Here is a 66,533-nt window from a genome sequence, read left to right as displayed (position 1 = left end):
TTTATGTTATTCTTGCCTTACAGTCAATTTCAGCTCATTTAAATACAATATATTACAGACATCTTTAGTTGTGAATTTCAAATAAATAACTTAAAAGGAAGAAAGAAAGAAGAATAGATTGAAACATCGAAACAGTTAATTACCATTGTGAAACATTTCTTTTCGAAAAGAAACTTGATATCATCTTTTAGACATTTAACATGTGAGAAAATCATGTGAGTATTTTTAAATTGTTTTCACCAAAAAATTATAATTCGATTTTGAAGAGGCTAATAAAATGTGTCAAATACACTGTTGTTATAAGTAACAAACAGCACAAGCTCGTTTATGCAGACTAACTGGGACCAAGGGCCATACGAAGAAACGAAAATCCGGAAATCCGAGTAACATGAGTAATAAGCAAAACACATTCGAAAATAATCAGACTTATCTTTTATTGCAGCAAAAAACAATGACTTTTAACAAAATTACATAAGATAGATTTTCGCAAACACCTTATCATTAAAAGTTCCGCTGCAGTGGTGTCAGACTGATGCTGCAAGTATGCCATGTTGTTTCGCCAGACTATTAATCTGTATTTAGTGTACGATCTATGCTGGAGTTGTACATATAAATCAAAATTTAAAACGAATATTTGGCGTATATATTGTTTCGTTCTTACAATCAAAATTGAAAAATATTATTCAAGAGAATAAAACTTTTTAACTCTAGAAATTTGATCTGGATAAACGGGTTCCGGATAAACGAGGTCTCAATGTTTTTGAGTTTATTTTTCCGTTTTACACTTTTTTGTTTTTGCATACGTTTCGATACAAAACTGAAGTGGAAATGCGTCTTAAACACAGGAAAGCATGTAATTAAGAATTTTGTTTATAAAATAAATCCTTTCTGTATGTAGATTTTAGACTTACTTTGTAAAAGTTAGTTAACAATAATTAGAACCTCTTCAAGTGAATCTTGCATTAAGCTAAAGTGATGATTATTTTGATCTTTGCAAAAAAAGTTTTCATTGGAAAGCATTTTATTATTTTTGTTCGATGAATATTGCTTATTGAACTCAATTAAATAATGTCACAAATGCTTAAAAAAATTAAGTAACATTATGTTGAAGCTAAAATTCATAACGAACAACAAAGTGACGAATCATTGAAGTCTCTAATGTTGTAATTCAAATCCCCACAAAGGCGTAGTGTGACTCTGATAAGTTGAGTAATAACCTTAAAATTTATTTATTTAAATTTACTTATTAATTTTTTTTGGGGGGGGGGAGGTAATTAGGAAGGGTATTTGGGCCGAGACTTGAGTTGGGTTACTTTCGTACTGGTTTTGTTGAAGTATTCCATCTCAAATTCACGCCGATAACAAATCCCTATTCATTAAACTCCTCAAAATGAAGTAAACATTGTCAAGGTCATGGCTCAAATTATCAGAACCACACAGTGGCGTAGCCAGGGGATATAGAAGAGTCATAACCCTTCCTCCCTATGAAGCAAAAAAGAATGTGTGTATGATCACACATGCGTGCAAGGGTCTAAAATTGCGCTTTCCGGCACTTAATTTCGAAATATTTCATGTACCCCCCCCTCTCCCCTATGAAAAATTTCTCTTTGTGCCACTGGAACCACACTACAATAAAAACACCCTGTGAGCTATGAGTTTATACATTGATTATCCTGTTACTCAAACCAAACGCTTTTAAAGCATTCCTTTTCTCCCATCGATTCAAAAACATTTTCAAAAAAGCTCCATTTATCCGTCATGCTGATGAACACTGTTAAAACTACAGGTTGCATTCGGCACCTTTCAGGGGTGAAACGCTTGTTCACCAGCGGCACCCAATACGGAGCCGAAATTTCACCTCTAACTAGGGTGAAAAACAGGCACCTTTCAAAAAGTAGGCAGCCGGGGTGAAAAGAATGAACCTTCGGAGAGAGAAATGGCACCCCTTACTGTAGATCCTCCCCCCCTCCCCCGTATTGTGTGCGTTTTTGAATACAGTTGTGTATTTTTCTTTTTTTAATAGTTTTGTTTTGATTCATGATAGTCTACGTTTTGCACACTTTTCACATTGCATGAATTCAGTACTGGAAATGATTAAAACTTGTAATTACAGCATTTGACCATACTTCAGAGTTTTCAACATAGTTAAGAAGTGCTCATTGCTTTAATTCATCTGATCGTTCTCTACATCAGTGTTTCTCAACCTCTTTTGACCCACGGGTCGGTAAAAACAAATGGAAAACATTGCGGACCTGTGAAATTTTTATCATTTTCTTAAAAATAAATAAAATAAATAATAATAATTATAATAACTCTCGGGGCGGTAAAAAACTTGTAAAAAAATTCTGCGTACTGATGAGTTTTTTTTTTGTTTTTGTTTTACAAAGTAATATTAAAATGAATAAAACAATAAATATCTACAGACTTTATTTGGTATCAAAGAGTTGTCACAAATATATTTAAAGTTAAAGACGAGTAATTATTTGAATAATCATAGTTAAGTTAATGATCATTTGTGAGAAATAACCGCACCGAAAGTAAAGTGTAGATGTACTTATGAATTATTTACATGAACAGCCAAAAATATTCTGGAATATTCAAGTTACGATAAAACAAAATCGTTTCTCAAACGTTCAACATTTCAATCAAAATAACAATAAAATAAAATGCGCATAAAATTTTTCGACAGTTAAAAATTTAAAGAAACTCCTAACACTATCGAATAACCGCTAACAGGAAATGATTCAAACACTTGAACGAAAAAGCAAAAGAAAAAGATAGACGGAGAGAGATTTCTTTTTTATTTTTTACGTTCGTTACACGAAGCACAAGAATCATTTTTATTTAGGTTCTCACTTGTTGGTTATTGAAAATATCATTGCGGTTACTATTTCGGTGATTAAATGTTGCTTATCGAGTACTCAAGAAAATAATGATAGATACATTTAGTAGCGTTTTGTGTGAATGATGGAATTTTCACGATAGTAACGGTAACCTGAAAATAAACAACTAACGGTACTACGGTATCGTAACGGACTAACGCTAACTGAAAAGCATTAAACGTATTTTTAACTATGTTTGAAAGCCCTAAAAGCTACAAAGTGATCAAAAGCTGTACTTACTTGTTATTTTAAAGAATTATCCTACAAAAGTTGAGATTTAATCCAATAGTGTACTTCATTCAATGTGAAAGACGTAGAAGCCACGCGTAGTGCAACCTATCATTCGTCCGCCATATTGAAGTGGTTGAATGGTGAATGTATGTCGGAAGCGCATGCGCCAGCAAGTCATTTAGCGATTGCTTGCTGTTTTGGCACCCCTGTCTACGATTGTCTGCTACTTTCGCACCTCTGCTTTACTTCCTGGCCAGTATGGCACCCTTGGTCACCATGCTTTCACCTTAGGGGGAATATATTCACCCGTCTGGAACCTCTGGTTATAACAGTGAAGAGATAGTTTACATAATGGAGGACAATACAGAAGAAAAACATTCCAGTATGAGACATTAAATGTAGCAGAAGAAAATCTTTTTGCTTAACAAATATATATGGACGGAAAAAAGGACGTTTTAAAAATGCTACATTTTACGAATATCTGTAACATAATAATGCGTTCAATCATTTTGTGGGCTCTACATTTTTTATCCCAGTGTAATAAATTAATCTAGACTGTGCTCAATTTTCGTTTTTGCTAAAAATATTAAGTAAAAATTTAAACCTCATACAAGATAAATAAAAGAATTTCCCTGCTAAAATGTATTGATTGAGTTAAAATTTTCAACAACAACATTTCAAATTTTAAAATATTCTACTTTAAAATTATTGAATGCGGCAAGAAAAATGACGAACTCCGACGGCTTTACAAAATACATTTAAATCAGGCAGGCAGTTCTGAAAAGTATAAAACGACCATCACAATTTTTTTTTTTATTTTTATTTTTTATTTTTTTTACGACCAGGGAATAGTTTTTTGGAATCCCTATAAAATGCAGACTTTATTTTAATGTGTAAATAGCCAGAAATCTGCCGATTATGAAAAAATTCACATAGAATTGAAAAGACGTGTGGGAACTAAGCTTCAGTGAACTTCCGAGTAAATTCAGTTCTGGCTACAATAAATGGTTGTATTATCTATTTCAAAAAGATTATACAAGAAAAAAATTTCTCCTTTCGTTTAAAATTCAGCACAAAATTGATCACTTTCAGAACATCCGCAAAATACTTACTTTGAGCTGGACACAGTTTCAAAAGCGTCGAAGCAAAAAATTAATTTCTTCCTTTTTGAGGTTGCGTAAGAGGCCTTTCGCCTTTTGCAGATCTAAGTGCGATCCTCTCATATGGCATCCAGTCTTTCATGTGCCACCATTAAAATGCAGATGTCAATAGCACTCATAATTTAGACGTTCAGTTTCGTACCAGGATAGTGGCCAACTCGGTTCTCACGATCCAGGAATAATTAAGAAAATAAAAACAAGTGAAGAAATTGGAATTTTTAGATTTTATCATTTTTTTGACTCTCACTTTAATTTTAAAATTAACACAGTTTACAATATTTCTCGCTTTTATGAATTTTCTGACTACATCTGATTGTAAGCCGAAAATGCATGAAAAAAATATTGCAGTGTTTTGAACCAGGATTGAGTACGGAGTTGGAAAGCGATAATTTGTTTTAATTAATGTGCCCATAGGCTAAACATCAAGATAAGCAATCTCCACTCACAACATGGCTACTAAGAAGAGATAAAAAAAAGGCAACTAAAATATTAGTTTCATTCGCCACCCGGTCGCCACCCTCAATAATCCCATCTCTGTAACCATTAGTCCCTTCTATCTCCAGAAATGTCGGTCCAAAAACATATCGCACCCCGGCAAGGAAATGGATACAACTCAAAATTTTGGAATACATACTAATACATGCAACAATACCGACAGTCCGGTTAACACATCCAAAGACTACAATTTCGTCCTTTTTATGAATTCATCGGTCTGGAATAGTGAATAACCGAACTGGAGACAGCTGTCATCTCATTGAAGCTGAGAAAGCCAGCAAGCAGATTCATAAATTTAATAATATTATTCCATCAGCGAGAGTCCGTAGCATAGTACTTTTGAACTCTGAAATTAAATTAAATTTCATATTGATGAGTCCATAACAAGGAGGAAACTGCAGTCTTTGAATGTGATAGCTGGGCTGACGTATATTGCATGTAGTTATGCCTAAGCTCTGGCCTTAAGGGTGGTAACTTACTGCTTAGTACTGACTATTGATTTAAAATCTGAATTTAATGCTTTTTCCTACCACAAAACTAGCTTACATAACTGGTGAGTGGTGAAGTAAAAACGATATAATAGAGTTTTCCCAAACTGTGGTCCGTGGACCCCCCGGGGGTTCCTGAGTCCATGCCAGGGGGTTCGCGGTGCTGTCCAGCTAAAACGTTAAATATAATTGAGGTTGAAGGACGAGTAACGATACTTTATTTTAAAAAAATCATATTTATGAGTAATAAAAAAATTCTTGCTTAAGTACATGCAGGAAGCAGCGGCTCCCCCCCCCCTGGAAGTAAACACACTACACATTAATTAATTTTGTGTACATGACGAAGTTCATACTGTTACAAAACTATATTAAGTAAAATGCAAACATTGAGACACATTTTTACAATTGGAATATTATACTTCAAACAAAACATTTGCTCCAAAATTTTCAAGACTATTTTTAATAGTCAACATTCAAAATTTCAAGCAAAGGCTGAAATAGATCAAATACTATAGTTTGCAGTCAATTTTAATAATTATGGAGTACCAGTGTTATATGAATCTGTTGCACAATATGCTTGTGTTTATTCAGCAAAATCATTTGAAGTGAAAGTAAACGTTTGACGCTTCAAATTTTCATAGTCACCAAATTTTGGGCAATCATCCTTTCATTCTGGCCAATTCGACAAGGCCAAAAATATTTAGTGCTCAGAATATATTGATATTATTAGCATGCTTCATACTACATTGAACCCGCACCTGCTATACAATGTTGATGTAGTTAGTATGTGGTGAACTGATGAATAAGAGCAGGGAGAAAGGTTGTAGCACTGATGCAAAGAGGGATTAGTGAAAAATATGTAGAACATTGAATAAATAAATTTAAAGGGAAAAAAGCTTAAAAACATTAGAAAAAAGTAGCTTTTACTGTGTCAATTTTTTTTGCGCGCCCCGGGGGTGGGGGGGATCAGCGAAGTTCGTAATTTTTACGGAGGGGTTCCGCGGAGGTCTGAAGTTTGGGAACCTCTGCATAATCAATAGGGACACATATTAAAATTTCATAATTTTGAAAAAAACTTTCAAGTTTCAATTATGTATATTATTGTTTAAGACAACAAAAACTAACCAGTAAACATCGGATCATATTTTTTTCCCTTTCTTTGCACGTATTGTAACATTTGAGGCAGAATCACATGAAACTACTATTGTTCAAAGCCTTAATTTTCTCCAATGCTGTTTTTTTTTGAGCAATCATGATTGCTTATTGTTCTTACTTGACCCTCCTTGATGTTGTGGTTCCTTTTTCAACTTGGACCAGGGCCTCTGCAGCACCACCGCCCGCCGTCCTCTGCGCGGGCTCCTCCCGTCCTGAGCACTGTCTCCCGACAGAACCCAGCTTCTCCTGGTCGGTGGCGTCCATGTCCTACACACACGCACGCTCGCACACGCCTACGAGCGTATACACAGGTCTACGCACACACTCAACTACACACGTGACCGCCCAGGAGGAGGGGCAGGTTTGGGGGGACAGGAGCCGTTTCTGGAAACAATAACTCTAATGTGCAGGGTCCTGTCGCAACTCGTGATTGCGAAACACATAATATGAATTCAAAATTTCAGAATTCAAATTATTATTATTATTTTTTAATTAATTAATTATTATTATTATTATTATTATTTTTTTTTTTTTGAGTTGTGACACTTTCCTTACTGGGATGCGATATCTTGATATCTTCACCGCGTGTAGTATGGCATGATGAGTCGTCGAAATTGGACGGACAAATGCAAAGGTTTTCTGTCACTGTCCGGAGCAAACGACCAAATTTATAACATTTGCTAAGAAGAGTTTTTGTTCGTAAAATATGTTGTGGATGAATGAAAGTTGAAATAGCAATTTTTAGTTTTTAGAAATATTCCACTTAAAGTAAGAGAAAGAATTTCCAGTTCACGTAATTAACATTTGACTGCCCAATTAACCTTACTGTCATAAGCTAGTAACATTAACCTTTGCTTAAACCGATATTTTTTTGGTTGCAATAAAAAGCTAGTTGCTGTTTATTAATTTTTTTTCTTGAGGGAAATAACAAAAAAAAAAAAAAGTGGTGACTGGAAAAAAGAAGTGGCTATCAATAATTTTCCTTCTACTCGCCACTGGCGACAAGAAAAATTTCGGAATCTTGATCTTCAATCGTCATTTGAATAAACTGTGGCAAATATGAGCGTAGACAGTTTCACATTTGGCATTTTTTTAAGCAGTTTTAGCTTACTCATTATACCGTCGTCTCAGAGCAACAGTAAGACATTTAAACCTAGGAAAACCACTAAGATATCCTATTGTTGTTCTGAGGCAACGATGTTGAGTGCTTGAAATCATTCTGAAAGCAAATACGTATTTGAGTTGACCCTGAGCCTACTGATGCGGACGGTTATTGTTTTATCGAAATATATGTTTGACAAAATGTGGGAAGCAAAATGCCCATTAAAATATTTTTTATCTTGAATCCTATTTTAAATTCAGTTTCAATCGCCTCAGATAGATTCATCATTAAAACTAAATTTCAGTCAAAGTTGAGCATATGAGAAGAATCTAATACAGTAATTATACTTCATTGAAGAACTACATTAGAATAATATTCGATGAGATAAAGAAAAAAGCAGACACCTTATTTAAAATAATTTTGCCCTCGTTATCTGATATCTAAATTTCACCTATCGTCATAACTACACTTTTTTTAAAAAAATTTAATGATTCTACTTTGTTGTCCAATAAAAAAGAATTCGCATTTATTCCTTTGTTATGATCAAAATTGAGACATAATGAATATATTTCCGCTTCACACGTGATTGGAATTATATATACATATATATATACACTTCTATACGAAAAGTAAAAATATGAAATGCTAGATGTTGTATGTTTAGAGATGAAATTACACGAATCAATTTTTCTAGTACATTTAAGAACAGAGCAGGTTGATTCGAATTAGTATTGTACATCTTCCACTGCTAATTTGCTAAGGCGAGTCACAAGTTTTGCATTAAAGTACATGATTGATTTCTTTAATAATGACTTTTATGATTTATGATCACAACCATCTTAATAATTAATATTTCTTGCTGCAGAGATTTGGTCACTCAAGTCTTCACTTTTAGCATGGTATATGTTTCTCATCACTATTTCTGCGCTATAGGCTAACACTTACTCATAGAGCAAAAATTCTCTAATTAACTAAGTTAGGCAGCTCATTTTTAATACGTCAACTTCACATACCTCGTGCCAGAACTCAATGCTACTGTGAGATAAGTAAGCCTAAATACGTTTTTTTTCTTGCATTTGACGCACACGTAACAGCACACGTTGAGAAAATTCACACACGTCAAATATTGCAAAACTTATGACTCACACTAGTGATTGCGTAATCGCGTCAGTTAATTACGATTTCTAAGCTCATGAAAGACGAGAGCGGTCAAACTCCAAAAGATAGCAAAAACTCTGGGACGGCGTAGAAAGCACATTGTAATATTTTCTTTATTAAGTAAAAGATTGTCATGAGCGAACGGATTTTTTTTAAAGCAACTTTAAATGTGCCTTAGCCCTTACACTGATGGGGAAAATAAAGTTATTTATATTGGAACTATGGAAGTCCTGCATACTACATATTGCAGTTGCAGCATATTTAAGACTTTGCAGAAATGCAAGCAAGGACCTATGAAGGCAGAAAACTCTAATATTGAAAAAGTCCCAATAGCTGAATTCCCTTCAAAGTTTCCTTTCTGGCACTTATTTGTCCATTCTATTGCACAAGCTACCTAAATTTTACCAAATCCTTAAGGAGTTCCAAAAAAGTTCACAGAAAGGCAATTAAACTCAAATAACTAGCTAGTTGTTGCAATCCCCCTATAATTAGATAGGTGACAAAAGGATTTTAATTTAATTCAGAGATTCAAACTACACTACTTTGATAGATAAAAGTTTTTGGACGGCAAAAAAGGTAAGAGAAAATAAAGTTGTACTTTTTGACATTGAAACTAGCACGCATAGAGTAGATGGCATCAAATTGATTACCTTTAATTAATGAATACACAGGTAAAGGCAGATTGTAAACGAAATTTCTACTCTGGTTACTCTAAAAAAAGCAAATACGGATCCAGCTAGTTGACAAAATACTAGGTAGTGGGGGTATCACATGCAATCCACGAAAAAGGAGATTAATTCCAATGCCCCTCATACGAAATTTCAATCCAGTAAAAAAAATAATTTCAGTCAATCTTCAAATAGTAAAACTGGAAAAAAAAATGATGCAAAAATATTCATAAACATTTCTCTCAAGTAGCTGAATGTGAAAAAATATTGTTATGGATATGGTACTTTTTTTCACATTCTATTATACTCAATACAACAATGTAACTCTACAAACTTCCACTTATAGCTATTTTTTTATGGTTTGATATGATAAAATAAAACAACGCCTGGCTTTCTCCGATGACCAATTATTTAATTTATTTTATTAACTCTCAGGAGAAGCTTAGCAAATGAGCACCAAAAATTAGTCCAAAAAGGGAGAAACAAAATAATTTCTTGAGCCAAATTTTAAAATTAGGCTCTCAAGTCCCCCACCCCGTCCTTCCGTCTACCTCTGTATTACAGAGTGCATGGAGCAAAGTCTATTTTGTATCGGATACACCCACGGAAAATTATCAACACTGAAATCCCAAAAACACAAATTTGGCTCATTCCTCAGGTTAAGAGAATCACAAGGGCCATGACCGGCTAGAGCCGTGCTTAGATTGAACTGGTTTTCTCGTCAGATAAACCATGATATTTCAAGGCTCAATATGTTACTGACAGATTGTAAAGCAACACAAGGGTCATGACCGGCTAGAGCCGTGCTTAGATTGAACTGGTTTTCTCGTCAGATAAGCCATGATATTTCAAGGCTCAATATGTTACTGACAGATTGTAAAGCAACACAGAGGAGCCCCAATCTTTTTTTCCCTCAAAAACATTTATCAAGGAGTACAGCAATTGCTGCTCAATGACCGATATTTTGCTTCACTTTTACATGAGGTCAAAATGTACATTCATTTACTTCGAAAAAATTCATAAACATTTCATAAGGCTCACAGAAAACCAAGCCCATACAATAATCATGTCCTAAAATCCTACTTGTAATCAGAAAAAAAATATTAACAGTAAGAAGAAAAATATTTACAATTTGCAGAAAACTAATCTTTTGGAGATCAAGAAAATCATTAAAAATGTTGGGAAACATTTTCTTCTTCATAAAATTTGGATCTTCATAAAGTTGGGATCTTCATAAAAGGCTTTCAGAAAAGTGTGAAATAAAACACATAATGTACACATAATGTGTGAATAAACACAAAATGTTAGGTTGAAAAAACGATAAAATTGGATATGTTAATTACTAATTCGAATCAATCTGTATTATTTTGTAAAGTACAACAATCTTATAAGCCACTTAATAATTTAATGTATTCATAGAAATTGACGAAAACTTAATGAATGAGCATCCAAAACGTAGAGAGTTTGAGAAGCACCTGTGCTTCAGCTAACCCAAGCGTAATCCGTGAGCCCATGTGAAGACCAAAACTTGCACTTTGTCTTGTGGTAAGAAGTGACTAGCGTGATGTTTGAGTTGAGCAATGCAACAGAACTGGGGTACGTCAACCATTCTTCCGGTTTCACTTGATTTCCCGCTGTCTTTACAAATTCCAATACTGTGCGTTGGACAGTGTCTCTAAATGCAAAATCTTCATCGGAGGGAAACTCAATATACCGATGGAGTTGGTTGAAAAAAGCAACAGCCTCCCATAAATGACTGCTATAGATGCCGGGATAGTTGGACACTCGAACCTAAGAAGAAAAATGCACATTTGAATAAATATATTTTCAAGAACAGGGTGGTTATAATTGCAAGGGCGCACCCCCTGAAATCGCGAAGCACCCCAAAAGTAAGAACCCCCCTATAAAAAGAAAAATGCCGCTCAAAACACCCCCTTCCCCTGAAAATTTCAATGGCGCAGTCTGCGTCATGACCTCTCCTAGGTGGGAACCCCTGTATAACTAAAGTGTCCCTGTTTAAACTATGGTTTAAAGCTAAGTACAACATGCTCTAATATACGTATGTCATTAAAGTTTTATAAATGCTATGTATATATACATTATACAGGGTGTGTCACAATTCTCTCACGGGGTTTGGAAAGCTTATTAAAACAAACCAATGCAGCACTAATATTGACAATGGAGAAAGAAACTGTACAAGATTTGTTTCACAAATGTTCGATACGCGAAACTTTCGTCATGCGGCAAAATTAAGAAATACGTTTTTTTTTCTTGTTGGATTTTCGTCAAAATTTTTAAAGTCCATTATCTTAGGAACGGTAGAACATATTTGGTAGCGGTTTGTTTTATTTAAAAATATATTGTTTCTTGTTTAAAAACATATGAAACATTTTGAAATATATGCTTTAGTTTTTTTACACAGTCTGTTTAAAAAAAAATTTAAATTTTTTTTTTTTTTTTGATTTTTCTCAAAAATGCCAATTTCAAAAATTTTCACTTTTTTTACAGTTTATTAGTATCACAGAGAACTACGTTCCCTGAAAAGGAGAGCTTAAACTTTTTCGTTTCACAGATTTTAGAGGCATTTGAAAAAATGAGGTTTTTTAAGCAACTCTTTACGAAATGGCAAACCTGAAAATTCAAAGAAAAAAAATTCAATATCCTGGATAAAATGGCGATTCAAAATGAAAAGTTTCGCTATATGACTGAGTTAAAAGTGTGTTCAATAAAAAATATAACTCATGATGACGCCAGCTCGGAAACGTCGTCAATCAAATGTTTCTCGCAGAACTAAAAAGGCCGGTTAAGAAAATACACGTCACGAAACTCAGCCCCCTGAATCACGACAAAAACAAATGCAAGATGTTAGAGATGAAAATTGAAGTAGTAGACTAGCAGGGCTGGGCGATGTAGGAATTTCTACTTCGTGATGCATCGCCAACCTTACAACCTTACAAGCAAACAAAAATTCAGGCAGCGAAAACGCTATCTGCTTTTGTCACACGCTGCGTGCGACACGTTCCCGAACTGACAGTATGGCGACTGGTTGTTGATATGGTGAATTTTGATTACTGTCATGTGTTTAGTGACACTCCCAAGCTTAAGACAAATCGATTGACGTACGAATCATCAAAATTAGCCAAGGCGTTTAGTCTTTACACCGCCACATAGGAAACAAAAACACATTACCTCCTTTGCGCCGCGCACACGCAGTCGGGTAAAAAAGGAAACCGACTTCGGTTAATGAGGTTTCAGTTAAATGAGTTTCGGATAAATGAGGTTCTACGTAAAGAGGATGTTTTCTTTTGGACCGACATGTACATTAAACTCATCGCATTGTCACTTATCAGAACTATATTTAAAAGACTACATAAAAAAACCCCTTGGTATAAAATTTAAACGGTTTAGGTCTTTTCAGTCCTTTCCATTTAAGTCGCTAGTATGAAACTGTCTCATTTGAGCCTGCGATTTGACATTTTAGATTACCACAATTGGCCGTAAAGCACTTAACTCCCAAAAATTGAAAAAAATACCAGAGTTTACGGATATAGTCTTAGTCTTTTGTTCACAGAAATAGAAAAAAAAAAGTTACTAACAGAAATAAAAAATACTCAACATTTTAGACTCAACATTGACGCCAAAGTGAGGTACGCAAATAATTTTCTTGGACATTTAAGTAATTTGAGAATTTTTTTTCTTCATTTTTTCATTCAAAATTATACTTAATTTTTTCTCTTACCTTTGGCAACGGAGAAAAAGGAAATTTGAAGAGATTTATTTATCTTTTTTCTCATTTTATTTTCATTTATATTCATTAATTTATTTATTTTTCGTTCACAAATTGTTAAAGATTTTGTTTCACAGAAACATTATTAGCTTCTAAAGGCAGCTAAAATATTGGTAGTCTTTGCATTACACAAAAAGCGTTCTGCTAATTATTTATTTTACATATTCAGAAGTTTCATGATGGAAAAAAATGTTTTATTTATTTATTTATTTATTTGTATTTCTGTTCTTCACTCTGTCTCTCGTATTTGTTAATTGTATTGTTAAATATTTGACCAACTGTTAATAAAATCTTCTTGCTGGAAATATCAATAATGGTTGAAATTTATTGAAACTTAATGCAAAACCTTAAGCATAACGCAAAACATAATGCACGATGACACCCTGATCCCATGATAATAATAATATTTAAAGAGAGCTTCCTGCTAAATATTTGAAAGAAAGGATCTAAACAAAAATGAGTCACACCCTGAATCCAGTGTGTTCCTGAACATTTAAAAAAAAAAAAAACCTTGATGCGGAAACAGTCTTTATAGACTGATCACATGATAAAATTACTTAAAAAGAAAAAAAAGAAACAACGCACACACGAGTAAATTATACTCCTAAACACAGGCAAAGAAAAAAAAAATGCTGAAATTGTCCTGATTTGGGCAAATCAATGCCTTTTTGAATCAAATTCTTCCAGTCGAAGATTTTTCAAAAACTCAATACCAACTAGAGATATCTTATTCAAAACTAAATGCGTGTGTGACGATATCCCCCCCCCCCCTTTCTCTTTCATAAAGGAGAGAAAAGGGGGTTTGCAACGCGTACATACATATCTTATGCTCCTGAACGTAAGCAGCAAAAGTCGGTGGAGGAAAAATACTGCAGAAAGAAGGTGTTCCAAGAGGCCACCCAAGATCGTTATGCTAATGTATTGCTGGTCGTTCATAACGCATTTGAGTACCAGCTGGTTCTTTTTCATTCCACCTATGTTTAAAAAAAGGAGTTTTTCAATCTGATGTAGCACAAAAGCTCCAATTATACGCAAAATTCGTATTTAACCAATAGTCCGTCAGTTTGAAATGATTTCAAATTCCTAATTTGTTTATTTCTTAAAATGTGTTAAGCAATGTTTGCATAACATTCATGAAAAACAAAAATTTAAATCTACTTCAGAAAACGTCTTTGTCTACAAGGCCTCGAAATTTATGTAGATGAAATACTTTAGCTTAGAAACGAAAGTATTTGCTGCATCTTATTACTTTCAAACATGCAAATTTAGAAATATATTTTCCGCTAGCAGCCGTATTTTGTCTCCTATGTCTTAATTTTTCTGCCAAGCATAAATAAACTGGAGCTTGTAACAGCTGTCGCAATTCTGTAAAAAGGCTGCAAATTTTATTTAATTTATCAAATATGAAATGATATCTTTTAAAACACGAGATTGATGTGCATTTTTGTAAAAATAAAAAATATCACTCTCAAAAGACTTTGATAGTGAAGTGTCCTTAAAAAAAGCGACGAAAGTTGTTTTACACGCCTGCTTTCGTTTCCATTTGATTTCGCCACTTCTATTAGGGTAAACACTTCATCCAAGGGATACTATTTAGGCAGGTTCCACGTGAGAGCTGCTAAAATGATCAGTGATGCACCTCCTTCCACAAATATCGAAAAAGTTTTCCGAGAATGTGGTCCTGATGCACTTGGAAATAGAAGAAAATATCTCTTTATGAGCTTCATTGATAAAACCAGGTGCCGCAGACTTGAACACATTTGAAGAAATGAGAAGCAAAGGGATATAAGTGGACATTTTCAAGTTTTGAATAAAACAACTTTAAATATAAGCTCCTAGGTAGGCTTTCATTGAATTTTTTTTTCTAAACCATGCTGCACAGCAGCACCTACCAGGACTACTAGTACTATATCTTGCCCTAAGACAGAGGAGAGGTTCACCTACCATATGCATTGGTTAGCTCCAAATTTTTAATTTTGCCACTTGCATCCCTTTGCTTCTCACTGCCTCATTTCAAAATGAAATTTTAGAAATTTTGTCCAGAATAATCAGACTCAAGAAAACTTTCACCATGCAATATGATTCGGCAATTATGCTTGGATGAGTCATAAGTTTGGGTGACTTGAACACACAGTGAATTTTTGCAAAGTACTAATGTGTGCGCATGGGCGCGAAGTGTGGAAGATAATTAATAAAAAAAAACGGTATTTAGCTTGCTTACCACTCAGTATCATTGAGTTCTGATGCAGTGTACGCCGGTTAATTGAATCAGTGGTTAATTGAATGAACCACTTTAATGAATCAAATTGTCAAACACAGAATAAGTCCAGCTTTATTGAATTAGACGCTTTATGGAATCAGCCGCTTTATGGAATCAAAACTGTTTGGAACAAACGTGATTCATATAAGCAGCGGCCACTGAACACGGTATATGTCAAGTGGACGTAATAAAAATGAGCAGCCAAACTAAGTTAACTGCAGAAGTTTCGCTTTTTGAGAGAGAGAGTCAAGTCGTAACGCAACCGAGGCAACAAGAAATGCAAGGGGCGTTCGGAAAGTAAGCTCCATTTTGAAAAAAAAAAAAAAAAGAACAAGTACAGATAGAGCAAAGAAATTTATTGCACTAAAATCTCATCACCTTCACAGTATTTTTCGACATAGCTCCCATGATTTTCCAGGCATTAGCCAGAGCTTGGTACAAGCTTTTGTGAACCCTCTTTGCAGAATGTTGCCGCCTGTGTAGTCGACTATGGGGTAACATGTTCTTTGAGCTCATCATCGCTTTTATACCGCCGACCACCAAGAAAAGAATTAAGATGCTGAAACAAATGAAAGTTGCTGGGAGCGAAGTCGGGACTGAGCGGAGAATGGTCAAAAATGTCCTAACCAAAGCCCGGTAAGTGTCCTCATGATTGTCTACAGTGGTGTCAACATCATATGAATAGGTTTCCTAAAAACTTGTACCACGTTATGATAAAAGCTTGGAAAATCACGGGAGCAATGTCGAAAAATAGCGTACGGGTGGTAGGTGTTTCTGCAATAAATTTCTTTGCTTTATCTGTACTTTTTCCTTTTTACTTCCTTTTACAAAAAAAGGAAGTATTATATTCGCGAAAAAGTTTTCACTCAAAAATCGGCCTAAATTTCCATTTTGCTCGCCCCCGAATGAATATTGATTTTTTTTTTTTTTCAACCCGACCACACGTGGATACATGCCTAAGAACGTCTAGACACCTGAAGAATCCATTTTGACGATCCCTGAGCTAATTACGACGAGTTTTCTCGTGACGTCCGTATGTACGTATGTATGTGTGCATGTGTGTATGTATCTCGCATAACTCAAGAACGGCACGTCCTAGAAAGTTGAAATTTGGCACATAGACTCCAAGTGGGGTCCAGTTGTGAACCTTCTCTTTCGGTTGCATTCGGGTGTTCCAAAGGGGGTCTTTTGCACCTTTATGGGGGTAAAATCATTGTTAATTTCAATGTAAACTCAAGCGGTGCTATAATTTGGCAAACACTTAGCAATATATCGCCAAGCTTTTGGTCGCCAAGTTTTGTCACCAACTTGGCGACGAATTAGGCGGGTTTTTTTTAAAAATCTGGTTTCCATTTGGCCACATTAAGAGAGTTAACCATTGAATCACATTAAAACTGCCAATATTGGGAAAATTTATCTGTATAAAACGTTTTCTTTGCTTCGGTTCGCAACAGACTTGGAATGAAAGTATTTAAACTTTTTTTGCTTACTCCGAGGCACTATTATCTTTAAATTGGAGTAAAAGGAAGTCATGTGATGCACACATCAGCTCGTTTATTTCAAAACTAGCCGCCTGCGGCGACCAGCTGGTCCGCCTTTTTGCGCCAGGGTTGCCGCCTTCGGCGCTGATTAGACAATTTAGCGATTCTATATCAATATTTTACTCTATATCAATATTATCATTCGCCTTTTTTACGCCAATGTTGGCCTCTTCGGCGGCTGCTTAAATAAATTTTGTGTTGAATAAAGTATTTTCTAGATCTATCTCCCGTTATGTCCTTTGTAATATTTTAAAGGGGGGGGGGAGGCACAAAGGGACTCTTCATGCAAATTTTGTCGGAAAATAACAAAAAGCACTTCCACTTTTATGAGAAAGCATTGTTTTTTCAAAGTCATGGTGTGTGTTTGTGTGTGTGTGGGGGGGGGGGTCATTGATCCCCCGTTGAAATTCCTCTATTTCTTACTGTCCATCTACTGTATCCACCTCTATATATGTCCATATATAGTCCCTCTTTCTCTCTATCTATCTATCTATACGATCCATGCATATCTACCTCTGATAGTAATTAAAAATCCTTTTCTATATAAAAAAAAAAAAAAAAACATTTTTTGCTCACTTAATATCATCTCTCTATCTACCAAACCTAACCACCAATCCCTACAAAAATCATGCAAAATACCGCAGGCTTTATTTATTTACTTAAAATTGCACGCAAAAAAAAGGCTCTAAGTACCCATAAATATAGCAAAACGTCCAGGAAAAAAAAAAAAAAAGAAGTTGGGAAAATAAAGATATGAAATCTTTGAACGTTGGAAAAAAAAAGTGAAGAGAAAGCAAACGATTTCAGTTAGGTCACGTGATTAGGAAGTGCGGAACTCAGCCGGCAATGCTTACAGGTCGCGTCGTGTTCTGCATTTAAAAAATTGTATTAAAAAGACTTTTGCGTATTTTTAAAAACTTTTTTCTTCTGAAGGGGGCGGAATGTTTTTGCTATTACCAACTAAAATTTTGGAATTGAGGGCTCAATACTTTTTGCAGGATGGGTTTCGAAAAAAACTAAACCCAGAAAAAAATGCGAAATAAAGGTTTTTTCAAAAATTTATAAAAAATACAAAAATTGCTCTATCTTCAAATTTTTTTCATTCATCCTATTTAAAATTAAATTTACTACACTATAGTACAAAAAATATTTGTGTGGTGCGATTGGTTCGGGGTCTGTGAGGTAAAAAGTACTAAAAAGTGCAAAAAAACGCATAAAACATTAAATAACTTTTTTTCTAATTAAAATATCAAAAATCGAAGCCCGAGGTGCACAACTTCAGCAAAAACTACACCTGTATACCAAATTTCATCTTTCTAGGCCTTACCGTTTTCCCGGGATGCGCGCCACACACACACACACACACACACAAACATCTTATTTTATTATATGTATAGATAGAAGATGGAACTTACTCTCCGAACCACCCTCATATACGCTGTGCTAAAGGTGAAGGCATGGGTGACCACTTACTGAAACAAGATGGCTATTATAACATCAATATTAACTGTAATGATCAAAGTTGTACTCAGAAATCTTTTTCGGCGAGTGTCCCGCATTAGAAGAATGTCGAAGCAAAAATATAAAGGTATCACTATAACACGTTGAAGTACCGTTTTGTATGATTTCGGAGGAGTTTGGACTCAAAACCCACTAAAACAACCTCAGGTACGGTTTTGATTATAATGGTTGTGTTTATCATCATAAAAATCATAATAAAATGATATTACCGTGGTATTAAAAAAAAAATGGTTGAAAGATGGTTTAAGACGTTGAACATAATGGCCTGTACTTTGAATACTAGAGTTCTAAAGTTATCAAGGAATTGTTGAAGAATTACAGCATATTACTTATTCCAAAACTAATGACTCATCCTAGTATAAGAGAAATAGGCATTGAACATGACACCCTAGATTACTCCAGGAACCTTTACTTACCTTGATCCTCCCCTAAAATACCTCAATAAATACCAAACTTATTTAGCCCTATTATAAAAATGATATTTGATTATTAAATATATATACATATATATTTTACCGGGGCAGAAGGTCTGGATGTAACGATGTATCGGAAAACCGGTGACGTTGAAATTGCAGAATACAACTCCGTAAAATGGTTAATGGGGCAGGTTTGACGTATATCACTCACCATGGTTGTATATACTAGTTCTGGAGTAAGTTCTTCTCCTAAAAAGAGAAAAACTTTAGTTAGACATACGAAAAAGAACAAGAAAAGAACTATACATCCACTCCCGCGTTCGTTATCTTCACATCCGTTTTAATGTGCCAGCTATAATCACCAGTTTGAGATTTAACACGAGTCTTTCTATAGCTCTTGAAGAAAGGGAACCTGGAATATGCTTAAAAATAAACACTAGCTGTAAAAAAAAAAAAAAAAAAAAAAAAAAAAAAAAAAAAAAAAAAAACACTCCAGTTTTACGCTAGATAATATTGTTAAGATCTAAAGTAATTAAAAAGTTCTTTTTCCCAAAAGAACTAATAATAAAAATACAAATTTTTGCATTTTTAAAAAGTATATTACAAACTCCATGCACGTGCTTAATCGCAATAGCCTAATAAAAACATAAAATATTCGTCGCAACTATGTTAAATATAAAACTGTGTAATTCACCCAATTGTAGCAATTAATATGTATTATACCATTTTTGTTGAACATGTATTTTGCATATTTTAAATGACACCATTACACTCTTTTGAACTTCTTGTAGTTTAATTTTTTAATCTTAGATTTTTCTTTTACCCATTATTCCTTTTCTCATGAAATTTACAAATTTTGGGTAAAGGTTTACGAGCAAAGGAATTCTTTGAGATGTCACCAATTATTGACATTTCATTCATCGGAGACAATAGTGGCACAACTCAAACAGGTTTTGAGAAAATTAGGATTTTACTTATGCTACTTTTAAGTTCAGTTACTAAAATATCCGTAAAGGTTTTTCATATTATGATGTTACTGGTTGTGTTTTGCAGTCGAAATTAATAGCGTACAGTTCAAGCACAGTGAAACATGCGTAAGTTGACCAGTTGTAGTGCACTACTTTAGTGGTTAATTTAAGCAGGTGATCAACTTATAGAGATTGATTAATATGATAGGACCAATTCTGTACCGGAAAAAGTGATCAACTTAGATTAGACAGGTGGTCAACTTTACAGGTTTTACTGTATGAAAGATTTGCTTCTAAATTGTGAAATTTTATTGATGTGCTAAAACCAGTATTGATTTATCGTTTATACGCCAGCATGCAACACTTATGTAACCCTAGCAATGCTTGTTAGGATGTGGTCGAGTTTTCGGGACTCTACTGATTACAGTCATGAATCTTCATTGATTTTGATTGTTTTAATGTGCCCTCTTAAGGTTTTGAAAAGTCAACGCTCATGGTTTTTTTTCTCTTGAGCAATCACGAATTGCTAGTTGACCTCACTTGATTAAAGTCGGCGTTACGGGTCACTTTTGAAGTTCACCAGTCTCCGCGCGCGGGTGATCCTCCTGGGTGGTAGCTGGTAGCATCAATGTTCCCCGAAAACGATTTTATTTATACTTGACGCTCTTGTATTTACACAATCCTCTTTAGACAAGAACAGCATCTAGCACATAACCTTTAGCATCCAGCCCCTAGCATTCATTTGAATTTTGACGTCTTGAATTCAAATGATATTTTTCGCAATTATGGTTGCGATAGGCAGTTTACGATTGCGAAAAATATAACTTGAACTCAAGCTGTAAAAATTTTAATTAATGCCAGGGACTGGATGCTAGATGTTGTATGGTGTTTTTTTTTTTTTTTTGGGGGGGGGGGGGGGATCCGCTTTTACAGAAAAGACTAAGAATGGGGAAATTTTCTGCTCACCAGTGGTGAGTAGAAGTCAATTTATCAGTTGCCACACTTTTTTCTAGTCGCCACATTTTCAATGAACAAAAAAACTTAAATTGACACTAAAATACATTTATCACTTTAAATGAAGACTAATTAAAGACTAACATTTGATTACAGGTTATGCTTGAGAATGTGGTGACCGGGTGGCGTATGATACTGATATTTTTAGTCTCTGCTTCTATTTATTTAGACGCCAAGTGGCGATTTCTAATCTTGATCTTTATTTTACGAAGATGTCTATGCAATTACTCCAAGAGTACAAAGCGGCCAGACGTTATGCTGATTTTCTATGAATCAAAAAAGATAGAATTTACTAATTATGCACTTTGAACACACGCATACCTACTAGCTTGGGTCGACGACAGATTTGCAGGCATCAGGTGTTGAACAAACAATCGAAACGAACAAACATGAAAAACAATCGAAACATGACTTATTTCCTGAGTGCTGATTTTTATGTATGTTTTACAGAACATTGCCAATAATCAATATTTCCAGACACTTCCCGATTCCCGTAACTTCTGCTACATGCTTCAAAGCTCGCAAAAATAGCGTCACTTTACGTATTCCACCACAAGAGACAGAGAGCTCTCCACCCAAATATGATTGGATGAAGTTCTATAGAGGTATAGACGTGCCTTTGAAACCAAAATATGCTAATTTTCAGCTTCCAAGATCACAATGCTAGGGCCTCTTAAATAAAGAGCTTCGAAATGGCAGAGCAGCTTTGTCAAACGAAATGCTGTGTTTAGGCTTAGTTTGCAAAAAAATTAGTAGACTGGAGCCCTCTCTAAAAGCTTATTAGCTGAAAGTACTTTAGATTACTTTTCAGCTAATTGGTGTTCTAGTACTTTTATGAGTTTAGGCTTATTAGCTTTTCTGTAGCACACCATATAAACTCTTGATAAAACGCAATGGGGAAATGTTTTCCTGGATTTTTGGTTGCTATAAATTCTAGAAAAAAATTCAAAACTTGTACTTCATAATTCTATTGTCTACAATACTTGCTTTTGATGGGTTACAGTTGCAGAGGGTAAATATTAATTTTGTAAAAGATATTGTCATTAACATTGGCATAGTAAGAATTTTGTTTCGGAGGGGATCCAATATTTTTTTTAAAAAAAAAAAGGGTTTCCAGCTCTATAGCAGATGTCCTCAAATCGAATTTTGCTTATAATCCTCTAACATTCTTAACAGTTCTGGTTTTTGGTCATTTTCCACCAACCCTTTTGCAGCAAAAGGAATCAGGTCATGCTATGGCTTTGCGTATTATCTGGAACTACGCTGTATGTGTAATATGCCGTTCCATCGACTTTTTGTGAAATCATATAAAAAGTTTTTAAACAAAAAAAAAAAGTTTTCTAATTCGATTTTTTTTTTCATAATACGAGGGGTAGGAAACATGTATGAAATTGTATATTTAACCAAATTCGAGTTCTCATACTATACGAATAAAAAAGCTATTTTTGAAAAAAAATAAATAGTATAATTTTCGAATTTTTTAACTCATTACGGGGAGGGTCCGGAAGCCATGGACCTTCTTCGCCTTGCCTACCCCACTGGTCATCCAACGTAGCTATTAAAGTCCTTCTCATTGCAAATAGCCTGTAGTAGTTCAAATTTCCCTCCATTTCGATAGCACCGTGAGAAAGAACATATTTTTCCCCCATCAGAATGTGTTTTTTTTTTCGTTGATGTTCTCTTATACAAGGATACAAAATGAGTTTGAAAAACTCGTTTACTAGAAAATATCGTTCTACAATGTATAACTGATGGTGATTGACGTGAAAGCAGAATTGCATTGGTTTACTGCGATCCCTCAATACTTGGCGTGATACTTTGGTGGAGTTGCTAGTTGAAAAACTGGAAGTATGGAAGAAAACATTCTGATGGGAAGAAAAATCAATTTTTTTCATTGGTGTTATTTAAAAGAAAATTAAAGGGGGCAAATCTGAGCTGAAACCAATTGAAAACAGGCTATTTTAACTGCGAAGGATTTTGACAGCTACTTTGGAAGAAGATATTTTTTACAAAATTTTTATTTACCCTCCATAACAGTAACCCATCAAAAACAAGTATTTTGACAATAGAACTACGTAGCGCGAGCTTTTGATTCATCATCATTATTATTATTACTATTTTTCAAGATTTATTACAACCGAAAATATAGAAAAACGTTTCCCCACCTCGTTTTGTCAAGAGTTTATATGCGTGATAATGAGCCTCAACTCACAAACAAAAAAAAAAAAAAAAAACAAAAAATGCGACGTATTAACAACCTAAAGTACTTTAAGCTCCTGAAAATTTAAGGATCCAGTGTCATATATTTTTTTTTTTTTTTGAAAGCTTAGCCTAGATATGGCAATTCGTTTCACAAAGCTGCTCCGCCATTTTGGAGCCCTTTATTTAAGGGATCCTAGATCCTCAGGAATTGGATCTTTGAAGCTAAAAACTTGCATAATTGGTTTCAAAGGCATGTCAACACCTCTATAAAATTTCATCCAAATCGGAGATGGTCGGGGGGGGGGGGGGGAGTACTAGGTCACTTGACATGGAGTAGGTTAAGTTACGCTATTTTTTGCAAGCTTTAGAGCGTCTGGCAGAAATTACGGCCGAAGGGAAGCGTCAGGCTATATTGATTTTGACGATGTTCTGTAAAACATATATAAAAAACAGCATTCGGAAAATAGGTAAAATTGTTTTTGCGTACATTCAACACCTGGTACTTGTAAATTGGCCGTCGGTCCAAGCTAGCAGGTATGAGTTATGTTCAAAGTGCATACTAACCCATTATATATCACACATTTTGTTACTCAGAAATTAAATTACGTCTGACGGCCCTGAGCTCTTCGACTATAATTACTAATTTGCTGATTATTTTAATCGCCACAAAATTACTATTGACAAGAACCATCTTTTTTGACAACTGACATTTCAAAGGTTTTTTTCTTGCACAACTGATTGAACCACGATTTTACTTGAAAAACCTTGTGTTACATAATTCGAAGAGCACTAGATTTAAACTCAAACTGTTGAAATGAACGTGCCTAAATTTTGCAAAGATGAATTGTAGATTTGTAAAGATCGCAGACTAACAAGTCCATTGGCCTGTGGATCAAAACTATCTAAACTTGTGGTAACGTATTTCCGATACTGTGTCCACGTCCATGAATGAAGATCATCGGGTCCAGGCCAAAAATCGACAGCTTGAGCACTTGTACCTGTTAGAAAGAAATTTGAATTATATTGTTGCCTACTCTTCTCACAAAATGCACTAAAAATAAATAGATTTTAAAAAAAAAGAAAAAACGAGTCAGTTCCTAGTGTTAGAAGTGATCAATTGCGATTTTTCTTATAGGCTGCTTGGACATTTATTATTCAATGGAATTTTTTAATTAGCTGCCGCTGTTATATTGTTACGAATTCAACAAAAATACATTTGCTAATTCTTTACTTTTACCTTTAGACTTTATTGAGTAAAACTTTTCCACGAAAGAAAAAAAAAAAAAGTTGCAAAAGTAAATAATTGGAAAATTCGCAAAAAAAAAAAAAAAAAAAAACACTTTTAATATCAGGTGCAGCAAGCACGGTTCCAGCGGGTGGATCGTGGGGGTCATGACCCCCTAAACTCTACCAAAGATGCCTAAAACTGCGCATAAAGTACTTTAACTTCGAGAAATGATTTAAGTATTAGAGCACTAATTTCCTCGAATTATATCTAAATATTGCACTTACATTGCACTACCTGTATGACCCTCCCTCTTAAAATTTTTATTCTCATACTTTAATACCCCCCTCCGATCCCCCCCCCCCCCCCCCGAAAACCAGAATATGGATCCATCCTTGGATAACAACTTTTGCCTTTGTAACAATATTCATCTTCAACAGTAGGAATTCAACTTACTTTGGTAACAATACTGCTTAAGTACTTTCTTCATTTTGAAAATAGAAAATGAGTGAATACTGCAGTGGATACAAATACTATTTAGATACTGAATAAATAAGCGACCAATTTAGGGCATATCATACCCGACTATAGCGAACTCTTTGAAACACAGAAGAACTCCATTAATCCATTAACTAATGTAAATCAAACACAAATATTTTTAAGGTCATATCAAATATTACAGTTTTTAATGATATTACAAAATTCTGAAGACGAAGTTGTGCTAGAGCGCTCATTCACTGGTCACACAACTTTACCTTATACTTTTTATTTCTTTTCATAAATTAAGGACTTCCAAGTTTTTTGTTGCCCGCTTTATAAAATAACTATAATTTCTCACTAGCTATACAGTAAATATTCCGCAGACCATTTAACTCTTATAAGGATGAGATTTCCGTAGTTTGTCATTTAGGAATCAAACGCATATTTACCTATCAGCAATGGAATGTCCTTGATGTTTTTGTGTAGAGCCGCTTCTATTGGAGAAAATGGCAGAATCTCTCCTGAAATCAAAGTCACTATACTTGCTAAATTGATGCATTTTTCGAGAAACACAAACATATATATAAGTGGTGAATTTATGAATTCTCAGTACTTCAACGTCAATAAGAATTAAAACCCAAATTTAAAAAAAAAATAGAATAAGCAAAACTTGCCAGTGCGTCGGGTAAAATGAATGTATGCCAATAAAACAAAGTAAAACATGTTATTAATGAATGATTAAAAAAATTTCAACTACCTTAAAGGTATTACTTTAACAATTTAAGGGGCTTATTGTTAAAACAATATGTATTATTTGGCTTTCCTCGGATGACTTTTCATCCAGACGCTCACACTGCTTTGCATTGAAAAAGTTGTTCCCTATAACGCCGAAACACATGTATGCAGTAATTTGCAATTTTTGTGCTTCAAAACGTTGGCTAATTGCTTCATTTAATTTAAGGGTAGTTAACACATTTGAAAATTATGTGGATTTTTTATATGGGTTAAAAAATTAGAATAATCAATTCATTTAATGTGAATTTAAAAAGTAGAAAAGATATTTGCATTCCTGTTAACTGCGTTGGTTGCGACAGGTATAAAGCTTGGTTCCCGGAAAATTTTCACGCTATTCTTTTGCTAAAAATGAGTCTTATAGACTAAAATCAGAAATAAGAAAGTTGCTTATTGTATCAATGTTTAAAGTTAGAAAAAACAGTTAATCGTGGATTAAAAGCACTATTTACTATCTACGTTCTCGGAAATGGTAAAAGAATATAGAAGAACCGACCAATTAAAAAAAATAACCGAAATAAATGACGTAGAACGCTTGCAACAACTGGTAGAGATGAACGCAAATTAAAATGAATCTTTCAAAATGACCGTTTTAAAAATGCCTCTTACATCCATAAGTGTTGGAAAGAATTTGTACCTAGTTATCATGTCCAAGCCAACTACATTTGGACGATTGCATAAACTGCAGTTGCAATTGTGAGTCCTCGAAGTAAAAACCAAAGATCAACATAAAGCAGAGACGTACCCATCTCTCTTAGAGCAAAGAAAAGCTCATCTGGATGAAGTAAGAAGGAGAAAGTATTTTATTCAGTGAAGAATCTGTATTTGAAATGGGGTAAGTGCTCCAGTAGTCGGTTACAAGGACATAAAACTGCTTATAAATATTATGTGTATGACTCAAAATCAAATATGATGCACTCCCCCATTCCTATACTCCTATCCCCAATTATCATCCAATATCAGTGAAGTTATGGGTACTTTTTATTAAGTAGTAACGAGTCATTTTATTTTAAATGCTGTGCCCATCATCCTAGTTTACGGTTCTGCTTATTTTTATTTGTTAAGAAGACACATCATCCTTAAATGTTAAGTACCCCCCTTTTTTTGTTCTACTGTAAATTTGCTTTTAATTATGTTTTAATGGATTGTATAACAACGTTTCAATTAAAAAATAAACTCCACCTTAGACTCAATTATTTTTAGAGGGGTGGCCGACCACTGAGTACTGAATTCTTATGCATTTCCAATAGTCGGCCATGGCAGATTGACAACAGGTTCTATACTGTTTGATTGATCTACCTACACAGTAGTCAACTGCGTACTTAATATGGATTTTCTAATGTTCATCAAATAATAATAAAAATAAATTATTGACACAGCTATTTTGAGTAAAAACTCCCTTTATGACGTTTTTTCATCAAAAGAAAATGTTTAAACTTTGTGCCTCAACTTTTTTTGACAAAAAGATTCATTTCGATCGAGGCAAGACATTTAGATTGTAGTCCTCATCAAAATAAACCTGTGCAATAAGCACCAAAAGAAAGAACGTCTACTAATTCGATTTTCATCTCTAACATGTTGCATTAGTTTTTGTCCTGATTCAGGAGACTGAGTTTTGCGATGTGTACTTTCTTGACTGGCTTTCTTAGTTTTGCGAGAAAGATATGACTGGCGACGTTTCCTAGCTCGTGTCAGCATGAGTTATACAGGTTGTTTATATAGCTGTACTGTGGTTGACTTAAGTTCGCCCATTTTTGTTGAAGGTCAAGCACATGTAGCTTTAAGCCGAGTTAAGTCTCTAGAGGATCTAATTATCAGCAGTTTAAACCACCGCATGTTACTTAATAAACCTCACGATACAAACTCTCAATGAAATGACAAGATTGCGAAATGTACCGTCTTATAATCTTAGTAACTAAGTCAATGAAAATTAACTAAAAAGTAAAAACAAATTATTAAATAAAAACAAAAAACCCGACAGTGTAAAAACCAAAAAAACTAAAAAAAAAAAAAGTTTAAGCCCAATAGTTTAGAATGTTATTAAGTACTACTGAATAACTACACCACTGAAATAGTTTTATAATCGTACACAGGTAAGACAAATCATAAATTCAAAAGCAAAATAGAAGGATCAACAGTCGGGCTCCATTCAAATTTTACGGGGTTCCTTGATTTAGAAAGAAATGGGCCCCGACTGCTGATCTTTCTATTCTGCTTTTGAATTTATGGTTTGTCTTACCTGTGTACGATTATAAAACTATTACAACTAGTCGACCCGTGCGGAACTCCGCACTGTACTTCGAATCGTTTCATAAAGCATTTCGCTCTTTAAAAATTTCAAAGAAAGAATATTATGAAGAAAAACCGAAAAAAGTAAACAGAAAAAAGTAAGCGTACAAGAGAAGGCATGTAATTTGAAGACATCAGTAACAAAACCTCGTTAAATACAACGTTGTGATAATTTGATCATCGCTCCCCTTTTGGTTGCACGTATTTTCAATGCAAATATTAATATAATTAAAATTGTGGCTGAGTGACACGTGAAAAATCAGTAATTTTGCATGTGAAAAAACAGGTTGTGGCAAATACAGTCCGCCCATGTGAGCATCTGACGGAAAAAAAAGAAACATTAAAGAGATATTTAGTGGCACGGATTCGAACTGGCGCCATTCTGATTAACAGTACGACGCTCCAACAAACCTAGCAACTGTGCCTTCCTTTTCGAATGCTATTCATTGAAGGATTGCGTAATAAAACACAGTAAAAAAGTTTTTCGCCGAAAAAAATATAATAAGATCATGCGTCTATATTTTGTCATTAGCCAGCACGATACGATTTAAAATTATTCGTAAAACATGGAATTTAATTAAAGAATGAGGAAGATCTCCCGTAGCGATTGAAACATACTTGAGATGTAATAAATTCGGTTGAAAAAATAAGTGTTTTTATTTTTGAATATTCAACAATTTCCCATAGCAGGCTTCTTTAACCTGTACGGCTTAAAAGCCCGCACTTGTTTTTCTTTTAACCGAACACTTAAAATTCAAAACCAAATCCAGTTGAACTGAGCCCGTTTTTTAAGTGTAATTTTTCGAACGTAGACAAAATGTTTTTTTTTCAGCCGAAAGCAGAAGAGTAGAAAATGATTTCTTATTAATAAAGTTGATAATAATTTTAATGTTTTATATCGTGTTCGAATAAATAATTAAAGATTTACTGGTTGAAACTCGTAGTTTTAATTTGGTGTAGTATTTTTTCATTTGTACTAAAGTTCGAACACTGCTATTAGAAAAATCTATATTTCAGCATACAATGAAAATGTTTTTCTGCAGAAAAAGGATTTCCTTGCGGTAAATCTAATATTTTTTTATGCTTGCATTATGCTCAGTGGTCTGGACGGAGTCAAAGCTTAAAAAAAAGGGAAGAAAACCTTTCGATTAGCAGTCAACTTATCTAAAAGATAACTGTAGCCTGCATAAAGGAGTCGAAACACCAAACGGCATTCCCACTGCATTTATTTTATTACGTGTGTTATTTTTTGTATAAGTACATGCAATGCGTAATTTTACTGTAAATTTGCTATTATGTTGGACAGCCCGAACTGGCCCGAAGTTCAGACAGTTTATAGCCGAACGCTCTATCGAAAAAAAAATAAACAGGTAATTTAAAATTTTTTTTCTTGCCGAGAAGTGTTTTTATTTTTGAAATTTTTTTTTTTACAATTTGTTATCGCAGGCTGTTTGAACAGTTATAACTTAGATGGCAGCACGTGTTCATCATTTAACAGCACGGTTAAAATACGAAATAATTTGAACTAAGTTCTTTTTTAAGCGTAGCTTTTCAAATGTAGTAAAAATGTGATACGCTATTTGTTTTTTTGCAAAAAGAAGAAAAATATATATATTACCCTTTAAATTGAGGTAGTATTTTTTTTTTTTTTATTTGTACAAAGAGTCAAAAACTCATTAGAAGAATCTATATTTCATCATACGATTCATTATATTTTACTGAACAAAAAACAATTCCAACGTAGTCTGAAATCTTAAACCTGATACTTATATTTTCGCTTACATTATGCTTTAATTTTCTTCCCGGAGCCGAAGCTTAAAAAAAAAAAAAAAACCTTACAATCGAGTATCAATTTAGCTCCGTGTTGCATCAAGTTTTCATAACAGCTAGGAGCGTTTCTACCTAATGTATTTCCTCATATTTGTTATTCATTGTTTATGTAATGCGCGATATTAATTCTAATTTTTTGATGCAGATTGTCCGGACGTGGGCCCGAACACGCATTCTCCCGGTTACCAGTCGAATGCTCTGCCGATCAAGCTATTCAGCTCTGTCGGTAGCAGTGCAAGTTAAAGTTATAAATTTAACCGAAAACCTCATTCTGGTTCTTTAAAACAGGTTTTTTTTGCCCGAAAAAACAATTTTTAGACCGTGGGTCTATTTTTCGTCAGTAGCCTGCACGATAAGCTTTAAAATAAGGTGTAAATCAAAGAAATCGATCAAGAATTGAGGAAAATCTCGCGTAGAAACCAAAAACAGGCTACAGAAATAATATATAAGGATGGTGCAGTTATTCAGTAGTACTTAATAACATTCTAAACTACTAGGCTTAGACATTTTCTTTTTAGTTTTTTTGATTTTTACGCAGTCGGGTTTTTTGTTTTTATTTAATAATTTAGTATACTTTTGCGTACCGAAGATAGTCGCTAATTGAGATTTTGAGATGTAACTTTGTAGTACTTTGCAATTGGTGTACGGCATTCGAGCTAACGACTAGTTCATGTAACAAAAGCAATTCTTCCTAAAAAGCACAATTTTTTCTATTTGGCATAAAAATTTAACTTTTAGAAGAATAACGCCAATCCCACGGGATCCCGGGATCGGCTCCTTACAATCCCGAGGCCTGAGATGGGCGCGGGATTAGAAACCCTAATCAGTATAGCCTTGGACATGAACAGCTGTTGGAATTAATATCTGAAAGGATTAAAGATGTGATTCTTGCAAATAATGACGCGACAAAATATTGATATTGTTTCGTTAGAAAATGTTTTTTCCCATTTTACTTTTAATATTCTAATTTTTTGACTCAATATTAAATATCATCACTATATACTTTTGGATAATTCTAAGATAATTTTTATTTCGTTTACATAAACTCTTATGTACACTTTAACGTCTATGAAAGTCGGCACGTTCCTTTAAATATCTACTTTACTCTTATATTTTGTTATATGAAGCTTCCCCCCCCCCCCAAATAAAAGTATTCTATTTTTTTTGAATTTGGGTTGTAGTTAAGCCCTGATGGCAAGGATCAAGGACGTAGCCAATGGGGATAACTAGGTTTTGTTCCCCTTCGAAATATGTTTATTTTGATAAAACTTTTGAAAAAGAACAAGTTTTTATTGATCCACCGTGATTAATAAGTTCTCATACAATTTCTAACTTTTACTATAGTAACAGAAAATGAATCATACAAAAATGTTTCGCATGAAACACTAAAGTAGGAAATTTTGAGGTAAAATACAATAAATGCATTGGAATAATTCTGCCCTTTCCGTTCTTAACAAGATTAAGTCCCTTAAGTAATGTGCATCACATGAGGCACGTACGTTCCCATCTGCATTTTCTGCCGTATCTTTTGAACCTGATTAAATCAGAGATTTTATATACAGTCGGACCTCCATATATCGAAATAGCAAATTGTCGGGAAAAAATTCGATATATAGAAATTTCGATATATTGAAACGATCTTATTATATCGTACAAATCTCCTAAAATACTAAAAATAAAACTAATTTTCGTGTATGAAACCCAATTTCTAATTTTTACGAGCATCGGATTAAATGAAAGTTGATTATTAAAAAATTAACAAAAATTATTTTTGCACCGTCGTGCACGTTCATTCTTTGGCAATTAACTTGATTCGCAACATTAGTGGAGTTTCGTTTTGACAATGTAATCGAGAGAAAAGTAAAAAGCAATCTACTTAACTTGAATGATCTTTACTGAAGCTAAAAAGACTAGGAATGACAACTAACAGACAAAAGGGATAAATTAAAAACGGATTTTACAGTGTTACTTGTTACAATTTAGATTTGAAATAAACTTTAGAGAATTTAAGAACTCTAGAATGGAACAACGACCTATATTCACACCTTTCAACCCCCAGATTCCTTCTGAGTTTCGTAGCAACCTTTAGTGAACATAATATTCTCCCTTAACCTTCATTTTTCCTGAGACAAACAGTCTGAAGTGGAAAAAAAATCTACGAATGTCTCGAAAAAAAAATTCGATATATAGAGATTTTTTCGACTTATAGAAACAATTTTTCTATGTAATGAACATAGAAATTTTGCTGGGATTTTGATATATAGAAAATTTCGATATGTGGAAGTTCGATATATGGAGGTTCGACTGTATTGGGAAAAATGACCACACGAATTTATTTAATGGATTCACAACGGGAGAGCTAGGGGTCATTCGTTTTTCGTCAAAAAGGCAGTTAATTTTTTCCTGTATCACTCATTGAACCACAACTGCGGTATGAAAAGAGCATCATCTTGTTGTAACCTAAAAAAAATCCGCTCCATACATATTCCGGTCATTAGAGTATAAAGCTTTATCCAAAATCTCAGTTTTGTAACATTAAGTACTAGTTCCTATTTAACCCCGTTTTTGATAAAAACTAACGGGAGTTTTTCTCTTCTTGAAACAGCCCCTCAAACCGTCACAAACAAAGCATTTTGACAACGTAGAACATAATGCTGACTCAAAGAAATGTAATCCCCAGAAACTGGCCGTATTCTACCATTTTGGGCTTGAGAAAGACTTTGCTGTAAAAAGAGTAATTTCCCCTGCCTGCAAAGAAAAACTCATCCCCAGCGAGACAAGCGAGTTTTCTTTGCCTCCTTTCCGTCTGAGCATTATCAGAAACTTCGTGAATTTTGCACCCCAAGACCTATCTCAGAATAATTGACGTTGATCCCTTCGGTATTTTCGAGCTGTCGTGTAGTTTTCTAGCAGATCATTGTCCGTTTCACCGTATCTTTTTCTTGACCCTTTTCATAGTCACGTTTGGCCGATCGAACCGCGCGATATGCGAGGTATTCTTCTATCACAGACAGAAGACATCTCATGAGACGTCGTGATAGTTCTGTAAATGAAACTTCTCATTTGTCCTCCCCCCCCACATGGCTTTCAAGTCTGAAAATTAAACTCGGCTTTAATGAGTTACTTGAATGCAGTTTTGCTAAATTTCTTCCTTCTACCGAGGCAAAGAAAAATGATTACCTATTAGTTAAAGTTTCAAAGCTTGCAATAGTTTCTTGATATTTTACACTACACTGGTGTGCAAAAATTAAGGACGAGACGGTTTTTTTCAATATAACTTTGTACAAAAGCTTTCCAAATCAACACATTTAATACCGTAAGATCCCCAATACGTAATGACATGTGTAATGTAAGCAACACTTACTAAAAGAGAAATCAGAGGGATAAAAAGAAGCTTTATTGAAAAAGTAGCATGGAGCGCAATGCGACTAAAGGCCGAAACATCCCTATGATGGGTGTCCAGCAAGAAACATCCGGTCTTTAGTAGGGGATATCATCTCCCCCGACTGCTAGGCAGGTTTCACAGCGTCTGCCCATGCTGAGAATGAGGGTGTCAATGATTTGTTGAGGCATTGCTGCCCATTCGTCTTGCAGCGCCAATCGAAGCTCCCGAATCGTTACTGGTGGTAAGGTACGAGCTGCTAAGCGTCTGCCTAGAAAATCCCATATACTCGATGGGATTGAGATCAGGAGATCGTGCCGGCCAATCCATACGTTCAATATCCTCACTCTCTAAGAGCTGTTCGGCAGCTACTGTGCGATGACATGGTACATTGTCGTCCATGAAAAGGAACTGCGGACCCATAGCTCCTCTAAAAAGACGCACATATGTAAGAAGAATCTCGTTACAATAACGGGTCCCGTTGACTGAACCTGCGTCGAAGATGTGAAGGTCTGTACGACTACCAAGCATGATGCCTCCCCAAACGAGAACACCGCGACCTCCATACATGTCCCTTTCAATTATGTTCGAGGGATGATTGCGGCTTCCCCGCTCTCTCCAGATGAGTATGCGATGAGAATCGCTACTCAGACTGAATCTCCTCTCATCTGTAAAGAGTACTCGTCCCCATTCATTGTCTCTTCAATTCCGGTGTTCCCGGCACCACAGAGAACGGCCTTCTCCGATGGGCAGGCGTTAGAGGTTACACACCGTATAGGGCGTCGTGCAAACAGACTACCACCGTGCAGTCTTCTGGCCACGGTAAAACGCGATATCGGTCGTCCAGTCGCCTGTGTCGAGTGTCTAGCGATTTCTCCCGCTGTCTGCCGCCTGTTTCTTCTGGTCTGAAGACAATATACCGGTCATCTGCGGGTGTGGTTCCTCGTGGACGACCACTACTGAACCCCCCCCCCCCAACTGTTCCTGTAGTTTGAAATTGTCTCCAAAGTCGTGAAACGATGCTGTGAGCAATTCCGAACTCTGCAGCCACACTTGTCACACTGCGGCCTTCCTCCAACTTCCCAATGATTCGACCTCGGGTAAAAGCATTCAGATGTCGTCTAACAGATTGATTATTCGCCATTTCTCGCTGAGGCAGCAACTCGGTGTGATTTTAACTGCTATACGGCGTGCAATCTCTTTGCCAGAAATACTGATCTTACACCGACAACATGCTTTATACTACTCAGACACTCCCCCATTACGTCTGCCTGCATATCTGCGCATGTGCTACCGTACATCACCTTACTTAATCTCCTGATTGGTCTTTCTGTCCGCTCTGCCTCTTCGTTCAGCTGATATGCTAATTTTTCGACTTCGTCCTTAATTTTTGCACACCAGTGTAATTTGCTTCAAAAGAACTGGGTTTATAGTAACACGTATGATTTTTTTTGACATGCTTTAAAAAGTTGCATGAGAACTTATTGATCAGGATAAATGTTGCAGTTAAAAATTCTAAAGTGTTTGGGGATTACGGTTTATTTAGTCCTTATCTTATCACTCAATTCGTGGGTCAGGACTCTCTCCATCCTTCAGCAGTGGTGTACAGTAGAGAGTACAGGCGTAGCATGTACCCTCCCGGCACCCCCATGAAGTAATGCACCAGAACCCAGAACCATCTTCTAATTTCATCAAAGATAACCTAAAATATGTTTCTAAAACTTCAATTTCAAAAAATCCGGAGATTCTCGAACCTCTTCCCCGTATTCCCCGAATGCTACTACCAACGATGGTCTTAAAATGGGCCTCTTAAATTTTAATTTCGAAACTTTTCTGACGTAGATCGCTAGATCCCCCTCATATAAAGTTTTCAAAGATGGCCTAAAATTGTGCTTTTAAAACCTCAATTCCAAAAAATTTTAGGGAAAGCCAACTAACCTGAAGTAATCTTTCCACAGGTTGCTAAAATTTTCGTTTTTTTTTTTTTTTTTTTTTTTTTTTTTTTTAATTTCTCAAAAGCTTTCTTCGAAGTGATATAGCTTGAAAATGACTTCAGCTTTAAAAAATATTTTCTGATGGAAACCCAGACACGTGCCTACCATTTACAAACAAAACCAAAAGTCGTGTTTTGACTTCAATGTCGAAACATTTGCGGAGGAGAGCCGTCTAATCCCTAACGTCACTGAAGTTAGTTTGGAATTACTGCTTGAACATTCCAATCCTCATATACATAATAGCGAATTCACTGATCGAGTAACACTCCAGACGTCATCAACAATGAAACTCGTGCCACGGCATGATAATTTGATAATATTTTTTGGCAATGTTTGACAAGTAGGAAATGCTTTATTCTGACAAGGCTGAACTTAAATGTCCGGTTACTTAAATGTTTTACTGTCATTTTAGGATAGTAAAGAAACGAAAAAGTGGTCAAGAAGAAACGCTATCTACTGGAGTTTAGGCTTAACCCACTGGGTTATTGGATAAAAATTTCAACTATCAAAATATCAGCAAACAAGCAATTGCTTCCCTCAAATGTAGACGCAATTTTCACTTCGTAATACCTTGACAGGCGATTTTATAGTTTTCAATATCTTCCAAAGGGGGGGGGGATGACATTACACCATCCTCCCCCCTCCCCCAACGCCACCAGAGATTCATTTTACAGAGTTCAATGACGTACAAAATTTTCGCAGAGAGCCCTCCATTCCTTTAGAGTCATCTAAGTTTAATTACTAAAATTGACTTCTATTTTGGAAATAATTCGGGAGAGAACTTTAACTCCTCTTCTCCCTTAGCGTTACCAAAAACTGCCTAAAATAACGGTTTTGACTCCAATTTAGATGTTTTCACGGCAAGCCCTTGGAACAAATGACTAGGAAAAAGTCAATAAGTGGTGATTCGTAGAATGCAATATACAGTGAAGCACCGTTTATACGTTTTTGAAGGGACTATATGAAAAAAGCGTACAAACGAAAAAACGTATAATAGGTATAGGTTAATGTGTATTAGACTTCGCAGGGACTAATTTTAAAAACGTATAATTGATAAAAACGTATAAAAGAGAAACGTACAAACGGTGTTTCACTGTAAATCCCTTCAAAAAAGCAACTCACCGTCAACAACCATGAGTTGCTCTGGTAATATCCCTTGAATCGGCAAATCATTCTGATCTCGGATCCGGAAGGTGGGGTCATCATTCCAGATGTAGGAGCTAATGACTTCTTTGGGTGACAGGTTTCTTAGGCAGCTGGTATCGGGCCCGCAGCCGCTCTTCTCCGAGAAGTGGCTTCCGCTGTGCTGCGAGGCATCCAAGAAAGTGCGCTTCGAAAGCAGCGCGGGCCCCAAGAGCCAGGCGCTACGGAATGGAGCGTTCCGACCCATCAGGGACAAGATGGAGGCTGCCCCTCCGTCCGGACCGAAAGCTGTAACCTAAGAAGAAACAATACCTCTATTGTGAGGCTCTGAGAAGTTGAGCTTCGACTCTGACAATGTTTACCTCTGTTTCGGAAAATAAGGAGGGGTAATTGCCGCTAAGTTGAGTTGAGAAATTTTCTTATTAGTTTTTTAAATATATTCCAACTAAAATCCGAGCCAATAACACGTCTATTTTCCACTAAACTCCCCTAAAAACAGGTAAACGTTGTCAAGGTCACAGCTCAACTAACCAGAGCTGCACTATACTGTCTGTTTTCTTTAGCCGAGACCTAGCGCCAATTTGCGCATGCGTCAGGTCTGCTCTGATTTTATGAAAATAGGGAGGGAAACTCGGAAGTAAATGGTACAAAATAACGTGTTCAGCAGTTCTTCCAAAGTAGCGTCGAAAAAGACAGAGACAGCAAGTGCGAGAGGAAAGAGCCCATCCTCAACCTATCGTCCCTTTTTAAAATGGAATATATCTTTACCTCTGGTTCGGAAAATAGGGAGGGGTAATTGCCATTAAGTTGATTTGAGAAATTTTCTTAGTGGTTTTTTAAATATATTCCAACTAAAATCCGAGCCAATAACACGTCTATTTTCCACTAAACTCCCCTAAAATAGGTAAACATAGTCAAGGTCTCAGCTCAACTAACCAAAGCTGCACTCTACTGTCTGTTTTCTTTGGCCAAGACCTAGCGCCAATTAGCGCATGCGTCAAGTCTGCTCTAATTTTATCAAAATAGGGAGGGAAACCCGGAAGTAAATTGTACAAGATAACGTGTTCAGCAGTTCTTCCAAAGTAGCGTCGAAAAAGACAGAGACAGCAAGTGCGAGTGGAAAGAGCGCCCATCCTCAACCTATCGCCCCTTTTTAAAATGGAATATATCCTGAGAGCTAGTCTTTGCTTTCGAAAACGGATAGTACCTCAGATTTTAAAACATAAATGCTGGCTCCGGTCGAATTTGAATAAGCCAACCAGCTAGCGAGGAGCTTTCTGATAGAGCCACCGGTTAGTCAGCTATGCCTGAATTCGGTTCATCGGTCGTCCCCTGAGTAACCACATTACAAGACGGGTAGATCACGTCCTATTTTTAGCCAATAAAAAGTTGGCTGTTTAAATCAGAGTATTGAAGAGTATCAGAGTGATTTCGCTCCTTCATTCTATTCAAGTAACAGCGATTTCATCAAAAACGTTCGATAAGCAACTGGAATCTGAATTACAAGTCACTAAACCCTGACGCCGTTGACCGTCACGTGATCAACCGCCCGGGTAAACAAGTTAAGCTTGTTCAAATACGATATCTAATTGATGAGAAAGGTTTAATTGTTGGTAGGGGAGCCCATGATGCTAAATGAGGATTCATTTGAACGTCGTAGGGACCAATTAGAGTTTGTAATTTAGGTTATGAGAAGAAAATGTTTCATAATGTTTTCCTTTAGTGGTGGGGAAAGTGTCTTTTGATATTCATAAATGTAAAAAAAAAAAAAGCAGTTACATGGACATACTCGAGCGTGTCAGATATTAATAGTTTTGATACTCCAAATTATCAGTGAACCAAAGGTATGTCAATCTGCCGATTTGCGTGGTGGTAGGTGGCTATCTGAAGGGGTAGAAAATAGAAAAAGAATTTTTTTTCGAGCGCGTCAGATATTCATAGATGTTAAGTGAACCTTAAAAATGCCACTATTCAAAAGATTCAAGATTTGCAAGTGATGCAAGTTCGTAGCAATTTTTTGAAAATACCAAAAAAAAAAAAAAAACGTCACATTGAAATACCCCAGCGTGTCATATTTTTATACAGAAGGTCAGCTTGATGTTCCAGCCGTGTTAGCCTAAAATCTGACAATTATTTGCAGGGGTTTTATTAATATGACCGCTGGAAAAAAAAATCTCGCATGTCATACCTACAAACCAATGAAGTATTCCGTTTCAGCTGTCCTAGTCACCCGCCACCTCTCCGTGGTCATGCATCAACAGAAGCGTAGCTTTGTGATCAGCAGTAATCGATTACTGCGCGCTCCAAACTTGATAGACGATTTTTATTACTTCGGCTTATAGAAATCGGCAGATTATATATATATATATATATATATATATATATATATATATATATATATATATATATATATATATATATATATATATATATATATATATATATATATATATAGTGATTCTTGTATCAGCATTTGGTGTAGGTACTTGACAGGATGTAAGGTATCTCCCCTATGATTATATGACGCGCTCAAGTAAATCCCCAAAAACACTTTGGGCTCCCCTACTACTTGCCAGAGCTCAGATGGAATCAGGATCAGCCACCAACCAGGCTGTGCGGAAATTCCCGCAAAAGTGTACGGGGTAAGAGTTTCTACTTACCCCGTACATTTTTGCTTTACGGGGTAAGTGGGTGGGTCCCTTCACTATGGGGTAAGTGGGTCCCCCTATGATAATGGGGATTTCAAAATAAAAAGAAACTCTGATTAAATATTTGTATTGGTGAAAAAGAAGATGACTTAGTAGGAAATGATAGTTCAGCTACAAAAACTGCTGAAGCTGGTGATTATGTATTTGTGAAACATACATGAAAGAAAATCATTAAGATTTAAGTAGGTCTAATGTTGGAAGTTGATGATACAAATTAAAAATACTGTTGAATTTGCAAGAACGAATAGAAATACTGACACTTTTTATTGGCATAGTGCAGATGATGTTGGAATAATTGCTGAGGATGAAGCAATAATTAATCTTCCTTAGCCAACTTTACATTTACGCGGTCATTTAGTCTTTCCAATTTCTTCTTCAACTTACAGTTTTGGAAAAATTACTAAAATTGATCTTAATCAACTGTATTAAGTTCATTAAACATACCTTTATATATAAAAGTAAAATATATACCTATAGGCTTTCAATAAATTTCACAAATGAAATTGTTTTGTTTTTCGTTTTAAAATTTTCCGTGATACAGATTTAAAAGACAGTAAATATCTCATAAATGGGTGCATTACAAGAAAGTAATTCACACTAAAAATTTACATACTTAATTATGTAAGACCCCCTTTTTTAGATATGCTTTAAATTTAAATAAAAGGGGGGGGGGTCACTTACCCCTTACTATGGGGTAAATGGGACACCCATCAAATTTTTTAAAAAATATAATCGTCAAGAACATGTAAAGCATTATTTTAGATAATAATGACGAACCTTTGTTTACTAATACTGTCCAAGATAAAATAAGACAATAAGTTTAAATTTTTTTGTAACTTATGTATAAGTTTTCAAAAACGAACTATTCTCAAAAGGGGTCCCACTTGCCCCAATCAACGCTAATTCATTGCTGTATTTGTCTGTGGGTTGAAGGAGTGATTAAATACTAGTTGTACTGAAAGTCGATGTGTGCAAATAACAATGCATTGTATTTTCTCTTAATTAGTTACAGTACCTCAAAAAAATGATGAAACGATCAAAAAAAATTTTTTATTGCTTATTTCAAAACAAAAAATTCTGAACACAGGGGAAAAGTTTCAATGCTTCAGTTCAAATATTTAAAAAGTTATGAGTGGTTTTAGGACATACTCGCTATGTGTTCTTATGCAAAGGAAGAACTTTAAATTGCTTTTTCTCGATGATGGTTTTTTTGTGTTTTCATGTCATTAGAAACCCTAAGGATTTTTTTCTATTAAAGATACAGCTTTAAAGTAATACTTTTTGCAATTAGAAAAACATATTTGACAAAACTGTGCATTGAATAAGCATTTTATAAATTACTCAAATGTTTAGACCATGTTAAACCTTTAAAAACCAATTTTTTTTTTTTCAAAAAAAACTTTGATTTTTTACATAATTAATCACAGAAAATTTTCTAATAAACTCATAAGCAAATGAATGCACAGATTTTTAGAGATGATTATAGTGATCGTTTAGCAAAAAAAAAAATTAATTAGTGCAAAAATAAAAAAGCCTTAAAGATTTAAAAAATTTGAAATTTTCCTCAATTTTTCCTCTTATTTTTTTGAATTTAAAAAAAATAGGCAATATTTTTAAATTTTGAAAAGCAATTATTGATTAAGACATAGCATGCTATGGTTTCAAAGAAATATAAAATTTACTTGAATTTAAGAAAAATGTTTGAAAGGTACTGTGACCCCTTAACCAACTCTTTCTCTCTGTCGCCTGCTGTCATTGATTTGTCGAATCAGAAGCAATTGTTACTGTATATTATCTTACTTTGCGAAAGCGTATATAACTTTTAAAAAGTTTGCCTATTTCTGTAATGATATTTTTGCAGTTCCAACTACACCTTATAAGGCTTCAAATTGCAGAATTTTATATCTATTTTTCAAAATTTCTTCCGGAGGAAAATCCTCCAGACCCTCCTTCAATTGGAAACATTCTATGCTCTACTTAAAGGGGAGTCTTGCATCACTCTCTTGATACCATTCCCTCTCTTAAGGTCAATCCAGAAAGGAAAGCAGGAAAAACACATTAAAACACGAACAAAGAGAAGTAAAATCATTGCTGTATGTATCAAAGGAAAGAGACAAACATAGTGAAGAGGGGAAAAAATAAAAATTACCTCTTACACTACAGAGAGAAACTTATTTCGGACTACAAAAGGGGCCCCAAACCTGAAGTAGCTTAGGACCCTGTTAAGTCTAAATGCGGCCCTGTACGTAAATACAAAAATATACATAGACTGCTAAAATCATAACCCTTCCTTTTGGCTTCTTCGTACTCGAGTAAGAAAGAGTTCAAGTGACAAAACATAAGCAAACTCACTTTATTAGGATCTCCTCCAAAGCTGTGTATATTTTGCTGAACCCATTCCATCAGTAGCAGTTGATCCCAAGTGCCATAATTGCCACGGCTGTCTTGTTCCAGGCCAGTTGCTAGAGCTTCCAAAGCCAAGTACCCGAAGGCGTGTAGTCGGAAGTTGAAGGAGACGAAAACCACATTCAGGTGGCTAGCCAAACCACCGCTTGGACGCAAACCTTCTTCGTGACCACTGCCAAATTGTAAAAAACCACTATGGACCCAAACCATCACCTCAAGTTTAGCCTAAAAGCAAATTTAAATACAAAACTATTGTTGAATGGCGATATAACAAATAAAAAGGAAAAGGTCCGGCAAAGTACCCTGGAGGTTTTCCAATTTAAATTTGAATCACACGGAAAGGATTACATGAAGTGTGCAGCTACATAAGTATGTATTTCCAAATTTTTCCGCAAATGCAAGTTTTTTTCCCCGTTAGTTTTTTTTCCTGTTTTTTTAGTTTTTTTAGTTTTTTAATTGCAATATTTAGGAAAATCAACAGCCTAAGACAGTCACAGAGTTTCAAAATAGTCCCCGAAATGATTTAAACAAATAAGGAAAAAAATGTTCTATTTCTATTTCTATTTAAGAGTCACAACTGACTACAACTGTATTTATGTCGAGGACTGCATACTATTGCCTTGCCTCCATTATTTTATATACCGATAGATGGCAGCACCATCACCGGATCGAACAGTTAATGAGAATTTAGAACTAGTCCAAGAGCTAATAGCTACCTGGTACTAGCACCCCCAGAGGTATCGTTTCACTTGGAGGACATTGAGACCACGAGTATATTTAACGTCGCCCAGTCCCCTTTAATGACGACGGTGGGTCTTCGACCAGCGGGGATCGAACCCGAGCCCCTCCGGCCCCGAGTCCAATGCCCTACCGATCAGGCTACCACGGCACAAAAAATGTTCCAACTCATCTTTTTGTAGCGACAGACATGTGAATTCTTTCCATTTCTTAAAAAATTTTTTTTGGAGATAGTTACTTATGCAGCCATATGCTTATTATTTTAACTATTTATTTTTTATACCAGAAGCTAACCAGGTTCGCATACACAGAGGACCGCGCGAGCAAAGCGCCTTTGCCTCCGGAGAAACCCATGAAAGATTAATAACACAATCAGAATGAAAGAACACCCAAGGCACTGGGAGAATCGAACACACGACCTCTGGCAAAAGATAAAAAGTTTTTACCACCGAACAACGGATGCTCCGTTATTTTACTTCAGAATTATGGGACCTCTCTGGCTGAGCGGCAGTGAACGCTTGCTCTGACAGCTGCCTGAGCGTGGTAAAGGAAGTCGTGGGCTGGATTATCACTGGTGTCCTGGGCATTATTTCTTTCTCTTTCTGATATTTATTTTTCCTGTGTGTTTGCTCGGAAGCACCGCCAGAGAAGCAGTCTTTTGAATGTGAAACTGTTCAGATTTTTGTATAGTAATAGTATTTCAGAATTAGACTATCTCAAAGCATTGTTTTTGCATTAATTTCTTTTTGGAAATTGCACTCTTCAGATGTTCAAAATCACATGCTTGAGTGCTCCTTCACTACCAATCGCCTACCTAGGACTTTGAACACTAGACTGAAGCACGTGTTCTACAACATTCTGTGATGTGAACACTTATTTCTGAATTTTACCAGACGATAAATTCAAAAACTTAACGAGACAATGAAGGTATGATTTTTTGTTTGCCTGCTTGGATTAAAGTGGACTGTACCTACTACATGTATATTTATTGATTGTAGTACAATTAACTTAGTGATTCATTACAAACTATTAAATGACGTTTTGAGAAGGTTTGTAACGATTTCTTGTTACAGTTGACACAAGATCCGAGGATTAACTTTATCCACCATCTGGCATCACATTCAGACCATTATTTTATATGCTTTCCGAAAGAGCATTCTTCGCTTTTTGATTTTATGACGAAATTTTGACTTTCTGAAAAAGACTTCAAAGTAGAATGGATAAGTCTATGAACAATAAATGGAAAAGTTCTTCAGGCGCTTACTTGAGAATCCAAAGTTGGAGTCCAAATATTGAGAAAGAGACAATCCTCTTGGCCTTCCAACTGTTTGAGAAAAGGATTCATTTGAAAGCACTTGGACGCGAAGGTGGTAGCCTGGAAATGTTTCTTGGCATCACACCAAGAGCTGTTTCTCCACAAAGGGAAAGGCTTCTTCCATCGCAAGGCTCCGACAGGCGGGAGAGCATAAGGTATTCCCTACAAAAGAGCAATCACGGGGAATATACCATTGAGTTCTATACACAATTCAATCCTTTTCAACATTAAACAAATAATTTGAAATGAGTTTCGAATCAATTCACTAAGCCGTTGAGAGCAAGAGTGGTGAAACTCGATAAAACAAGATTTTGAGTGATTGGTTTAATTGCGACTTTAGCACAAACACTACTGTTGTCCCATTTTAAGATTCATGTCCTTCGGCATGTCCTCGATTTGCACCGCTTTCGGTTGAAATAGTATGAGGTTAAAACTAGTTGGTGTAAATACAAATTATTAAAATAAAAAAGACATACTTCTGCTCTTAATGGCTCAGTTGCAACATTGCCAAACATATTATTCTTAGTTACCACATTATCAAAATTTAACATTTAGGGCTAAAAGCAAGCCCTTATCTTATTTTTTTTTTAAAAGAAATAAGTTAAAATTTCGGTCTTATAAGAACACTATTTTGGTTGTGACCGTTGTTGATGCACTTTTATAGCTGATGCAATGTTAATTTATACTTTATCACAGTTAAATAACTTAAAATAGCTGCCTCGCTTTGCACACTTTCTGCTATCATAAATGAAGCAATCATAGCAATTCTGTTGCAGCTTGGTGGTAATCGTCTTCGATAGAGTTCGGCTTTTGAGCAAGTTAATTTCCTGTTGAGGAGATAAGTGAGATTGAGACTTGTAATTGGTGTGAAACTGAGATGGGGTTAACGTCGCAGTACCTGTGACATTTAGCCAGGGTTTATTTTCATCTGTGAATGCAACCCGTCTCAGACTGCATTATTTTGTACTTAAAAAGTTTGATGCAAGAATTAGAATAAAAGACATTCAGCCCTATTTTCGAACGAGTCGAACTTGCTTCGATGTCGGTTTCGAACGGATCACGTGACGAAATCGTTATTGAATTCATAAATTAACTGTTCTCGTACTTCGATATTGATATGAAACTGACATTTACTGGCGATTTCAATTCGACTGCTCGGTAGTTTTCGAAGAAGTAATATATTGCGAAAAATATCGTCTGATATTTGAAAGTAGTTTTGTGAAAATAAAAATAACTAAATGAATAGAATTCTTCTATCGCTATATTTTTTACTTGTCGCCTGCCAAACTTTGTTTAAGCAAGTAAAATACTTTCTTTCCTTGTTTATTTTAAACAGGGCTGTGGAGTCGGAGTCGGAGTCGGAGTCGAAGAGTCGGAGTCGGACTGATTTTGGGATAAAGGAGTCGGAGCCGGAGTCGTTAGAAAACATGCCGACTCCGACTCCGACTCCGGGCTTCTTTTTTTCTTTCCTTTTCAGACTCTCCTTGCATTTTTTAAAAACTGATTACCAATTGGTTCGATTACATGTATAAAAAGATACTAATGACAAAATAACTGTCATTATGGCAATCAGCTAGCTTGAATTCTTACCGAACTTTCTGTCGCCGTCCCCTAGTTTGCTTGCTTTTTAACTTAACTAATAGCAACTGTCAGCAAACGGTTTTGTTGCCTAAAATTTTCAAGTAATTACTTTCAAATAAAAATAGAAATATAGTGTTTTGTTCTATCTCAGTTATAAAATAGTAAAATAAACGTAACAAATTAGTAAGTCGACGCCCGTAGCTAAGGTTGAAACGTTTAAGTGTGATCAGCAAATTCAAAGAAGTTCTGGCGCGAAAGCACGAATCCAAAAGATTCTATGAAATAATCTACTGTTTTTTTCTTTATTAAGACTATTTCTGTAAGCTTGGTTCTCACTAAAAAGTATGGAACAAAATAAGTGTAAATGATTTCTTGATTACAACACTCAAGAATTGCAGTTAATCTTAAAATCTTCATATTTAGGTTAATTCTAAAGCAGCCAATAAAATTTAAATTAAAAATTTAGCGAAGAAGAAATATAGGTATAGTAAAAGCTATTCGTACAAATTTGTATACCGCCGCGTTTTGTGTAAAATTAGCTCCTGACGTTTATGTGCCCTATTTTCGTTGAAATTTTATTGATGAAGTATAATTTAAAATATATTCGCGAAAATTTTCAGAATTAAAGTATTTATATTTTTTATAAACTCTGAAATTAACTTTGGGTGTCATCTACCAGATGGGTGTCACCCGGGGCAAACCACCCCCTCTCAAGAACTTGGATTTAGAAAAAAAAGATTTTTTTTTCTCTCAAGTTACAGCTTTCAAAAATTGAAAGCACACGATTTGATCAATATCTATTTGTTAAACATTAAAGGGGGGAAAATTACAGATAATCCTTTTCAAAATTTTTAAAAGGGATTTTTAAGTCATCTCACTTTTTAACTCGTAACTATTGGAAAGTTTGATTTTTAAATTGAATTTCTAACGTTGTATGGCGTCTTGGGTTTACAATAAAAAACAAAATGCGAAATTTTCATAAAAAGGAATTAATATTTCAATCTCTGTTAAGAGGTTTTCCCCCTTCCCTTGAATGGAGAGAGTGAGTTGAAAAAATGCAATTAAAAAAATTTAAAAAAATCCGGAGTCGGAGTCGGAGTTGGAGTCGGAGTCGGGAGTTTCAAAATCCAGGAGTCGGAGTCGGGGTCGGAGTCGGCCATTTTTCTTCCGACTCCGCAGCCCTGATTTTAAACACAAGTGAGAAAAAGAAATGGCGTTTTAAAAGTTAAATGTCTGCAATGATATCATAATTTAATTAAGATGAATTAAAGTATGGTTATCATTTCAAAGTAATATTTTTTTAGTATCTTTTGCGTCTGCGCGTAGTGTGATTCAAAGTGGTGACCTGGTATATTTAAATTAAACTACAGGATAAGGACTAATAGCGTTTCAACTAGGGATGCATCGATAAGCAAATTGGCCGATTACCGATTAATCGGCTGTTGATAATCGGCCGATTAATGATCATAATGATTATTTTTAATGCTACCAATTCCTCCATCATTTTTTCTTTCTTTCTTTTTGACTTTAGGAATAGTTAACAGTTTATTTCTGAGAGACGATTTTTCTCCTTTTTCCTAATTTTTCAAAAATAATTTCAAAATGTCACGCAATTTCTTTCAACCAATTTTCATATTAATGTTAATAAAATCACATAATGTTAACTAGACCATTTAAAAATATTAGGGGCAGCCTGTGGCCAGCAGGCAAATTTAGAAGCACTTTTAAATTTAAATTTATTTTTAAATTATTAGTAGCCATTTAATCCAAATTTTTTATTAAAAAAAATATGAAGTTATCTAAAAGCACTATTCTAAAGGGGTCAAGTATCGACTCATGAAACGTGATGCAATATTGTATATGTGTGCATATTTGTTCAAAATAAAAATTAAAAAAATAATAATAATAATATTAATTTAACCATCAGTTTGTAAAAAAATAATAGTAAAAAGTATGTGCATATTTTTTTTTTACATCAAACAATATTAATTTTTTTTGTTGAATCAATAATTAAGTTTAAATTGCTTGTTGTATGATGTAACCATATGTATAGTTTCGAGGAACAAAAATAACTGAAAAAATAATCAAGTTGCATCACCAAAAGCTGAGGTTAGGGTATCATTGTAAACTGTAAGAAATGGTCCTGGTTTTAAAAAAAAATAAATCAAAAGCATTTGGGAGTTTTTCTTTTTCGTTGGAGGGAGTTAAGGGGAGGTTCCAGTGGGATTATAAACACATTTGTTTATTTCTGTTACATTTCTGTCCTTCAAAAGATAAATAGAAATAACATTAATAACATAAAAATAAAAAACAGTTGCAAGGCAGGTAATATGAAAAGTGTAGCGGGGTGGGGGAGGGATAAATATTTTTCATATTCCAATTTAAAAGTCCTATAATGTTATTATTCTTTGTAGTGTCATGTGAATTTCAGCTGTAAGAATAATTCTTTAATATTTCATTTAGTTCTACGCGCTTTCTAAACTATTTGTTTTTACTCGGTACTCTTTCATACTGCTGTTCTAAAATAATGTTTGCAGCAAATTACGTTTATCTGTTGTTCATAAATGTATTCATCATAGTTTCTTCGTTGAAGGTATGCTAAAAAAAAATATTTGAAAAATATTTTTTTCTGCCGATTATAAATAATCGGCAAAGTGGTCGATTAATCGGTACTGCAGATCTAATGCATGCCAAACTCTAATGCAATTTGAGAAACAAACGTAAAAATAATGCTATGCTCTTCATGTACTAATTGAAATGAAACAAACTACTACTCGATCAGATCAAAATCGCATTCTGATTGGTCAAAAAAAGAAAAAGTCGTTATCAATGTGCACATTGACAACAATGAGCGCAATGAATTGCTGCAATTTAGAGCATGAATCCATTTTTTACCATTCAGCGCAATTTACAATGATTGCACTAGTCTGAGATGAAATTGTTGCCGGGGAAGTTTGAAAGTTTTTGAAATATTTTTAGCTTGCTGAAATCAAATTTGAAACCTGAAAGTTCCTATCATGTACCATTTATTTTTTCAAAGGGTAGTAAGGTTAATTCGAAGCAAAAAAAAGTATATTTTCTACATTTCTCTTGACCTCACAGTTAATATATATTTATTTCTACAAATACTACACAAAAAAGAAACATTTGGAGAATATTCTATAAAGTGTTATAAGTTAATTTTTATGAAGAAATGAACCAATGACAGCGATTCTCTATTGACTTTTTAAAGAAGAGAAAAAAGTTTCATTGCGGTCCTACATCACCGGATGATCTGAAACCAAAATTGAAACAATTTTATCATATAATAAGTTTTTGCAGGTAAGAAGGTCCAGTTTTTTTCATTTCTTTCATTTCTTCAGAAAAAATAATGAAAATTTCAAAGATTATTTTTCAAATGTTACTTTATTATTAAATATCAATAAAATAACATTTGTTCTTTGTTGATTCGCAGAATCAATCGCAGAATAATTGATATGGAGAATAACTGTATACGCAAAATAACTGTATAGAAATAAATATTTATTTACTGTTTCGTCAAAACAAATTGTCGAAAATATGATTTTTCTTTTGTATCGAACGAACAACTTTACTTCCCCTTAAATTTATATTACTTTCACCACAATGTAATTTCCGTATGCTTAACGAGTAATTATATAACTAAATTCAACAAGTTGTGTACATCAAACATTGTTTTCCTTAAAAAAAAAAATAAAAAAAGTTTGAAAACGTTTGTGATGAATTTCTTGTAATTTCTTGTAGTTATACAATATATATAAAATGGTTTTACAAGAAAACCTAACGTTATAGAAGTAAACGGGTTGAACATTTGCATTCAGCACATCGATTATATACCCAGCGTGTCCCCGTAAACAACCCTTATTTTTTGCCCCATCATCCCAGAATTTTGTACTAAGTAAAAATTTCAAATTTTTTCACACACACACACAAAAAAAAAGTGACTTCAAAGTAGAATTAAAATGCGTTTTCGTTATATTTTGAAATATTTTATAAGTTATGTTATACATTTTCATACCAAAACATTTGAGAGGCATGGAGAACAGCGTTGGGGTTGGCATTGATCCCATAATTTCTAATGAAAATTAGCGAAAAAAATGTCACGACTATTTTTAAGTCTCAACTTTTCCTTTCACTGCATTTTTAAATATCGAATTAAATAACTTTTTGTGAGTTATTTCGTGCCTGTAGATATCACTGCCCGACCCTTGATAACGAAGTAGTGTGTAAAATGTTAACAACTTTATTGTATGTGTCAACTCTCTTCTTTGCATCACTTACACTTTGCTACGCGCTTTTCCTTTTATGCTTTTTGCAGGATCTACATTCACTTACATTTTTAAATAAATTTCCAGCTATTTTGAATTTTTTAAAAAGTTTTTTCAGCGCTTTTTTTATCCCTTTTTTTTTACTAGGCAAAATAATACTATAAGTTTGATTAAATAAATTAAAAAAAAACACTATAAGTTTGAAAAAGAATAAAAAGAAAGAAAACTATTGTAAGTATAATTTTAAGGTCAGAATTTTTCTCTTTTTACATTTTTTAAAATCTGCTTTTTGTAAAAATTCCTTGGGCGATGGAAAAAAGGAAGGAAATTTCCGAATTCAGCGGTAAATAAAACACAGGAATCGCTTATTAAAATTTAAGAAAGGTGATACAACTCAAATTTAGCAGAGGAACGTTATTTACTAGTTAACTATACATAAATTTAACTACTCTTTAAATTATTAATTTTTAAAAAATGTGCTTCAAATTACACTAATAAACAAGATCCTTTTTTTACGCGCAATGAATATCGATAACATCAATATTCACTGTCATTCATTCTGCGTCAGCCACAATGTCATAACAAGAAAAGTTAATTCAATAAAAATAAAACGATCAGAAAGAAATAATGTTGATTTAAGGTTTAGTAAAAAAAAAAAAAACTCTTGTGTCCATGTTAGGTTTACATACAAAAATATTTTGAGTTAAAAGATGGATATCTTTAATTTCATAGTAAAACAGCGCCTTCACTAAATCACGTGAATTTGGAGAAAAAAAAATGAGCATTAAAATATGAGAGTTTTATATTTAACCATTTTTGAATTATTTTTCTCATTTCCTCCATTAAGAGAAGACTTTTCAACCTATTCTTTACTTGTGTTTAATATTCTTACCATTAGGGAAGACCAGGCTAAATAATTTCATTTATTTTTATCGTCCGGTAACGAGTATGAAGAATACACCTATAACTTTTGAAGGTCTTTTAAGATAACGCTGTGTGTGAGAGATTTTTGAAATTTCTAATTTCAAATAGTAGCAGTTTATTAATCAGCATTTATTCATACCATATCGGGGTATAATTATCGACCTGTTTATTAGTACAATACAAGGGGGTGGGAATTATAATCATCCCCTTCAAGTTTTTGCTTTAAAATGTATTTTATGAGCAAAACTACCGTTTTTAAGCAATTAAATTTAAAAATAATGTAACAATGTTTCGGGATTCACCTTTAACAACAAAAATCTAAGCTTGGACGTAACGAAAAAAGCATCTTTGATTGAGCTTCGTAAAAGTTTCAACGTTACGAACTCAAAACGAATCTGAAAAACGCATATGCAGTACTTTTGGAGGTCTTTTCGTATTCACCCCCCAACACGTGTTAGTAAAATTAACTTCCTCGAGTTTCAAGTAAAAGCCATTAAAAAACTTTAACATTTTCATAAAGATTATTTTGTAAAAGAAGGACAAGCGTAAAATTACTGCTCTATTACTGCTAGTAAATTTTACTCTAAATACCTTAAAAACAAAAGCTCCACTTTCTTCAACTCCGACGAAAGCTCCGCACTTTGTTTGAACCACTGGTTTGACAGAACTAGACGAGTCACTATTAATCCATATGTCTGGCAGAAACAGAAAAATAATAACTGCAGTCACGGCTGCGCTGATAAGAATTAATAAAATTGAGCACCAAATAAATATATGTTTTGTGAAAGACTTGAAAATATTCCTTTCCTCATCACGGCGTGGGGTACAAAAATCATCCTTCACTTGGAAAAGTTCATCTTCATCGTCTCCGCTGTAGCACTGCTTGTAATTTCTATACAGTAGCGACATGGCATGCAGACGAAGGGATTTGACCTGCAAACAAAAATTATTTTTTTCAATAATACTTAAAATAGTGAAAAAAAATTAATTTGAACTTTAAAATCTTGAATTCAAATTATGTTTTTCGCAATCACGAGTGTGTGTGTATGTTCGCGTGCGTGTTTGTGTGTGGGGAGGGGGTATGTTTGTTTGTGTGAGGGGTATGTGTGTAGGCATGTGTGTTTGTGTGTGTGTGTGGGTAGTTGTGGGTTTGTGTGTGTGTGGGTAGTTGTGTGTTTGTGTGGATGTGGGGGGTATGTTTGTGTGTGGGTAGTTGTGTGTATATGTAGGTGTGTGTGTATGTGTTTATTAGTGTGCGTGTATGTGTGTGTGTGCGTATGTGTGTGTAGGTGTGTGTGCGTGTATGTGTGTGCGTATGTGTGTAGGCGTGTGTGCGTATGTGTGTGCGTATGTGTGTGTGCGTATGTGTGTGTGTAGATGTGTGTGCGTGTAGGATATTCACTTAACCTGGAGATGGCTTTCGCTATAGTAGCAGCATCGTGAGGAACCGGTAGACGGTGATGCTGCAGAGAGTGCTGGTGGGAAAATAAAATGATAGCACATCAAAACAGTCAAATGAAAGCAATAAGCAATTGTGATTGCTCAAAAAACATTAACAGAAAAGTAAGCAAAGATAAAAACTGTTATATGCTACACTTGTGGCTGAATGAATCCATAGCCTAGCTAGAATTTACCCTTTTTTAAGGAGGTGGAAATGTATATTAAACGTCATAAGAAGATTAGCATTGTGATTTCAAACCAAGGGTACTGGTGGATTGACCCCTAACCCCCCATCTGTCACTGTGCCCACGGGACACATCGTATTTATACCTGCAACATACTGCCAATGCAAATTTTTTTAAATATCTAAAACCCATAAAATGAAAAATGGAGACGAAAGCAACTCAATAGAGACACAGTGAAATAAAAGTTTTCTCAGAAAAAATCATCTTTTAACTGTTAAATCAAAGAAAGCACAAACCAAATAAACATTGATGCAGGGAGTTCTTCCCGTTTCCTTTTCTTCTAATTCTTCTGATTTACGTTCGTTCTTATTGATCGCTACTTTTATAAGTATTATTAAAACATTAAGTACATTAATTACTTTTTAAAAAACTATAAGGCGCCCCTCCGCCCCACAAGAACGAAACCTCCAAATGAAGTCAAAACCCCCGTAAAATTGCCCGACCCCCCACAAAAAGTCAATGCACAGTCTGCGCCATGAATCCGGCCCCCCATTACACACACCGAAAGAAAAAAAAAGTCAAAATGCCAAATGTATAAGTAGATTCATCTTTTTCTACTATGCACAGAAGTATTTGGATGTCCCAATGGCATAGTCAAACTGTGTGTGTGTGGGGGGGGGGGAGGACAGTTGATTCCCTTTTGTGTTTGACCTTATAAATTTTATTTGAATCTATGGAACTAAACTATTTAATGCTACATATTTAGAACAGTATTTACCCTATCAATAGGTTATGCGGTTTTTAATTCATGTTTTACAATAGAAAAACCAACAATAAATGTCTCGTTCATGTCAGGAAACTTGATCCTGGAGAAACAAGTTTCCTTATAAGTGTTTTAAACAATAGTCAAACATTTATCATTGACAGCTGTTGATCACTTATCCACAAAAGAATGAAAATCGTTCGTATCAAATTAAATTTCTGAACAATAAAATAGAAAAGAAAAAAAGGTTATGAAAACGAATTTGGCAAAAGAAACTCCACAGAAGTAAATAACTAACATTATTAGAGGGACTTACACTTTTTCATCAGTCTTGATAAAACATTTAACTTATATACTATAAGTCAAAAACAAAATGATCGTTTTAATGCCATAAACTATGAAAAGTATTTCAAAGTTGACAACAAATATCAGGTAAAATTAGTGGCTCACTCAATAGAAAGAGAAATTATTCATTAGGGGAAGCTGCTGTACCCACGGACAAAATTTACTTTTCACTTTTTGCTGGTCTCTGGGAATGGATAATCGATCGGCAAAATTTTCTGGCAGAATCTACAACTTATCATCTAATTTGGCAATTTTTGTCAGGTGAAAATCTCAAAGCTTTCAACTTCAAAAAACATTTCTTAAAAACCATCTTTTTTGTCCGTGGGTACAACACCCCGTTCACCCCGCGGACAGGTGTCTTTGCACCCATGGACATATAAAAAAAAATAACATGTAAGTAGGTCTGAGGAACTCAATTATACTCAATACATTTTTATAAGCCATTTTATATTGAAATACTTCAAACATCCGTTGAAAATAACATTAAACAAAATATCCAACAGAAATGAAACTTTGAAAATTAATCGAAAGTTTTTTCCCTTTTTTTAATTTTCCTTAATTTTTTACATCAATGAATTCGTTAAAAAAATTATTGCCCTTAAGGGAGTTAATGATGTTATGAATAATTAATATGTTTTTAAACAAAAAAATAACTAGATTCATGATAATATATGGCTCTCTATGAACGTACATAATAACTTCAATTTATATACAAATTGAAACCTTTAACAAAATTAACCCATTACAATAAAATCAGTTTAGATTAAACCAACAAAAATCTAGAAAAGTCAACTTCAAATGAAAACAGGTGGGATTGACGGTCTGTAGATCCTACAACAGGTGGGGGTTACTTCAACACTATATCTTCAAACCCTACTTCAAATTCATCATTATTTTTGAAAGCAAATTTCTGACGTTGATGACAAGGCACCATTCTGAGGTACTTCACATTGTAAGAAGACTCAATTGTGACCCAAGGAGACTAAAAATTGCCGTCCGTGAGTACACATGGTTATGTGTCCTTGGGTACAAAGGTACGCCATTTTGGTTTTGCAAGCCAGTCACATCGACATGACCACAGTTTCACAACAATAAAAATCAAAAACAAAACCTTCAAAATATAAAGAAACACGATACCTACAACAAAAATGAATAATACAATTCACGACGGACGAAAAAAAAAAGAAATTGCTCATGTTTTTTTTTACTTAGATCCTATTAAAACCGAAAAAATGTAATAGAATCTGAAATGTTCGTTTGATGGCGTTGAAACTTAGTGGGGTACTGGAAAGGGCTGTGACACACAGGTTGAACCCCAATTAGGATCTCTCTGGACGATACCCGGAGTTTCCCGACCAACGTCCGTAGGTACATCCGTCCGTGGGTACAGCAGCTTCCCCTATCAAACTTAAGCAAACATTTTTAGAAAAGTAAAGCATCCCACACTTAAATGTAGATTAAAAACCTGGCGCGAGTCTTTTTTTGCAATTTGGTAACAGAAATTCTCCCTTATCAACATTTTTAAGCTTTCGCTATTAATATGGATCTCACTTTAGCTGTAGGCTTTCTTTTATAACCCCTCGTCATTTCTGTAAAACACTATGTAGAATAAATAAAATATACTCGTGTGAGTAGTCATATTAAAGGGCACCTGAGCCGGGATCAAGTCTCCTTGAATCGAAACAATCAAGTATCCCCCTAAGTATACTTTTCAAACATATTTCAGAATTGTGGCTAAATAAGACAAACTTTTATTTCTCACACTAGTAATACCTTTCCAAGTCTTCCATTTAAACAATGTAAGTTCTGCTTATCTTCTGCAAAACAGCAAGAAACCTTTTTATATAAACCACAATCCAAAAAAAGAAAAAAATCTCACAAACTACCAATGACACATAATCTCAAAAGCATGTGACAATATTGCAGCTAATTTTTCAATACTATTGAGCTCAAGAGTTACAGTACCTACTCAAAAGATACAGGTATGATTTTATTGAGCCACAGGTTGCCGTCTCTTGGTCTATGTAATTCCTTTACTCAGATCGTTCTTATATTTTTTGTAATTATCATTAATGTCGTTAACATTGCTTTAATTATTATTTTAAACTGTTCAAAAATGGGATAAAAAGATAAATGAAATACAGTAAATACATATTACGCGCAAAAATATTTTGTTTGATTAGGATTTGTAAATGATTCAATATTTCTTGCAGACCCCTTTATGGTTTCATTTTGAATTGTTCAAAATTGAGCGAAAAATTGAGCAAATTTCTCAAATCAAAAACTATAGCAATTGCCTCAGGTATGATAAATTAATAGAGACATGAGCAGGTCGATAGACCAACACGCACTCCTACCTCCTCGAAAGCTTTCCTTTTTTTTAATACAGTGAACGCTGGTTAATTGAATCAGTGGTTAATTGAATCAGCCGCTAATGAATCAAATAGTCAAAAACAGAATAAAATCCAGGGCGGTCATTCCAAGCTCGTCAGCTTGCGAGATCGAGATTTTCGCTCACGTGATCGGTTGTGACGTTGAAATGTCGCGAAGTAGTATTCTAATCTACTCGAACATAGCTTGCGGCTAGGTTCGAGTAGATTAGAATACAACTTTGCGACATTTCAACGTCACAACCGATCACGTGAGCGAAAATCTCGATCTCGCAAGCTGACGAGCTTGGAATGACCGCCCAGCTTTATTTAATAATCCGCTTTATTGAATCAGCTGCTTTATGGAATCGGAACTGTTAAGAACTAACGTGATTCATATAAGCGGCGGCCACTGTATTTCTAGTGCAGGATGGAGGGCCGATAAACGACAGCCCCTTATTTCAAAGAAATTAATTTGATGTACTGAAGAGCTGCACAGTAGGATGGAGTGAAAAATTAAAAGTAAGAAATAAGGAACGCCAATATGCGGAAAAATTGCCTCTTACAACGCTCTACCGTACAACATTTTAGTTCAATCAAACTATCTTTTACTGCTAAAATAGCTTTGAATGTTAAGTATTTAACCTAATTTTTCTCCCAGCTGGCAAAAACGGAATGATAAAAGGTAACTTCTCTCATTTGAAACTACGAAGGGTTGGAATTAAACTTTATTACGCGAAATAAACATTCAATAAATAACATTGAGCAACTGTTAGATGTTCTTCAAATGTACATTATGCTTGCGCATCGCGAATGTCTTCCTAACTGGCTAATGATTACTGTTAATTAGGGCATTTCAAAATGCCCAAGATTCGATTCACAAGACAGTGCTCAAGACAAGTTCAGTGTTTGGTGTTTCTGAAATCTTCCACGATAATATTCTACATACATATGCGGATGTTATGAGACATAACTTATTTTTATGGCAAGAATTTTCAAAAAGAAATCAACAGGGACCTGCTTTGCAACAAGGATGTGTGTTACTAATTAATAAAAGATCATGAATGTTAATAGGAAAAATGTTCACTTCCTTCTGTATCGAAACAACAACTATACATAAGGTACCAAAAAAATGCAATTAAATTTTAAAAAACATCGTAATATTAGAGAGTTTTTAAAAAATGAAGCTGTACCATTTTTTTTTCAAAAATTCTGTGTCCATTAGAAAATTTCCTGAAGAAAATCTGTTTGATATTCCATTATGTAAATGCAAAGACTTTCAAATCTGAAATCAGGGGCAGGAGTTGTTTTAGTTTTCCTGTAACTCCTAAGTTTTTTTTAGTGTCCTAAACCTCTAAAATTTTCATTTTTTGTTGAATTAGAGAAAGTTGCATTGAATTGTACAGATGTTGTTTCCGTACAGCTGTACGAGGTATAAATTACGACTATCAAGGAACTGCACCTGATAGGATGTCATCTAAGCGTATAAAATTGTAGACCAGAAAATTCAAATTTTTATTCAGTAGCCAGTGGCTATTTGACACTTTAAGTTACTTTGTTATTTTTAATAGCTTCTTTAATTAGAATTTTTTATGAAAACAGCAATGCAATCACAAGGCACTATAGTAAAAAGAGTGATACGGAGAAAAGTATTGGCATATAAGAGCTGTTACTATTACATACTGTATTGAAAAACGAAATAATTTGAAAATTAATAATATTAAAGAACGTGCGCAATAACTTAAAAAAAAGAAATTTTGTGAATTTTGATTAAGTGAAATATTTGGAAGCTTAAATTCAAATTGTAAAATGTATACTGTTATACAACCGAGCAGTGAATACGTGGAATTTGAAAACAAAAACATAAAGCGTTTAGTTTAATTCAAAGTACCTATTTCTTCAAAAATAATCTGTTGGAGGAGCTAGGACAATAAATATATTTTCCTATTTCATATTAACTTGAAAAATATTTAATTTTCACTTGTTTCTTTTCCTTTTTTAGTTTTTTTATCTTTATTTTTACACATTTTTTTCCCTTTCTCTTCTTCTATTTCTTTTTCTTTCCAGCAAGAAAGTAAGCTAAATGAAGTATATGTGTCGGGTTTTAAGGGATTTTTTTTCCTATCAAGAATAGGAATAGATTTAGACCTCTGTGATGGTCTTTCAGAAAGTTTGAATTGTAGAGGGGAGGGGAGACAGAGCAGAGAGGGTTCAAAACTAGTGGTCTAAACTAGTAAACCAGTGGAAAATGGTAAAATAACTTGTTTTATTTCTTTTTTAAGTTTTTTTTATCTTTATTTTTACGCATTTTTTCCTTTCTCTTCTTCTATTTTTTTTCTTTTTTCTTTTTTTTTCAAACAAGAAAGTAGACTAAATGAAGTGCATGTGTCGGGTTTTAAGGGATTTTTTTTTCTATCAAGAATAGGAATAGATTTAGACCTCTGTGATGGTCTTTCAGAAAGTTTGAACTGTAGAGGGGAGGGGAGACAGAGCAGAGAGGGTTCAAAACGAGTGGTCGTTATTCTTAATCAACGTCCAAAAATTTTGATTCGAGAAAGCAAGATATCTTCATGCATGACACTTTTGTTTGAGAAGGGAAATTTTTTGCACTTAAACTCGAAAAAGGGGGTAAGGAAATTTTGTAACACATTTACATTTTGTGATAAAATAAGCTTAAGAATTGCTCCTGATTTTCCTTTAAGAAAAAACGGAGCGGGAAAGAGGGGGGATGCAGTCTGTAATAAAGTTCTTTTCCTTTGTTTTAAAGGTTTTTTTTTTTGATAGCTCTAAATATTTATTCGACCTAAAAATGTCCGAAAATTTTATCATAGCAGTGTCTTTTTTTTTTAAATCTCCTCTCTGACCTCTGGTAATGGCAAAATTAAAGTACCTTAATTGGTAATAGAAAATATCGATATTAAAGCAAGCAAAATGATTGAAAAGAGGTAGAAACAAAGAAAAAAAAAGCAGCAGAAAGAACTAAAAATGCTCATCCAAGATATTGCAGAAAACGCAGGTAATAGATTTTCTCTTCCTGATATGCGACAGATTTTAGAATCTTCAAGTTCTTCAAATGAAAGCGAAAGTACTGTTTTTGAATACAAACAACACTTGAAACAAAAACACAACTGTTAGTAAATATTCCCCTTCAATTTTGCGAATGAGGACTCGACTCCAAAGGTTTTTTTTTTTTTTCCTCAATGGAACTGCGTTAGGGACACTACCTTTTGCAGACCTAGTGCGCTCCCCCATTATAGCATCCATTCTTTCATGTTGGAATATAATCCCGGTATAGCACCGTTATTTTCGAATGCCATTACCACGAGAATTTAGACTCCCAGTTTCCCCACCAGATGGAGACACCTGGGCTCTATTCGATGCGAAGTTGCACGAGGAATTTAATTTTGCCAAGAGCACTCCAAGCCAAAGGAACATTTCAATGATAATCGTATGACATGGACGCTGTAGATTTTCTGATCACAGAAAAAAACAGAAGGGAAAGAGACAAAAACTACATTGACTTGAGAAGGAAAAATGAAATATTACCTTCATCAGAAAAATATGCAATGCACTTGGATGTCGAAAAGGCAAGACTTTAATTCAAATTAAGGAAGAAAATGGACAGCTTAAAAGACAATAACAGAAGCGCATGTTGTTACTTTCAAAACCTGAATCAAACCATGCTGACCGTTTCCCTCATATGTCTGGTAGTTCTGCTGACATTAAAATTGGCATAATTTTTAATAGAAGAACGTGGACATTTTTTAACAGCAAGCTATTTGTTGTGAAAAAAGAGTGATCTACACAGACTCTAAAAATGGAGTCATAAGACAATTTAGCTAAGCAATTTCCATTTGCATTTAAATATAACTCAATAAATGCAAAAGTTTTTTTCGTTAAAATAAAATTTTTCGTTCATTTGTTAAGTTCAAAAAGTAAATCCCATCTATTGGTGATATCTGTAAAATTTAAAAATAAGAATGAATGCATATAAAATAGGTAAGTGAAGCATGCTAGTTTAAAATTAGAATAGAAAGAGCAAAGTACTCTTAATTTGAAACTGACATACTTTCCAAGAAAAATCTTAAAAGAGAAAAGCTTGGTAGTTTGGGTAAGAATAGTGAAACTTAAAATACAATAAATTAAATATATAAATCAATTTTCGTTGATGTCTTTATCGATGAACACATCATCACTTTAAGAGTGTATTGTAAATTTTCAAATTGTATGATTTAAGTGAGGTTTGGCTGTTTCATGATGTTAGCTCTTGTTTACATGCATGACAATACCTAGCATCAGAGCAACTCTGAAGGGTTAAAAAATGAGCGTTTTGTCCTTGTAAAATAAACTGACATACTTGAAAGTTAAAAATTCTACAGGAATTGGTTTCTGATTAAAAGAGATCAAATTGTATAAAAAGAATAAATAAGAGATACAAATCGATTTAACGTCAAAAGCTAATCTGATAAAATAAAAGTGCATGAACATAGTAAATAAGAGATAGAAATCAATTTACGATGACATCTTGTTCGGTGTGAATACATCATCACTTTAACAGTATTGGAAAATTTAAAATCTTGGCTCTTATTTACACACATGACAATACCTTGCGTCAGTGCAACTCTGAAGGTTTGAAAAAATGAACGTTTTGTCATTGTAAATTAAAACGATATGTTTGAAAGTGAAAAAATCGACATTAGTTGGAAAACCCTTTCTGAAAAGCATTTGAGAACCTTTTGCTTTTGATCTTAAGGATTGAAGTTGTGTTTCACATTGGCAAAGACGAGACCATCAAAGAAGAATCCAACCAAAAAAGAAAAAGGAACTCACCCGATGTTAAAGCACTAGCGGAATAGCGTCCATCTCCAGCCAGGAGCTGAACCGACTGAGAGTACGAAGAAAATCCGATTCCTGTCCACCAATCAGAATTGCTCCTCCGGATGCGGCGGTTGCTCTCGCGAAGAGGGAAGATCACATCTCTAAAAATCTCGCCTCATTCGGCAGGCGCGGAAGGCCAGAGATAGGAAGCGAACAAAGAAATGATAAAAATGAATCAATAAGTAGGCCATTTTACATGAAGATTTTCCTTTTGGCCAGTATGCAGAAATGTTATAGCCGATCAATTATTTTGTTGCAAATTTTTCCAAGTTCTTAGTTTAGCACCTTTCAAAAGCAATTGAGCTCAAGTGCAGTGCCTCAAAAGAGTATTGGGGCACAAGATATTTTCAATATCTCATTACTTAATATTCAAGTGTTACACAAAATCGATAATAAAAATACTACTAAAACTCATGCATCAATAAGTATTATTATTTGGCTGCAGTAGACGGACATTCGATCAAAAACCATAAAACAAATGTGTGCGTTTATGTATGTGACATGTGTTTTATTTTAAATGTACAATTTTCTCTTTTTATAATGATATTGTCTCTCACCAACCGAAATTATTAAAGAACTAGCCTGCGTGCCCGGCGTTGCACGGGCTACTTAAAAAATGAAAGAGCTGTTCAATTGATGTTTTTGTATTATTCTGACATCAGTTTCTAAAGCGCTAAGGAGTAAATAATTACGCGTAATGCAAGGTTTGCAAAACACCAGTAGAGCATATTTTTGGCAAAAACCTCTTTAACGTTAATCATATTTATCAATAATACAAGTTATGAGTATTTTCAATTAGCACAAAAGATGAAAATATATGCATTCTCAACTATAATATGTGCTCACTTTAAACTGAATTAAATCTGATAGAATATATCTGAAATATTTATGTACAATTACAATCAGCTTTTTACATAAAATGACACACACTTTTTTGTTGATTACGGAAACTAAAGCACCAAGACTTATTAAATACCAATAAGCATTAATTTAATATCAAGCCATCAGATTCCAATTAAGCTTTAGTTAAAATCCTTAAAAACAATCTTTTTTGTTCGACTCTGTTTCACTTAAAGAAATCCAAACAATCTTAATTTAACGTGTTCTTTTAACGATACAAACTGTATTGCAAAAATCGAAACAGGAAGGAAAAAGAGATTTATTACAATTCGAAAACTCACCCATGTGACGGAAAAAAGTCCAACAAAATAAACATAATTAGTCGTACATCCTAAATGTACCCAAATATGAGGCCGGTGAATGATAAACTTACACTTCATTCAATAAACATTACTAAAGAAACATTTTTCATATGCTGAAAAGAGTTAAGAACGTTGAATGTGAAAAAATAAGAAAGGACAGACGATAAATGTCCGAATAGAGCAACCAATTTTAAATTAATTAAAAATGAAATTCTAGATGGAAACGTTGTTTTAAGATTTGGACAGCAGCCAAAAAAATCTCTTTTGACACAATTATTAGAATTTTATTTGCTCACCCATATGCAAAATGGCAACAGGAAAGAAATAAAAATTCCTGAATAGCGTTATGTTAATTAACGTTTTAATTAATATCTCCGCTAATTAAAGTCGTACAATTATGAGATTGGTCCTATTGTTTTCTTTGGAAAATTTCGAATTGATCGGTATCTCGTTTGACTCCCGATTCGCAGTGGTTCTCGAGAAGATCGATCTTCAGACAGACAGACAGACAGACGGACGCGAACAGATTTTAATATTATAGTGGATGTTTGTATCATTCCTGGGATGACCGTTGCGATTTCTCAAGTCACCTGAATGAAATTTATTTCATTGTTTCATGGAAGTCATTCATATGAAGATGGTACAAATTATGTCCGAGAGTTTGGACTTTCTTTAAAGACAATTTTAATAATTACCACCAATAAATTATATTTTTTATTGACTCTCCATTTAATTGTGCGTAATCAAGTATCAATCGTTTATTTCATTAGTAATTTATAAATGATTTAAAAATATTTTTGTTTGGAAGAAGAAGAAATCTCTCTACCTCAGCTTCAAATAAATAGGAAGTGAAATGGGGCAGTAAGAAGCAAAGGGATGTAAGTGCCAAAATTAAAAATTTGGGCATAACCAGTACAAAAGGTAGGAGACCGTTTCCTCTGTTTTGGGGCAAGACTCTGTTTTGGGTTCACCAACACACCTTGCTTGAATTTCGAATAAGTTTTCTTAATTCTTCCGAAATGATTAGTAAGTATTATTTTGATCAAAGCCGTGCTTCGAAATCGCAGCTCTAGCTTTCTTATTTAACATCTATTTGGATGAATTTTCGCTAAGCATTAAACTTCAGTGTTGTGAACATTGACCATTGTCATCTTTATTTATAATAACACCTTTATGCTGTTATTTTTTTTATCAAGGGATTTACGATTTAAATTAAAAAAATCCGCGATTAAAAAAGATTGAAAAAACAAATTATTATGTTCACTCACACTTGAGTATGTTACGACTCTTCAACTTTCGATGGAGTTTCATTTGTAAATTGTAACTGGATTGCATTCTAGAGAGTTCAAAGTTTCCGCTTTTGAAAACAGCCAACTTTAAGACTATGTATCACGTTTTAAAAACTTTTTGTTTTTAAACAGTTTTTAAATATAATAATCACATGAAAAAGAAAATACGCTACAATCACTCAAGAAACCACAATTGAATACTGCCGCACACTGGGGCAAGTGTATCAGAGAGGTTGGACATTTAAGTAAAACCAATTTCTACTTAACAATTTGATCATATTTTGTTATTTAAAATGTAAGAGTAATAAAATACTTCGTAATTAATGCAAAATTAATTAAGTAATTAACAATTAAAACCAAATTTCATAGAAATATGAAACATTAGTTTATCTAATTCTTTTACATCATCTTCAAGCAAACTCTTCACTTCTTGTGGCATTTCTTGTTGCAAATTGAGAAATTCTTCGGTTGCAAATTTGAAATCAGAGGATCAGAATTGATTAATAAATTGTTAAATACATCCCCATTGTTGTCCCTATTATTACTAAACTGATTCTCCGAGGGATTTAATTGAAAGGGTTTGCCATAAAAAGTAAACAAACTGAAAAATGTAAACATGTTTACTTGTCTTTAGTTGTCAATATCTTTTGAATAGGCTGGTTTAGGCAAGAACTGAAAACGGATTATAAAAGTTTAAACTCTCTCTAATATATGGGATTTAATAGTTTTGTTAGCGTTTGTTAGCGATTATCGTAATTCAAAAATGCATTCAAAATACTTAGAAAATTATCTCCGAATTTATTTTATTTCCTAAGATACGGTTTTGGGCTTTTTTGTAATTTATTAGGGGCGCATAAAGCACAGCACATCACAGCATTAAATTTGTTAAGTTCTTAAACAAGTTACCTACTGTTTACTAAATTGTCTACTAATGAATTAGCAAGTTAATTCTTCGGATACAAGGTACTATCTTCGGATGAGAGATAATGTTAAAAACTAGTAAGTTTAGTGGGAATATGTTCTTAGTTTATCGATACAACAGTAAAAATGCAATACTAAATGTTTCAATTTTCCGCTTTTTGTCCAAAATTACTATAAGGTCGCCCCACTGTGTGCCGTGGGCAGGTAAATGGCAGTATCTGCAGAAATGAGCTTTCGAGATATTTGAAGAAATGTGCGTTGGATTCAATGCTAAGAATAGGGAAATGTTGGAATTTGACTGTTTTCTCACTTTTTTTTCAAAGGAAATCAAATAAGCAAACTTGTACAGGGCCATACAGCGTTACGTGTGTACCTTTTTGACACTATTTCTTTGAAAAAAAACAATAAAAACCAAATAAAAAAAAATAAAAAAAAACCAAATAAAAACCAATTTAAAAATATCTCTTAATAGTTTCTATTGGAGTTACAGAATATATGTAAGAGTTCTTAGGCGGCAGTGTTTATATCCTAGGATAATTCTAATTTTTTTGATAGAATTTTAAATGCAGCGTTACGTGTGTTACTCGGAAAATCTGAAAATAAGCTGTACCTCATACCATTTTGCAATTTTCTGTGAAGTTTTGAAAGGTAAATGAACAGTTTGTGCATGTGTCTAAGTATACCAAGTAAGTATCCATAAATATTTTTATCTAAAGCTCGTACAATAGCAATAAAAAATACTTTATTAGCGTTACGTGTGTTACATCAGAGCGTTACGTGTGTGACCGCGTGCAGCAATTGAAGGGGATATCCTAATCAAAATTCATAGTTTACGTCGGATGTTTGCCAAATTGAGCACAGAAGTTCTTTGGTGCTCAAGAACTCACATGGAATTTTTCCCCCTGGGAAAAGGGGTTGCTGTGCTCCCCCCCCCCCTCACGGGGATTTTCCTAATTCAAATATAGTTAACATCGGATCTTTGCCTAATCTGGAACAGAGGTCCTTTGATGCTCAAGGATTCACATAGGGGTATTTTTGCCCCCCCCCTATGGTTTTTTGGCAGAAAATCCTTGAAAAGGGATAGTTAGGCCAATTATTAACAGTAATAACATTTTTTGAATACAAAGAAAAAGTCTACGACGTCTGAATTTAAATTTTGAGGCATAAAAATGCTCTTTTCAACACATTGACGGGAAGTTGTACGCTATTTTTTTCTTTTATTTAAGCCTGAGTGTTGAAAATGCGTCACTTGACATAACTCTTGTTTTCGAGGTGGACCGTGCAACGCTGGGCAACGCAGCCAGTAAATACTTAAACTGAAAGGATATATTCACAAAACAAAGAATGAAGTGAAATTAATTTTTATTTGTATACGAATTAAATAGCAATGTCAAGTTTATAAACTATCACGAACTTCTAACACTTACTTATGTGGTTTAAAACTATTTGGAATGTTTTAAATCATCTGTAGAATTTATTCACTTCCTCTTCTCAAAAACCAAAAATTATCAAAACATATTAATGCAATTTAAGGTAAATAGAACATTGTACTTTTGATCTTAAAGTATGTAGATTGTTAGATTGTGAATATTTAGTTTAAATTGCTCTTTGTGTATGAAATAAGCAACTCTCAATAATTTATTAATTTATTTTATCATTATTATTATTATTAATTATTTTTAACACTCATTGAGTCTTTGTTTCAGTGCCAACACACAGTATTTTTAGTTGAATTATGTAAAATACTTTTTTCCGTAAAAATGGTACGAAAAAATGGTTTTATAATGAAAACGATTCAGGAGCGTTACGTGTGTGACATCTTTCAAAAAGCCTCGCTAAAAATTTTCTTCCGAATGTTTGAAGATGAAAGTCTGGTTACAGGTATTATGTATCAAGTTAATTTATGATATGAGATATTTTTCTTCTAGTTCCCCTAATTTGACCTTGGAGGAAAACTTTTCCTTTTGCGTTACGTGTGTGATCAATGAAAAGTGACCTGAATATTTTGGGGGGTTAAAAACTTATCAAAAATATTTATTGAAAAAATTTGAGACATAATTATAATAAAGCATATGTGTTCATGATATTTGACTATTTCCCCCCCCCCAAAAAAAAAAATAAAAAATAATGATTAAGTTTAAAAAAAAATGGCTCTTTCATTTATTTCACTAACAATGCGTTTTTTTTTTTTTTTTTTTTTTTTTTTTTTTTTTTTTTTATAACTTTAGATCATATAAGGCAAAAGTCTGATATAAAAATAGTTTAAACTCAAAATTGATGCTAGAATTGAAAATTGTAGATATTTTTTGTCAAAAAATAAGGTTTGTTTCTATATTATGTGAAAAAAATTTTTGGTGGGTCAATACCACTTTTCGTGGAATTGCCCTACAATAAAGCTAACATACAATAGATAACAAAAACGCAAAAAAAAAAAGAAAATTTGTAGTTACTGCCCTTTACCTGCCCACGGCAGAATAGACTTTAGTATGCCACTGAAAACCTTAGTCAAACTCCCATCTTGCTGCCACTTGTCGCCAAACGCAATGCAGCTTCTTTTCTTCAATTAAAACCCGCTTTTCGTCTTTACACTTAGTGTTTCACAATATTTTTTAACATGCTTGAAAAATATTTCATTTTCACAAAATGTATGAAAATAAGCGTTATTAAACAACAAGAAAAGGGTGTCGCTATGGAAAATGAAAAAAGTCTAATATTTCACTTTCAAAAAACATGTGTGGCTAAAGCAAAATTTGCCGTCTTTGAAAACTTGCCGCCCTAAGCAGCTGCCTACTCAGCCCCTATTGAGAAACTTGTCTCTGCCTACAATATCTTAATTTTGACCTACGATTGACTGAAACAAAAAAATTCGTCTCACTTCCTTTCTCTATCCACTCATAGCTTTAAAATTTTGAAATATTGTAATAAGTTTTACTCTTTGAAATCACTTCTGTATCGAGCTTTCTGCCAAGCGCAGAGAAATACACCGAGTGTTCCTTTGTT

General features: G+C 34.2%; 1 protein-coding gene across 1 annotated transcript; it reads right to left on the bottom strand.

The window, feature by feature from the left end:
* Nucleotides 1–10,821: 10,821 nt before the first annotated feature.
* Nucleotides 10,822–41,507, bottom strand: LOC129231638 (cholinesterase 1-like). Its single transcript, XM_054866002.1, has 5 exons — nt 41,244–41,507; nt 36,163–36,478; nt 25,203–25,274; nt 23,922–24,046; nt 10,822–11,130 (listed from the first exon to the last, which is right to left on the bottom strand). The coding sequence occupies exons 1-5, from the start codon at nt 41,505–41,507 to the stop codon at nt 10,822–10,824; spliced, it is 1,086 nt and encodes a 361-aa protein (XP_054721977.1).
* Between the last annotated feature and the right edge of the window lie 25,026 nt (nt 41,508–66,533).

The sequence above is a fragment of the Uloborus diversus genome, chromosome 10 (assembly GCF_026930045.1).
Source record: "Uloborus diversus isolate 005 chromosome 10, Udiv.v.3.1, whole genome shotgun sequence".
In the NCBI taxonomy this organism is placed as follows: Eukaryota; Metazoa; Arthropoda; class Arachnida; order Araneae; family Uloboridae; genus Uloborus; species Uloborus diversus.
The sequence above is the reverse complement of the archived record's forward strand: the minus strand, read 5'-3'. Positions and strand labels throughout refer to the sequence as shown.

Coding starts and splice junctions, on each gene's coding strand:
- LOC129231638 (XM_054866002.1), bottom strand. CDS start 41,507: ATGGTTTGGGTCCATAGTGGTTTTTTACAATTTGGCAGTGGTCACGAA. Junction 24,047..25,202: donor GGACATTCCATTGCTGATAG/GTAAATATGCGT, acceptor TCTTTCTAACAG/GTACAAGTGCTCAAGCTGTC. Junction 11,131..23,921: donor ATCCACAGGCCAATGGACTT/GTTAGTCTGCGA, acceptor TTTTCTTCTTAG/GTTCGAGTGTCCAACTATCC.